The 71,488-nt window shown below is 45.3% G+C and overlaps 2 protein-coding genes and 1 pseudogene across 3 annotated transcripts; 2 read left to right on the forward strand and 1 right to left on the reverse strand.

The window, feature by feature from the left end:
* The first annotated feature begins 10,756 nt into the window (after window positions 1-10,756).
* Window positions 10,757-18,168, forward strand: TAC4 (tachykinin precursor 4). Its single transcript, XM_075993910.1, has 4 exons — window positions 10,757-11,087; window positions 15,215-15,308; window positions 17,462-17,494; window positions 18,068-18,168. The coding sequence occupies exons 1-4, from the start codon at window positions 10,785-10,787 to the stop codon at window positions 18,166-18,168; spliced, it is 531 nt and encodes a 176-aa protein (XP_075850025.1). The 5' UTR covers window positions 10,757-10,784.
* Window positions 18,169-27,493: 9,325 nt separating this feature from the next.
* KAT7 (lysine acetyltransferase 7) lies at window positions 27,494-60,312 on the reverse strand. Of its 2 annotated transcripts, XM_012789716.2 has the most exons (15): window positions 60,115-60,312; window positions 57,494-57,641; window positions 53,976-54,152; window positions 52,597-52,836; window positions 48,919-49,001; window positions 45,361-45,450; window positions 43,745-43,843; window positions 40,849-40,959; window positions 38,538-38,729; window positions 34,805-34,894; window positions 34,462-34,602; window positions 33,292-33,385; window positions 30,501-30,647; window positions 29,781-29,887; window positions 27,494-29,164 (listed from the first exon to the last, which is right to left on the reverse strand). In XM_012789716.2, the coding sequence occupies exons 1-15, from the start codon at window positions 60,127-60,129 to the stop codon at window positions 29,063-29,065; spliced, it is 1,836 nt and encodes a 611-aa protein (XP_012645170.1). In that variant the 5' UTR covers window positions 60,130-60,312; the 3' UTR covers window positions 27,494-29,062. The 2 variants fall into 2 exon arrangements, with proteins under 2 accessions (XP_012645170.1, XP_012645171.1); XM_012789717.2 differs by lacking the exon at window positions 45,361-45,450.
* LOC109729471 (large ribosomal subunit protein eL8-like) lies at window positions 35,454-36,584 on the forward strand (annotated as a pseudogene).
* Window positions 60,313-71,488: the final 11,176 nt, after the last annotated feature.

Here is a 71,488-nt window from a genome sequence, read left to right on the forward strand (position 1 = left end):
AGGTAACTTCATTTCTCTGGGTTTGTTCTGTTCATATGTAAAGTGAGGGTGCTAACCTGGACCTCACCGGTTGGGAGGAGTAAGCACTGTAACCCCCTCTGCGGGGTGTCACCCCAAGGGCAGAGCAGAGCCTCTGGAAGGGAGCCAGGGACTCCTACCACCACCTTGGCCTGCTGGTGCTTTGCTGCTGGTTTCCCTGCATGTTTAAAGTCCCAGGAAGGCGCTGGGCAGGGTGTGGGTGTTGTGGAGAGTTAAGGATGGTTAAGGAAGGTTAATCATTGAACCCCCAGCAAGGTGGAGGGCGTGATGCGCTGGTGCCATCTGGAGGCTGCAAGTAGCAATAACAGTTACCTGGGTTGAGAGGAGAGAGGAAGGAAAGATCCCGAAAGGGATGTAAGAGGCAAGGAGGAGACAGAAAGGCAGGGGAGCGGGGAGACAAAAGGAGAGGAGAAGGGGCCACAGGCCTTGGCAAGACAGGAGAGGCTGGAGAAGACTGGGTCCTCTCACACGTCAGGCCAGAGCAACATCCCAAGAATATTTTTCTGTGGCATCTTAGGGGCTCCCAGAGGCCATAAGGGACCCCACGGCACATGGGTCTGAGCCATGCGGCCTGAAGACCAGGATCCAGCAGGTCAAGCCGGAGTGACTCCAGGGGCACCCAAGTCCTCCGGCCCAGCCTCAGGAGCCTTGGCCTGTTGGTCCCCAGATGTCAGGGATGGGGCAGAACTGTCACCAAGATCCCTGGCAAACTTGGCCCCGGAAAGGTTGGCCACGGGCACCCCCACAGATGTGCGTGACGGCACGCATGCCACTGCACGTGTCACATAAGCAAGAGCTCCGCACACGCCATGGACACCGTGACATGCACCAGTGCTGCGCGTAGATGGCTTTGCCGGGCAGAGTGTTTGAGGGGCCCCCACCTCCCCCTCTCCTCTGCCTCCTCCCGGGGGTGGGAGGCGCAGGGTGAACTTGTTTACCACTTCTGCTCCAGGCGGTGGTGATGAGCTCAGGCTGGCTCAGTGCCCTCCACGGGCAGGGCCAGGCCTGAGTCATGGGGGTCAGATGACTGCAAAGGCTAAATGGGTCCCATCCTGCAGCCCCCAGGAGCTGCTGGACACCCCACCCTCCCCCCATGGTGGGCCTCTCTCCCAAAGCAGTCAGCACCCCCCAGGCCAAACACAGGGTGGGGAGGGCAAGGGGTTCAGGCCACCTCTGGCTCCTCCCCACCCTCCATCCCCGCCCAGCCAGGCCCACTCCCCAGAGCACCCATCCCAAGACCATTCTCTGCCCTCTGGGGCAGCCCAGTTGAGGCTGACACCCTCCCTTTTGTCACATGCAAGTCCCCAAACACATCTTGGGAATAAATGAAACATCTAGACGATGCCACTTTTCCCTGGGCCTCAGGCCACAGCGCTGTCACATGAGGAGTAGGATGGGTGCTCTCCAGGGGCACTTCCCAAGTGACCTCTGCCCTTGGCCTGCAGTGCACGTTCCTGGGGCTGCAGCGGGTCACAGCTGAGAGAAGGCCCTCGGCTCTGTGCCCCAACAGACCCGTGGGGTTCAGCATCATCTGCAGGTCAGAGACCCATGCCCTGGCTCCCTCAGATGGCGGGAGGAACCACGGGTAGCCCTGGACACCTAGCATTAATCCCTCCTTCATGATGTATTTTTGCCTTTCAAAGTCTTCTCTAGTACTGTGGGACATTTGGTTTTCACTGAACATAGACTTGTCATGGATTTAAAAGCCTCCCCCTTATTTGGAGTGCTGCCAAAGCTACAGTTTACATGGGGCTCCTTCCCCCAAAGACCCCAGTTCACAGGGGTCCACTCTACCGCTGCCCCAGAACATTTCCCCAGCGGTTCGGGTGGCCTTCCATCGCTGGCTGGGTTTGGGCCCCAGCTCCGTCCCCGCAAGGCCTGCTGGCTCCCTGGGGTCAAGATGGGAGCCCTTTGCTCTGAGCACTCCTGTTCCCCCAAGTACCCATGCTATAGCCCACAGGTCTTGGGACAGACCTGGACACACAGGCAGGCTCAGTCCTGTCACTAGACTCACTGGGTGGCCTTGCATAGGGTAATCTCCCACTCTGGGCATTCTCTGTTGCCATCTGTACAAAAATTAAAAAGACAACTTCAACGGGTCCTCTGAACTCTGAAACCCCAGGTTTACAACTCACCAACAGAGGTATCCGTTTTTGTTGCAAAACTGAAGGAGAACGGGGGAGGGAATAAGTGCCCAGGCTCCCCCCAAGCCCAGCTGGCACCGGCTCTTTCCCATTGCTCCTCTGGCAGTGCCCACTTCCTCCCGGCCTCCCCCGGCTCCCCTGATCCCCACACTCCACCCCCGGCGGCCTCCCGCTTCAAGCCCCGACAGTGCCCGGCCCCCCCTTCCGCTCCTCTGATCTCCAACCCTGGCAGCCCCTCTCCCCAGCTTGGCACGGCATCTTTCAGCCTGCTGCCTGCCAAGCCCACTCGCCGTGCCCGGGCACTGGGGTTTGGCTTTGGCCTCTCCAAGCCTTCAAGCCTCAACATCGCCCTCGCCCACCCACCCCTGGGCGCTAGAGACTCACTGACTCCTGCAGAAGTCAGCGTGGTCATCCCCCTGCCTCAGGGCCAACCTATGCCTCCAGCAGCACTGGCTGGTGGGGCCACTGTCATGCCCTCAGGTCTTCGATGAGTCTCAGGGTGATGACTCCATTTACTCTTGGGTGAGAGGACAGCTTCACTGTAGCCCCAGCGACAACAACATCAAAGAGCCTCGGTGCTTCCCCCTGCACTCCAGAGGCAGTGGGGGCTCCACACCACAGCGGGAAGCCCCCAGTGGACCCCTGGATTCCAGGGCCCTCTTGCCAGCAGGACTCGAAGGAAAGCTGACGGCTGGCCTCCGCCTGTGGGCCCAGCACACTGGCGCGCGCCCTCCTGCCCCAGAGCAACCCCGCATCCGCCCCCAGTCCGCTTCCCAGCAGGACTTTCTGCCCCACTGGACGCTGGTGACCCTTCCCTCGCTCCTAACACCCCTTTCCCCGCGGCTTTTCATGCTTCTCTTCTAGTCTTCCATTCCAAAACGGATTCATTATATAAGGCACATAAAATTTGTAGACAACAGTACAGCAAAACCAGAATGCTCCCTACTAGCCTGAGAAATAACTTATTAATGAGAAGATTCGAAACCACCTGTGTCCCTCCCTCCTACTCCACAGGTAAGTTCCCTCTGGAATTTATCAGTTATTCCCGTGAGTATTTTAAACGTTCACTACATGTGCAGGGATCCGCTTACAATATGGACATATGTCTTTCATGTTGTCAAACCTGCACCGCGGACTCACGCTGCGGCGCCCTGCGCGCTTTGCTTCTTTTGCTGAACACTTTGTGAGTTTCCCCATGCGGACACACGCACTCTAACGCACCCATTTTCCCTGCTGTGGAGTGTCCTACTGCCACAACTGACTCCTCATTCATTCTCCTGCTAATGGACATCCTGATGACTCCTTGTCTCTTATAAATTGTTTCTAATAGTGTGAGTAATACATGCACATATTCTCACTGTAAAATATTCAAATAATACAGGGTACGGAATAGATGATGGAAGTCTCTCGCACCTACTGCTCACCTCAGAAGGAACCGCTGCTCTCACCTGTGTGCATACTCGCTGCCCTTTCGTGGGCGTGAGCATGCAAGTGTCTGTTGGTACACCTCAGCATCTTTCCTAAGCTTCACTGTCCTTGATGTCCAATGCACCTCTCTCCCCTCCCTCCGATGCACCCATCCTTCAGATCTCCTCCCCGTCCCGCTCACCCCACCCACTCTCCAGAGCCCGCCTAGGTCTCAGTTTCAGCCTTTTACTCTCAATTTCCCTGGGATCTCTTGGTCTCCCCTAGTGTCACAGCCCCGCACACCGACCTCCTTAAAGCTCTATGTCCTTGCCCCTGAGCTCCAGCACTTCCTGGCATCTGTCCTTGGACAGTCACAAGCATTTCAAATCCAAACCCTCCACTGGTCCAAACTAACACCCACAGCCCCTCCCCACCGCCCAGGGCCTGCCTTTCTTGTCTTCTCCCAGTCCTCCCTCCCTCCTTCCCGCAGATCTCAGACCTGCGGACTCCCTCTGCAGTGTGCCCCAACCCTCTTCTCCCCACTTCCAGCCCGTCCTCATCGCCTCTTTGAGGAGGGGAGGGCTTAGGACCCCACGAAGGGAACAAACAGCCCACACAACTCCCTAGTCTTTAGCGACACCCCAACATCTGCTGGATAAAATCCAAACTTCCCAGAGTGACATTCAAGGCCTCCTGGGGATGGGCGGCCCCATGTCTTCCCCACCCAGTTCCCAGGCAGCCGGTGCAGGGTCTCAGCGAATGCAGCAACGCTCTGAGAACTGTCCTCTCTCAAACCTCTATGCCTTTATTTGTGCTGTCCCCGCTGCCTAGGACACCTTTCCCCATCACCACTGGTACCCACCATTCTAGATCTCCTCTGAGAACACTTCCTGGCCCACCCAGCCAAACTCCCCTCCGTGCCTCCGCCAAGCTCTGTGCAAAACTCGGCTACAACTGCTGAAGACCCCTGTCCCAGGTTGACCAGGAAACTCTGGATGTCCAAATCTGTGTTGTGAGCCCTGCAGGTACGCTGACGCCAGTTACGCTGTGTCTTGATTCGACACTAAATAAATATGGCCGCCATGATTAAAGCACTGGGGCCACTGTGCACTATGTCCGGCTGCACGCCTCTCCCCAGCCTCGTGCAAGCTTCCTGGGGTTGTGACATGTCTTATTTTTATCTGATTTCCACATGCCTGGCACTGGCATTTCAATTAGGGGTTCAAAGGATGCCTCTTTGAGGACAGGATGAGCTCCATCATCTCCCTTGGATTTCTGCTCTCATATTTCATCACCTGTGCCTCCAGTCTGCTAGCCCACAAGGCACAGCTGTGCAAATTGGGAAAAGGCAGCCCTCCCTTGGGGGATGCAGCCAAAGCCCAAAAGATTGGTTTGGTGATATGAGCAGGGGCTGGATTTCAGCCTCCACTTTCTGTCCAAGCCAGGCACTGTTGTGCAGTAATCGACCTACACAACTGTATAGGACAGCCCTGTCTGTAACGATTTACTTAACTATCAAGGTGGCACGCAGACTATTCTTTTCCTCTGCCTCTTCCTATCTTCACTCACTGCCCCCATATATACACACACTCTCCAAGTGGCATCTCCAATCCACCTCACTTAGAATCTCAGATCTTCCCATTGAACATACTTCTCCATTTTACAGATGAGTCCCAGAAAGAAGAAGGGTCTTGCCCTGTGTCGCTCAGAGCTAAAGGAGAAACGAGAAGTAGTGGAGGAGGCTGAGGGGACGTAGAGAAGAGGAGTGTGGAGACCAGGGAAGGAAAGTACCAAGACGGGAAGATATTTCCCTAAGAGGAAGTCCTCTAAGTGCCACATCTAAGTGCTGGCATCTAAGTGCTGGCATAGAGTGGGTGTGCCCTAAAACGTTGCCAACTGTTTCTACTGCAGGGGCAGAACAGGGAGCCAGTCCAGCCAGGAGTGGCCGAGCCTGGGGTCCTATCTGCAGACCTGGACTCTTCCTGGGATTCCTCAGCTCTAAATACTCAGAGGATCATTAACCTGCACACCCACAGCCATCTCTGCTTCCCTGCTTGGATGTTCACACGTGGGGCCAGAGGGGGCCTCCACATCCCCAGACTGACCCTTGCTCTCCCCAGACCACAGGCAGCGTGCCAGGCAGCCTCCCCACCCCCATAGCCGCCCTCCCCAGCTCCATGAGCTCAGGTGTCTGGACAGTGGCCTCGGGGAGAGGACGGGATTCAGTCCTGAAAGGGCAGCTCCATGCAACCCTGATGCCAAGCCCCTGCCAGCTGAGTCCCCAACCCGTGGGTGCTGTCTCCGTATGGCTGGCTCCAGAGTCTCCCCCGACATGAGAAATAAACTATTCTACAGACACTAGAGTCTGGAGACTCCACTTGGTAGACAAAGGACAGTGCATTATATTTTCAATTAGCTGTTCACTTCTTCCCCACGCTTGCTAACCAAGATGCAAGAAGAAAAGGCTAATTTTAATCATGAGCTTCTCTTCTCCACTAATGGCGTCAGGCTCTGGTGCCTTTATTGCATACGGGCTCTGCAGAGAGACTTCTGTGCCACTTTGAGGCAAGGGTCAGGACTAGAACCCACAGCCCCCAACAAGACCCAACAAGGAGTTACACAGCCTCCCTCAACCTCCGACTCAAGGTTTCTGAACCCTACCTGTAAGGTGCAGACATTGAACCTTGTTTAAGGAATAAACCCTGCCGTAGGGAGCTCCTGGTCTGTTGGAAGTCACCCAGCTCCTGTCCTCAGGAAACTCTCAACCTACTGACAGAGTGTCAGGGAATGCCTTAAATGACTTTCCTCAATCTGGGCTTTCCCATGAAGTATGGAAGAATGTTATTGCCTAATTATCTTTATTAAGAGCAATAATAATTGCTACTATTTATTAAGTACCTACAGTGTGCCAGATACTGCACAAACTTCTTTTATGCAATATCTCATTTAACCACAACAACCCTTTGAAGTGAGTACATATACTGTTACCCCTATCTTATAGATAAGGTAAGGGAAACTCAGCACAGTTAAATAACTTAAGTAACCTAAACTAGCACTGATGGTAAGTGGTAGGGCCAGAACTCAAACCCAGAGCATTATTCTTAACCACTGTGCTATGCTTTGCTTAGCAAAGGTGACAGAAGGAAAGGTACCAAGGAGAGAGACCCCCAGGCCCTGGACCCATGGGCCGGGATGCACCTTTGATGTTGGGGGGTGCCAGATAATAAGGGCAGGTGGGTGAAAATTTCTTTCTGAAACTGGGTGACACCTTCAGGCCCTTCCAGAGACACTCGGGACATACTCGAGGGGTTAGAGATGCCAAGGGCAAGGCAGGCTTGGGCCAAATCCTCTGCCATGAATTCGAGCAAATATATTTGCCCGCACAACAGGGCCAGGGCTCTGCTTGCTCCGCCTACACTGAGGGCACAGAGATCCACTAGGTGTTCTGTCTAGGACAAGTGTCTGAGTGTACCCACATTATAGATGTGGCAAAGGGGCTCCTGGATTCTTCATTTCCCCCCACCCCAGGACCCCTACAGTGGCACTTTTAACACGGTGTTAAAATTGGTACAATGCTTGTCTGTTTCTTTCGTCTCTGCTTTTAGGCAACTCTCGCTTTGAAGGTGCTCAGTAAATCCAGGGTCGATGAATGGCTGCTTGAAGGTAACTCAAAGACTTCAGGTTGAGCTGTGCTCTTCCGAAGTCTCCAGCGGTCAGTGGGAGTCCAGCCTAGCACAGGGTGCAAGGACTATCGTCCCAGTCCTGCGCTCCCGGCTACCTTATCCGCCACGCTAACTGCCACTGGGAGGCCCGCGCTGCCCGCCAAGGACACCCCCGCCCCCGGGGCTCTGGCAGCCCAGCCCCTCCTTTACTTCCTGTCCCTCTAACTAGGGGACAGGCCCGTCGGAGTCCAGGACCCAGCCCCTCGCCTCTCCTGGATCCCTCTAAGCCGGCGTTCTAGGAGGGGAGACGAAGTGGCCAGAAGCTTCCACGTGGGGGCGCTGGAAGGGCGCCGGAAAATCTGAAGAGGGGCCGCGCTGGCGTCATAGGGTGGAGGAACCCACATCGCCACCTGTCGGCTGTCCCTTGCCCCCGGGCCCCCACGAGACAGCCATGACTCTTCCCTGGAACCCTTCCCTCCTGCCTCCCCTCCCGGCGCCGCGGTTCCCGGCTCTCTGCCGTTCGCGTCCCTCAGCTGAGGTGAAAGCGCCTGGAGCGGCAGGGAGATCCGAGTTCGAATCCCAACTCTGCCACTGAACGGCTGGCGGCCCTGCCCAAAGCACGCACTCAGCCTCCCCAGGCCGGCCTGTCAAATGAGGCCCCTCCTGCCACCGACTTCGGACAGAGTGGGCGCTCAGGAAACGTCAGCTTCCTGCCCGCATCCGCCCTCCTCTCGCGTTTCCCTCTCCTCGGTTCTCCTTCAGCATTCTTTTTTTTTTCTCTCTCTCTGCTTCCTTTTAAATTCCTCCCTCCCGCGCCCTTTCTCTTCTGGGCTCCACAATCTTAGCCAAACCGCAGCCTTTAGCAATCCTGCGCGCCCACCCGGCGCCCCAGGAGCCTCGCCGCGGGCGCGACCCGCCCCGCGGCCAGACCGCCACCCGCGCCGCCCCCGGCCCGGCTCGCGGGGTGGGGTCGCCCCGGCGCTGTCCCGGCCCGCCCGGGCATCGGCCGGGTCCCCTGCCGCGCGGCGCCCAGCCCACCCGCGGGCCGCGAGCGCGGGGCGCACCGGCGGGGCCGTGCCCGGGTGGCCGAGGGCACCGGGCGGGGCGGCGGGCTCGGCCCCAGGACCGCCAGCGCCAGCCTGACCGCAGCCCGAGGGCGACGCTGCAAATAGCCGCGGTTTCCAGCCCGTGCCCTGCCTCCCTCTCGGCCTTCCGGACCTTTGGGGTTTTCTCTCCCTTCCTCCGGTCGCCTCTCCTTTGTGCCCCTTGCCCCGGGCCTCGTCCCCGCCGCGCGCCAACCACATCCTTCCCCACGCGGGAAGCTGCTGGGGAGCCGGGGCGGGAGACCGGCGCGGAGGCCCGGGTCCCGCAGGTCTGCTAAGCAAAACAATTAACTTGGGATTCATTGAGCGCGTGCTGCATGCCAGGCATTGCGTTGAGCGCTTTGCTCGCAGGAATTCCTGAAAACTTCACCACGCCGTAGGAGGGGCAGCTTCAATTTGCAGATGGAGAAACCGAGGCTCAGATAGTCCTTGAGGGCTAAGGTCACCCGTTGGCACCTGCAGAATGGAAGGCCATCTCCCCGGCCGCGGGTCCAGGCCCTGACTCTGGCTCCAGCCGGGTGGGCAAGGCCCTGTGGGAGGTGGGAAGGGGCCGGCCCGGGGTCCTGGAAGCTGGTCTGCAACTGACTCTCAGTGTCACCTACAGCAAGTCTGGCCTGCCTCCGTTTCCCCATCTGTGAAATAAAGGGGACGAAAGGAGAAACTTTGTCCTAAGGAAGAACTTGTGAACAACAGTGGAAAGCCCAAAATGGAATGTGAGGCACGGAGAGTACTGCCTCTGGGAACTTCACCTGGAGGCTGGTAACTGCCTCCCTGCAGTGTCGAGAGAGACCCACAGGGGGAGACTGGCTGTGCGGGAATTAGGCCGAGGCTGAGAATCTGCATTTTAGCAAATACAGGATTGGAACCCACCAAAGGGATTCCTGGGAGGGGACAGAGAGGGAGTTCCTTCCCCAAATGCTCCACCCACACTTGTCTTTATTTATCTCTGCCTGGGCTAGCCTGGACTCAGAGCACACGTTTATTAAGGACCTACTGTGAGCAGAGCAAGGGCTGGCTGGCACCTCTGCTCGCAGCCTCCCTTGTGCAGGACACGACCTGCACAACCTCTCACAGCAGCCAGGGAAAAGCCGCAGAAAATATAAGTGGGGGATGTTGGGGAAAGGGGCCAATTACTTCTTGCTGAAGACAGAAATAGAGACAGAGAAATTCTATGGAGGAGGTGAACATTAAGCTGGATCTTTAAGGATAAGCGGAGTCACCAGGGGGAGAGAGGGGGTCCAGGCAGAGGCAGCAGCATGGGTGCAGGAAGTCTTGGCGTGTCCTGGGAGCAGGTGGCACAGCATGTCCCAGGCAGGGAGGGTGGCGGACTGAAAAGGAAGGCACGCCCTTCCCTTGCTCCCACCTCTATGTGCGCACATGCCAAACTGCACATAGCTTATCTGCCACCCAGGGGTCTGCACAGCTGGATCATGAGCTCCTATAGGACAGGGACAGTGTCTTACTTCACCTTCTGTGGCCCCGGGCCTCAACCAGTGTCAATAATAGTAGCAATAATAATAGCCACCGGGTAGCAAATATTGACCGTCACACACTGTGCTAAGTGCCCCACCTGCATTATCTCATTTCATCCTCAGACTTTGAAAACAAGTGCTATTATTAATCCTGTTTTTCAGACAAGGGTTCTAAGGCTTAGAGGGATTAAGTGACGTGCCTAAGGTCACACAGCTACTTAGTGGTGGAGCTAGAGTTGGAATGCAGGCCTCTCTGACCGCAGGGCCCTTGTTCTAGACTGACAGTGGATAGATGCATGAATAGACAGGTGGATGGGAGAGAGGGAGGCACTAAACAGAGAAGTCCATGCCAGGGAGCTTGAAATTCATGCCAGGACAACAGGAAGACACTGGAAGGTTGTAAGCAGGAGAGACAGGTCGGGTTAGGGATTTACAAAGGGGAAAGATGGTTTAGAGCCAATGGCACTTGAGGTGGGAGGCCAGTTTTTCTGGCATATCCCATTTCCCACTTGTGAGGAGCCTCATTTCTTTAAGCACCACGTTATTTCTCGTAGGGCAGGATGTGTTTTTATGCACACAAGGGATTACTGATGGAGGGAAGTGCCGAGGAAGAGGGCCTTTGAGTAGGGAAGGGGGGACTGCAGAATACTGCTAAGCTCTGGGGAGAACCTGTCTGTGCAGGGGAGCACAGCACCAGGAAGGGAGGAGCCGCACAGCCCCGCTCCCCATTTCCAAGATGAGAAGGTCCCCTCGGGGTTTTCAGCCCGGAAGCTGCAGGCTCCAGGCCCCTCACACTGCCCCATTGTGCACCTGCCACCCGGGAACACAGCCAAGGTGAGGCAGGTGTTGCGTCAGAGTGTTAAGCCCTGGGATCGAATGTTAGGGGGCAGCATTGGAAGAGGTCCTCCCTCCTCCTGCTATCACTGGCCATTCCAACCAGGGAGAGAGTCACAGGAAATGGCCCAGGGCTCAAATAAGCTGATGGAAGGAAGCAGGATGGCCAAAAGGACCAGAGAACAGGGCGAGCTTCCCCCACCTACACTCAGGGAGCCAAAGTGCAGACAGGAGCCTGCTGGAGGCGGGTGTCTTTGGGCTGCCGGGGGCTCCCAGAGGGTTCTAGAACACAGCAGGCTCACCATGCTGGCCTGCTTCACCCTGCTTCTCCTGACGGGGCTGTCCTTGTGCGCTGCGGCAGGTGATGGTGGAAAGGAACGGGCACTCAGCACTGAAGCAGAGCCCTGGGTAACCGTGACCTTGGAGGTACCTTTGGGGAGAGGCTCTGACTTGGGCAGGGGATGATCCAAGGTGGAGGGGTGGAAGATCCCTCCATGGCTGCCAGGAGAGCAGGTTGGACACTGCAAGGCAGCTTGTCTGACGCCCCTCCGTGGGTAGTCTCAAGGCTATGAGCGCTGGTGTGGCAGCGGTGAATGCACATGGGAGCAGCTGTGTGTGTTCGTGTGTGTGTGTTTGTCTATGTGTGTACTAGTTAAGAAACACTAGGTCCAGGCCTGGCAGCTCACACCTGTAATCCTAGCACTCTGGGAGGCCTTAGACGGATGGCTCGCTCAAGGTCAGGCGTTTCGAAACCAGCCTTAGCAAGAGCGAGACCCCATCTCTACTAAAAAATAGAAACAAATTAATTGGCCAACTAAAAATATATAGAAAAAATTAGCCAGGCATGGTGGCACATGCCTGCAGTCCCAGCTACTCGGGAGGCTGAGGCAGAAGGATCGCTTGAGCCCAGGAGTTTGAGGTTGCTGTGAGCTAGGCTGATGCCACAGCACTCTAGCCGGGGCAAAAGAGTGAGACTCTGTCTAAAAAAAAAAAAGAAAGAGACACTTATTTAACTAACACATACTATGTTTCTGGCACTATCCTATATGCTTTATAAACATTAACTCATTTAATCCTCACAACAACCTCATGGGGAAGGTACCATTACTATCCTCATTTCACAGACAAGGAAATTGAAGCACAGAGAGGTCAATTAGTTTGTCCAAGGTTGCATGGCTTCAAAACCACAACTATATACCTTTGGTCTTAGTTGGGAGCTACTAGGACCAGCAGAGACCTGGCTGGGGGTGATGGAAACCACTCTGTCCCTCACAACTTGTCCCACCTTTCAGGCTCAGACGTGAATTTTTTTCTAAGCCTTCGACTAATTCAGTCACTTCCAGTCTGTCTCCCCCCACCCCCACCCCAACATCAGTGGCTTAATCAGACCTTACCAAGGTCTGATTCTATGTCCCTGCACTTCAGAGGATATTTTCTAGAATTTCCTTTCAAGGGGATCAACTTAGGGTAGGGTCACTATTTTGTCTCACGTGTAGAAACTCTTCCTTCAGGACAAAATAGTGGTTTCATTGTGGTCTCTTACTAAACTGACCTGAGAGCTGTCACTGGGGCAAGACCAGCATCTGCAATATGCCCACTGCTGCCCGGCAGTCTGAGTGGGAGAGAAAGATCCTGACCTCAGGGAGCTCCTGAGCCCACAGGGGAGAGAGGCCCATGGACCGGAGATAAACACAGATAAATAAGAGACTAGCGCCCAGGGAGGGCTTCCAGGGGCAGACAGGACGAGTCTGAGCCTGGCTCCTCCCATTCCCGGATGGTGAGGATGCTGGCGCTGGCCTTGGCTTGTGGTCCTGGGCCATGGTGAGGTCCTTGGAACCTCTTAGACATAGGGCCACAGGAGGGCCATCGCATGGGCAAGCCTGCGTGGGGGGGTCTCATTTCTGCTTTGTCTGAAGTGTGTGCAGTAAGAAGGGAGCAAGACTGGGGACCAGGGTCGAGTCTCAGCTGCTCTACTGACTCTTGCCGCTTTCTGGATGCCAGTTTCCTCACCTGCAAAATGGGGGGGAGAGGGGAGATGATCCCCAAGGCTTTTCTCCAACTTTGACATGCTCTGCAGAGGCAGTGCCAGACATCAGAGTGCCTGGCCCAGAGACAGAGAAGCCGTGCTATGTGCGGGCAGCGGGGGCTTTTATGCAGCCACTTGGGAAACATCATCATACACTTAACTAGTGCTGCTGGGCTTTCCACCCAAGGCAGCTCCTCCTGCAGTTGGGTCTAATCCTTATTCTCCTTTAATATCCCTCTGCTTCCCAAGATGCAGGGCTTGGAATCCTAGAGGAGAGGCTGGGCTAGAAGTCAGGAAGATCTTACAGACACTATGGGATGTTAAGCATTAATACAAATGAGGGCACGGAGGCAGGGAGACACCTTCCGGGATGATCTGATCACCTCCCTGGCTCTCAGGCTCCCACCTGCAGTCATCCCTGGAGCTGGGGATTTGGGGCGGATGGATACGGGCGCTTCAGGTGGGGTCACAAGCCCTCTGGCAGTAAAAGAAACATGTCTCCAAGTGTGTCTCCGCGCTGCCCTCAAAACCTGGTGTGTGGGAGAAGGGTCAGTCCTATTTAATTCATAAACAGCCATTCTCTCCAGCTTGCATTTGAAGGCTGCCTTTTAGGAAGGCAAAGTGGTTTTCACGAGCTTTTCAGAAATGGGTCCAAATCTCCAAAGAGACTTTTCAGGTTCCTGGCCAGGCTGAGCGACTCCAGCCCAAGACAGCCGCCCCCGCCACTGACGTCGGGGTGGGGGTTTCGGGGGAGACAAATTGAAAGTGACTGAATTAGTCCAAGGCTTAGAAAAAATCCGCTTCTGAGCCTGAAAGGTGGGACAAGTTGTGAGGGACAGAGCGATTTCCATTGCCCCCAACCAGGTCCCTGTTGGTCCCAGGAGCTCCAGCACTACTCTTGGGGAAATTGGGGATGAACTAAAGAGCCCCTGGTCCAAACCCAGCTGCCAGCCTCTTGGTAGGTGGCTCGCAGTACTCCAGGGCTCTGTTGCCTGTCTTTAGACCCCACCCCCTTTCCTACACCAAGACTGTCAGAGAGAGAACCCTTCATTCAGTGTCCTATGTCCCCCCCACACACGTGGGACTCCTGTGTGTGCCAGGCTCTGTGCCAGGTACTGGGGACGGAGAGATGTGAAGACAGTCTAATGAGTGTCACCTACTGTCACTCTCTTAACTAGAGAGCATCTCTCCCTCTCAACAGAGCTAGGCAGGCCCCCCTGCAGGAGTTCAGAGTGACATTTGGGAGGGAGAGAGCTTTAGCCATGGTCACAGAGGCTAATGGAGGGATGATAATCTAAATCCATAGCCCTTGGTCCAGGACGTTTGTCCCAGCGGCTCGAGGATTACAATGTCTTTGCCCAGGGTGGCAGCCTCCACCCCAGATCACATGCCATGTTCCTTCGAGGAGGCGCAGGCCATAGGGCAGGGTAACTCTGGGGCAATGGGGGAAGAGAGGAGGGCAGAGCTAGAGTGAGGGCCGGGAGGGAACGCAGTCCCACCTTGCCTCTGGGGGGCCCACCCTGAGCTCACTAGCTGCCCCCTCCTCATCTGTGTGGGAGACATTTCCCAAGATGAAACAGAACCCACACTCTGGAATCAGACTTTGAATCCTAGTCCAACCACTTCTTGTGTGACCTCGGGCAAATCCATTGACCTCCTTATATTTCAGTTTTCCTATCTGTAAAATGGGGGAATAATCACAGTCCCTACTTCTTATGGTGGTTGTGAGGATTAAATGAGGGTATGACTGTAGTGTTTCAGAGTCAAGCCTTTGGACCAGATGACCTGGGTTCAAGTTCTGGCTCCCCATTGCCCTTCCTAGCTTGGACAAATTATTTAATCTCTCTGTGACTCAGTGCTTTAATGCGTAAGATGGTGACAATAAAAGCTGTTTTTATGGGGTTTTGGTGAGGATTAAATGAGTTACTATATCAAGAGCTTGGAACAGTGTCAGGAGCATAGTAGGTGAAATGTTAGTTATTAGGCTGGGTGCGGTGGCTCACGCCTGTAATCCTAGTCCTCTGGGAGGCCAAGGCGGGAGGATGGCTCAAGGTCAGGAATTTGAGATCAGCTGAGCAAGAGTGAGACCCCATCTCTACTAAAGAAATAGAACAAAATTAATTGGCCAACTAAAAATATATAGAAAAAATTAGCCGGGCATGGTGGTGCATGCCTGTAGTCCCAGCTACTCGGGAGGCTGAGGCAGGAGGATTGCTTGAGCCCAGGAGTTTGAGGTTGCTGTGAGCTAGGCTGATGCCACAGCACTCTAGCCAGGGCAACAGAGTGAGACTCTGTCTCAAAAAAAATAAAATAAAATATTAAATTAAAAATTTTTTTAAAAAAGAAATGTTAGTTATTAGTTATTATGATGATGTGTGGTATTGCGTAAAATTTGCCAAAGTACCCAGTGCCATCGCAGAGCAAGCGTTTACTAACTGCGAGCTGTTGTCATTGAGACTGTCATTGCCCAGGCTGCCCTCCCGTCCCCTCACCAACCTCCCCCAACTCTCACTCTCTGCTCCTTCAGGAAGGCGCCCCGCCCATCACCCAGCGCCAGCTGCAGCAGGTGAAGAGGGGCAAGGCGAGCCAGTTCTTCGGGCTGATGGGGAAGCAGATGGGAGGTGAGCGACAAAGGTGGGTGGGAGCCCAGCAGGCAGTGTCCTGAGTTAAAGCCCAGGACTAGGGGTCACATACTGCAGTCCAGACATGGTTGCTCAGGTGATGGGCTGGGGCAGACAACAGTGTGACTGATCATCCAACCAGGACACTTTGAAGAGTGTTAATAGTTTATGACAGGCGACGGGTGTATATAAAGCAGGCTGTCCCCAGCACGTGGGGAGTGTGATCGCCTGAAGGGTGAGGGCGAATGCTTTGCAGCCTGGCTGGTGCCCTCAGCTTCCATTCTCTGGATGGGCCTGGGGAGGGGCAGGGAAGCTCGAGACCAGCGCCGGTGTGAGCTCAGCCACGAGCCAAGCTTTCTAGTCAATTCTTAAACCGAACCTGTGTTTTCTGAGGGCACTTTCTTTTTTTTTTTTTTGAGACAGAGTCTCGCTTTGTTGCCCAGGCTAGAGTGAGTGCCATGGCGTCAGCCTAGCTCATAGCAACCTCAAACTCCTGGCTCAAGCAATCCTCCTGCCTCAGCCTCCCGAGTAGCTGGGACTACAGGCATTCGCCACCATGCCAGGCTAATTTTTTGTATATATATTAGTTGGCCAATTAATTTCTTTCTATTTTTATAGTAGAGACGGGGTCTCGCTCTTGCTCAGGCTGGTTTCGAACTCCTGACCTCGAGCAATCCGCCCGCCTCGGCCTCCCAGAGAGCTAGGATTACAGGCGTGAGCCACCGCGCCCGGCCTTCTGAGGGCACTTTCAACTCAGGAGTCCTGTCCTGAGTGGACAAGGAGATAATTGGCAACACCCATCAGAGTTAGAAACACCCACGCCTTTTGACCCACAGTCTCACTGTGGGGCATCTCTCAAGTAGGCAGACTATTGCTGTGTGAGCCCTGAGATGTTTGCAATAGAGAACTCATTGCCCGCTTATATGTAATAGCACGAGTTTGGAAATAATATACAGACTAACAGCCGGGTGCAGTGGCTCACGCCTATAATCCTAGCACTCTGGGAGGCTGAAGCGGGAGGATCGCTCAAGGTCAGGAGTTCGAGACCAGCCTGAGCAAGAGCGAGACCCTGTCTCTACAAAAAACCAGAAAAATTAGCTGGCCATCTTGGCGTGCACCTGTAGTCCCAGCTACTCAGGAGGCTGAAGCAGGAGGATCACTTGAGCCCAGGAGTTTGAGGTTGCTGTGAGCTAGGCTAACGCCACGGCACCCTAGCCGGGGCAACAGAGTGAGACTCTGTCTCAGAAAAGAAAAAAAAAAAAAAGACTATCAATTGAGTAATGATCAAAATATATTCGGCACATCCATTACCTTTGTGGCAATTAAAAAGGATGCGACAGATCTGTGGAAAGATATGGAAATATCTCCAGGATATATGTGTAAGTGGAAAAAGCAAGTTATAGAACAATATGCATGATGGGAACCTACATGTTTTTTTTAAAAACTGCATACTTATACACATAGACATGCAAATACATAGGGAAAGTTCTAGAAGGATCAATATCAAACTGTAAGCAGTGGTTACATCTAGGACAAGAAGTGGAGATGACGTGGACAAAGTGAGGAGAGACTTTAAATTTTACTGTACAAACCTCTTCATTGCTTGATTTTTTTAAAAGCAGGCATGTATTCAAAGACTGCTTTTGTAATTAAAAAAATATGCACATAAAAATGGAGAAAACCAACTTGTGACCAAACACAAGCCTTAGTTACCTCCTCTACAAAATGAGTTTTGGACTGGGCCACTTCAAAGTTCTCTTCCAAATCCAACAACCCATGAGGAGCAGGGGATGGGGGTGTAAGAGATATATCTCTTGAGCAGCTACTGTGCTCACACAGGATTAAATCTCTGCAACGTCCTCCTCATCACCACCAGCAAAACCAAGACTCAGATAGGGTAAGTGCTTCTCCCAAGGATGCCCACCCAGCTGGCACCAGATGCCAGTGACACCAACGTCTGTGCACTTCCCAGTGCTCCACACTGCCGCCTACTGAGCACACTCCTACTGCCATATGAGGATAACGGGCAGTGACTACAGTTCCAACAGAAGACCCAGGGGGCACTGACACCCACGTAGCCACGAGCCTTTCCCACCTCACCAAGCCCCCGGGGAAGCAGTGAAGTCCTCATTCCTTCTTCCTCCTTCCCGCAGGAGCAACTCGGATCCAGCCAGGGAGAAGAGCAGGTAAACATTGCCCAGCCCTTGCCCTCAGCATGGCCCCAGGGGACAGTTGAGCTATCCTGGCCACTAACAAATCAGGGAGGTGAGAGGACATGCTCCAGTCAGGGGCATGCCAGGCTGGCTTTGCTGCGCAGAGGGTGAGGCCAGTGTGGTTTGGCCACGTTAGTCTTTCTGGTTGTTTCCTTAGAGGGGTGATCTACATATGCCTAGGCAGTGGTTGCAGGGATAGGAGGAGACAGGGATGGATCTAGTTCTGCCACAGTTTCAAAATTACCTTGGGTCTAAAGCCTGGAACTGGAAAAAATGAATCAATCACCAAAGATAAGAGCACTCAAAGCTCCAATCCCCTGTGCCCAGAAGGATCTTAGAAGTGTGAATCTGAGTAGCTGCTAGGCTGCTTAAAACCCTTCAGCAAAACAGGAAAAACAAAATCCAAAGAAAATAAACCAACCCTTGCCCACCACGCTTTCAGTGCTCTCGGGATCAAGTTCAATCCCCTAACATGACTCCCCACATCCTCTGGGGCTGCCCTTGCTGACTTGGCCCCTGCTCCATCTCCAACGCTCCCCTTCCCAGACTGCCAGCCCTATGCAGACGGAGCTTGTCTCCTTGGCATGCTGCACTGCACTGTCCTGCTGGATCACACGGCTGGTGTCCCCAAACAGGAAACCCCCTAATGAGCAGGCATTATCTGACATTGCCTCCATATCCCCAACTCCCAGCACAGTTTCTGCCTATTAAAGAAGCGCCTGCTAGGTGTTCCTGGAGAAAGAGCAGAAGGAAGAATGGAGGAGTGGGGGAAGGAGTCAGGGAATGAGCCAATCCTTGGTGTTTCCTCAACTCCAGGGATGATTAAGAAGTGACTCCATTTGCAAGGCCCGGCCCCAGCCTTCCCTGGCTCCCAAGACAGCCTCTCTCTGCTGCCTCTCACCCCCCTTCTCTCTCCAGCACCAGGGTATCAGTCAGAGCAAACGGTCCCGGGCCTCCTGGGCAGGAGAAGACCGTGCACAGCAGGTAGGCGTGGGCCTCTGATGATTACCAGGGCATCATAGGACGGTGACCAGACACTTTGTTGCCAGTCTTCGGGGTTGGGGAGCAGGCAGCTGGACAGACAGAATAGGCTCCGCACAAGCCGTCAGGCGGGGGGCAGTCCAGGTGCATGGCGGTGGTCTGTCTGATGGCCCAGGACTGAAACAGCTGTGGCCCTGCAGCTGCACCCTCCCCACACCTAATGCTCCCAGCACCCTCTGCCCCACCTATGGCCACTGAACCCACAGAGAACAATACACAGTTTTCCAGACCCTGGAACCTCCTCCCCCTTATTCCCTCACTGTCCAGAAAGTTCTAATCATTAATGTTACTTGAGCCTTTAGTCTTCAGAGAATTACTGCCCCTGACCATTGTAAGTAAGTGCAAATCACCCTGGCAGGGGTGACACCCTAAGCAGTTATCAGCTCACACCTTCTGGTGGGGGCCATACCCCCAAATGGTTCCCAGGGCCAGGCATGAAAGCAAGTAAATGAATTGGGCTGGGGAAAGGTCATAGCTCACAAGAGATACGCAGCAGGTGTCCCAGGGGGTCGAGGACACTGAGCCCCAGCCTGCCTGCCCTAGTGTGAACCTCTTCGCCCAGAGCTGCAGACCTCTGGCCCTCCCTAGCTCCCCTGAGAGAATACCTGCTCGAGCCCTTCCATTCAAAGAGCCATGGAAGTCACTCCAATACCAAATAGATTGTTCTGATAAGATGAATTTTCATCAATGTAAAAAATATATATATACCAAATAGAAACGAATGTCCCTCCATGCATGGTGTGGGCAGGAAGCTTAGAAGTTGTCATTTGTCAGAGACGGAAAGCTACTTGCCCAAAGTTACACAGTGAGCTGATAACAGAGCCAGGACTAAAAGCTGTGTCTCCTGCTTCCTAGTCCACTGCCTTTCTGTGTCCCCAGGAGGGCCTTTGGGACTTTTGGTTACCCTTCCCTTCTGCTAGAAGAGTAACAGTGGGCTGGTTCTGTCCATGCTCTGGAGGGGTTAGCGACTAATGAAAGATGTGGCAGGTGACCCTGTAATGCCATTGCCCTAGATACCTCCGACAGGAGAAACGGGGTGGGGAGAGGGAGGGCCTTCACCGGGGTGACTAGGGAAGCCTCCAAGGGTGGAGAAGGCAGACGAGACTCTCCTAACCATGTCCGTGTACCAAACTGTCCCCAGGCAGAGAGGGCGAGGACCAAGGTTCAGAGTGAGAGCCTCCACTGCATGCTTCTCGGAGGCTGCCGCCCCTCCCTACCTGGATGTCGAAGCTGACCAGCTGGCAGACCAGACCCCTTCTCCGTGTGTCTCCTGATCCCAACACTGGCATTTCACACAAAGCCCAAACTGAACTCATGGGGCTTTCTCTGGGACTCTCAGTGTCAAGCAGTGTCACACTGTGTGTGAGTGCACAGTGGTCACCCTCTTGAGCTGGAGCGCCGCTGCCCTCCTGCACTCAGAGCCCTCGTCTCACCGCGCGGTGGCAGGAGCCTCGCACACTGTGCACCGCCTGTGCCCAGCACACGGGAGGGCTCAATAAAGGAGTGACCAGTGACCGTGACCGGCTCCTTCTCCAGCGCACGGCAGGGGGCAGGAGTGGCCTCCCTGGCATTTGAGCAGGCCAAGAGGCCTTTTGCAGAATTGCCAAGAGAAATACTAAGCAGCCCTGGTCCTTGGGTGGAAAAACAGGCTTAGGACACAGGAAAGGACAGGTAGAAATGGGAAAGAAGTGGGATAGAGGCTGTGACAAGGTGGAGAGGTACTGCAGGCACCTTGGAGTGGAAGGGATTTGAAGGCAAGGGGTCTTTGTCCCCTTTGGGTTCCTGTGAGCCCCAGCCTGAAAGAAGACACCCTCTCCCTACACGGTCATGATCTCAAGGGCTTGTGTCTCCTGACTTGGAGAAGAATTGGCTCCCAGGTCATCCATAATTCATTCATATAAGGTGGCCCTTCACTAACTGCTTTGCTTTTAGGACAGTTAGCCCCATTCCCGAGTGCGGGAGAGCTCCTGAGCAGTGAAACGGCTTCCGACTGCAGGGAGCCCCGGGCTTATGGGGAGACCACTGTCCCTGCCCTGGTATTAATAGTTTACAGGCAGGTGGGACACAAAGTTTCTCAGGATACTCAGAAAGAGGCACCCCGCATCATGGGATGCTAGGGGCACCCCGGGTGGTGGGCACTGAGGTGTGAACCACAGAGGAGCTGGGGGCCGTGCAGGCCGGCGCAGCGGGAGAGGTGCGTTAGGTCACTAGGCTACAACACGTTTAGCTTCTCCCTGTCCCTCTCTCTGAAAAGAAGGAAATGGGTTAGGAGTTTTTCTGGGAGGTTAATTCTTTGCAGTGGGGGAGGGGGAGCCAGGCTATATTTAAAAGGAGGGGAAGCTGGTGTTGGCACGGAAGGCAGGACCTTCCGCTGGGTGCCAGGAAAGTTTTCAGGAGACTGCTGAGAGGCCAACTGGCGCCAGCACAGGCGGGAAGACTCCTTCCACTCGGCCTGTGGAGAAGTCTCTCTCCAAGGAGGACTGTTCATCGTGAGCCCCGGATGAACCTCAGGCCTAGACTTCATTTTCATACCTTACCGCCGTGTCCAGTGATGGATGTGGGGGTAGGAACAGGGCAAGCCTCCTCCTTGGAGTTTCACACTGCCGGATTTCCCAGTTAATGTCCTTCTCCTTCCCCCTACTCCCAACCTCCTAACCCACCAGGCCTCCTCCCCACCCAGAGGTGAGGTCCCAAGAGGTGGTTCCCTACAATAACCCAACTCAAAAGACCAGCAAAGAGGGCTGAAGACTTTATTCTTGTGTTTGAAGTTTGGAACATTTAGGAAAAAATGAAATTCACCAAATACTTTGTGACTTTCCTGTATGTGCCACACTTTACTAGGAACTTCGATGGACTGGGAATATGATTATGTGGGAATGGAATTTGCCCCCAAAGACATGATGGCCTTATAGGAGAGCCAAGACACACTCACTCGGTACAAAGCCCACATTCTGTTCTCCAATCTTATCTTTTTTCAAACCCACCACATTCACTGAAGTTTCTGGTTTCTGTATATGCCGTTCTCTTTCCATTCTGGTGGAATGGAATTTTCAGTCAATTTCTCTGGAAGATTTTCCAGCCTGGGAACCACCCAATCGCTCCCTCCTTGACATCACCAAAGTGCCTTGCACAACGTTCCTTCAGCACTTACTCTGCGCTACAGCATGGATGATGTAATGAATGGTCTATCTCCCCAGGACAGGCTTTCTCAAGAACATCTCCTTTCACTTTGTAACCTTCAGTGCCAACAATAGTGCTTTGCCACATAAGAGGTCCCTGGAGAGTGTTTAGACAAAGGATTCACATTTCCTGTCCTCAAGGAGTCTGTCTCTAGGGAACCAAACTTAATGCAAGCGAGTTAAATAATAGTGATGCTACTTACTGAACACATATCCCATAGTTCTCAAACTCAACTTGTCCACACACTGAACTTTTGATCCCCTGCCTCAAAGCTACTCCTCACTGGCTTCTGTGTCTCTACAGATGGGACCTCCCTGTGCCCTGCTGCTCAGCTGGAACCCTGGGAGTGAACCTCCACTCCTCACACTGAATACATCATCTCCTAGTTGTTGAATCTTCCGAAACCTATCCTGAATCCATCTACTTCTTGCCATCTCCACTATCACTGTAAGCACAAGCCACCCTCGTTCCTGGTCCAGAGGGCAGTTGCCTCCCGGTAGACCTTCCTGCTTTCCATCTGACTGCCAGCCACCCCCATCCTTTCTCCACCTCAGCATGACCTTTTAAAATGGGAAAATGGATCATGCCCATCCCTTACTGGCCACAGTTCAACGGTGTCGTAGGATAAACATGATATTCCTACAGAGGGCTCCAAGGCCTTGTGCTCTCTGGTTCCTTCCCCTCCCAATCGTCACACTCAGCAGGCTGGCTCTCACACACAGCAAATGATGGCTTGCCTTAGGGTCTGGCCACTGCCCTGTCCCTCTACTCCTCCCCAGGCTAACTCAGCTTTCAGCTCGCAGGATAAAGGCCTTTTTTAGACTTACTAGTCCCCATGCTCAACTAATTCCCTATTATGCTTCCATAACACCCCATCCTTCTCCTCTGTCACACTGATCACAATTAGAAATGATGCAGATTTAGCATCTCCTCCAGATTGCTATTTCCACATCTTTTGTGTAACACCAAATATCCAGCTCTCAGGACCTAACGGAACTTGGATGAATATTCGTTTCCCAAATAAATGAGTGAAAATATGCCAGGCATAATGCAAGACGATTTACTGTCACAATTGTTATCCCCATTCTGCAGATGAGGATAAACCACCTACTTGACGTCACACAAGAAATGGCAGAGCCAGGATTTAATCCCAGGTGATGCCACATATACCAACTCCTACACTTGGCCTATGCCAAGTCTTAGGCAGAATTACAGGCCTATTTGGGTAGGAAAGAAACATTTCTAAGTCTGACCCCAAATACCAGTCCCTCAAGAGGCTCTTTCTAGATCCAATCATTTTAGGAAATGTTATATCCTGTCTTTCTCTGGAAAACCTGGATGCCTGTTGGCCTACTGAAGGTTTTGAGAAGACCTGTAGTCAAGCACCAACCACACTGGTTTTAACTTTAGCTTAGTGTTTTCCAAATTTATTTGACACAGAATCCTTCTTGCCCATACTTTTGTATTTAATGGAACACACTTTCAGGAATGTTGAAGTAGAGGCTTTCCTAGCAAACACAGGAAAGGGGCTAACAGAGACTAATCCAGGTGCAAGTCCAGGCTGTGTGTAAAGGAATTATGACAGCTATGTAGGTCAAGTTACAGAAAGACTTGAAAGCCAGGATAAATGTGAATTGATCCAATGAGCAATGGAAAGCCACATGGATTCTAGAGCAGGGAACTGGTGAGCCATATCTTGATAGTAGAAGGATTTTCTTCACTTTTCCTGATCCACTTAAGGAAGTGGCTAAGAATTTTAAGGTAAGGAAGGGGCCTCAGAAGAAATTTGACTGGCAGCTGATATGCTGAATGACCAAACGGGCTGAATTGACTCCAAGGGTGCCACTTTTGCAGAATATGAACAGTGCCCCTGGAATTGCACAAGGTGGGTGGCCCTCCTCTCGCTTCCAATGACAAATGAGCAGTTAATGGAACCCAGGAGACCAAACTTAATTCCAGCCCTTCAGTTTCAAAAGTCCCTTCGTTCACTTACCCCTTGCTGTGTATCGGCCATCCCAAAACATGACTTAGAACATTTCTCACCATTCTCTGGGTTGGTATGACTCAGCAGGATGTTTCTTTAGCTTCATGCAGTGTTGGCAGGGGTCATTCATGAGGCTTCCTTCATTCAGGAGTTTGGTTGGGGTTGAACCCTTCAAGACACACAAGTCTGGGGTTTTGGCACCATCAACTAGAGCACCTTGGTTCTCCTACATACAGTCTTATCATTCAGTAATTCAGCCCAAGTTTCTGGTTTGGAAACATGTCAGCTCATGTCCAAGAGCAAAAGTGGAAGCTGCCAAAATATCACTTCCATAACATTCTGTTAGTCAACAAGTCACAAGTTTGGCCCACACTAAGGAAGAAAAACAGACCTCTTATTGGAAGGAGTAGCACACACAGACAGGAATGGGGGCAATTGCTGGTGCCCATCTTTGGAAATGATCTACCACTCCTCTAAATATGTGAGATAAGAGTGTAGGTTTCTGATAACTTTGAAATAGACTGAATATACGGTAAGCTGTTCCCAGAAACAAATACCCAATTAAGACTGGTTTCTTGGAATGAACATGACTTGTCAAGGATAAGGGTGTTTATATCTCACATGGAACATTTGGGAGGAGCCATGGAGATAACATTGCACAACAGCATGGGTTATTTTTTCCACTCTTGGGTACAAGTAAATAAACCCCCAAACCCCAAAATGGTGGCAGCATGACCTGTATCTAAAGGTATTGCTCAAGAGGTAAGAGACAAACTGATGTTTTGGCACTAGGGACATTTTTCATTACTGGCAATCCTTTGTTTCCTTCTTAGTGACATTCATTGGCATTTTGTTAAAGATACCACAAAGGAAGAAAGCTATTATACTGTCCCCATCAGCAGGAGACAGTCTGGAAGAGGTAGTCATACCAAATTTTGTGGCAGAAAGTGCTGGGGAAAAACCAGTCAAGATCCAATTCTATAATTCTATGATCCCAATGTACAGTAAAGGGTAGTTTCTAGAATTTCTAGCACACTTCATACTACTATTTTGCAAAGGAGTTTTTGTATTTTATTCTCATGACATGCAAAACCCTGTACATCTGTACATGCATGTACCTGTAAGGCCTATGAGGCAGAGGAAATAATGGTGACTGCCTCACCAAGACAAGTCTCTCCCTGTCTCATCACTTCACTTGATGGGCTAGCTATTTGAGCCTGAGCACACTAAGTAGCTGAGAGCCTGGGGTCAGAGTGAAGGCAGGCAGGACACAGGGATTCCTGTCATCTTGCTGGGGTCTTTCCTCAAACCAGGGTTTCTTAACCCCATGTCCAGGAATGGACTTCGAAAGGCACAATTTCCTGACAAGTATCTGTGCATATTTTGATAGGTGCAGCTAAAAAAAGCCCAATGTTTTAGTTAGCTTCTCAAAAGGTCAGGGGAATAAAAGGAGTTAAGGATCATGGGTGATCATGAAACTTTGCTTTGACATCATTTGATGTGTGAATTGCCTATCAAAGGCAACTGGCTTGATGCAGACAAACATCTCCATCTGAGGTTACTCCTAACCCTAACCATACAACTGCCCACAACTACAGGGACAAATCAAAGTTGATGACAAGTCAAAAACATCATCTTGTCATATAATGCATATGCCATTGTTAAAAATTACTTAATACGGGCCGGGCGCGGTGGCTCACGTCTGTAATCCTAGCTCTCTGGGAGGCCGAGGCGGGCAGATTGCTCGAGGTCAGGAGTTTGAAACCAGCCTGAGCAAGAGTGAGACCCCGTCTTTACTATAAATAGAAAGAAATTAATTGGCCAACTAATATATATAGAAAAAATGAGCCGGGCATGGTGGCGCATGCCTGTAGTCCCAGCTACTCAGGAGGCTGAGGCAGCAGGATTGCTTGAGCCCAGGAGTTTGAGGTTGCTGTGAGCTAGGCTGACACCATGGCAGTCACTCTAGCCTGGGCGACAAAGCGAGACGCTGTCTCAAAAAAAAAAAAAAATTACTTAATATGATTTCCTATTTCCCTGTAAGAAACGGGAAAACATAGAGACCTCAGATGACCAGACCTTGGGGCTGGGATGTAGAATCCCAGCAGCAAGGCTTTCATTCTGTTGCCGCTAAGGCAGCAGCAAGACCACTATAAGCCTCAAATTTCTCACCTGGAAGACAGCTGTAATACCCACCTTAACAGTGTTGTGGTGAGGACTTAAGACAACCACAGAAGGGACAGTGCTTTTTAGACAGTTTATTCCTAAATCAGAAGTGATGCCTAAATGAGGCACATCTTTTGCTTCCTAGTTCAGCTTTCTGGTCCCAACTTGCTGCTTCTAAGGTCAACTAAAATTAATTGGCTGGAAGTTTTCACCAGTTTCACTATTATCCTTGCAATGGAAACTTGAAACACAGGTGCCTGTAACAAGGAAATACAACTAGAAGGGAGAGGATGATTAATCATTAAGAAATCAGAAAAGGTTGAGAAGGCAAACAGTGGTGGTGGAGGTTCTGTACGTGGACAGACCAGAATGAGATTTCTGGCTTCATTATTTACAGTGTCACCTTGGGCCCCCAGTTTCCTTTGGCAAACCAGTGTAAACATCTACTGCACAGGGCTAATATGAGGGTCAAACAAGTCAGTATGAGGGCACTGAGCAGGTTGCAGGAGTTAGATCCAAGAGTAACTCCAGACTTCCGCTCTTCTCGTGAAGGAGCCTAAGCAGCTGAAGTCTCTTTTATGCAGGTAAAGAAAGTCAAAGGGGACAATCTCGCTCAAAGTTGCCAAGGGAAGTGAACAGTTCCCCTACTTGAAAAGGCTTAAACCAGATAAATCTTCCTTTTATTTTGAGGAAAGTGAGGTGGCCATCAGTGGAGGCTTGAGAACAGGACTGTGCACCTTTACCTCTCAGATTCCATCTGTGGTCCATATCACTTACTTCAACTTTTTCAAAATGTGAGGGACAGCAGATTTCCCTTTGATTCAAATATTCAGAAAAGGTAGATTTGGGCACACATCATTCTAAGACAAGGCAAATATGAGAAGGGTCTTTTTATAATCTTAAGCTTCTCTCCATCTCATCCCCTGCCTCAGTAAGTGACACACAAGGACTGCACCCTTGCAAAGGAGGACCCTTGGTTTGTCCATGGGAAAGGTTCCCACCACTACTGGCCACAGTGAGCAAAACCATCCCAGCACATACAATTCCCACCCTCTTCCCTTATATTGTACAAATGTAAGTGCCTAGCCTCCCTTCTCCTGCACCGGGTAAACCCTATATGAAAATGAAGCTATTTTCAGAAATAATCATTTCAGCCCGGGAGAGTCAATGATTAGAGGCAACACTGCTTAATATTGCTGCATGAGCTTAGAGAGGAAAACAGATATATCTGTTCCCACCTCCTGTAAATAGCAATTGTACCCCCACCTACCCTAACTTCCTACTAGTTCCTTTGCCCCTAAAATCAGAGGAAAATGAACTTAATGAAAAAATGGGCTAATACTGACTAGTCACTGCTATGCATACCTATTAGCTAGGACCAAAGTGAGGCAGATTAAACTTGTCCTGCCAACTAAACAAGTTTTGAGTAAGTACTCCCTCTATAGATAGTTTGCATCACAGGGGAAAAAATTCCACAACCACAAACCACATCCCTCGACAGTGTAATGCTAGGGAAAGCAAACCCCAAGTGCTTTTACTATTAGTAGCAGGTCATCTGCATCATTTTTGTACATAAATGAGAGCCCCAAGATGAAACACACTTGAGCAGAGAACATGCTTTATTGAGAAGTAGATATAGAAGAGCACATTCTACCACATGTGGGGGAGGTTTTAGCTTCTGTAAAAGGCCTTTACCCCTTAAGAAAACCCCCAGTGAAGTTCCTTTTGGATAAATTTCAACAGTGACACTGAAACTGGGGGGGGAGCTGCCACTGAACATGCTTAAAATTAGCTCCCCCCAACCCACAGTGAATATAAGTAGTGTACAGAGATGACAAGAGAAAGGCACAAATGACCAGAGTTGGGATTGTGGTGAGGGCTCCACATGAAGACAGCATGTTGTCGGAGACCAAGTTGGGAAGGGTGACAAGTGATACATCAAAAGCTGCCCCAAGATAGCAGGTTATAACAGGCTAGAGAGAAATTAGAGGGAACATCTCTTCCTTCACTTGAACACTAAAAATAAGAGACCAGAGAATATAAGGATGGTGGCAAATCCCAAAAAGGAAATGGAGTTCATTGAGGGGCAGAAGCACTTTAGTCCTACGGGGAGGGTGAGGCACTGCTGAGAAGAGAAGCTAACTTGGCAGGGGTGGCCATTCTGCCTTGCTGAGTCATGGGCTGAGATACAGAAGTCATTCAATCATTTTCAACGTCTCCCAGGGCGTTTGGACAAAATCAGTGCAACTTATATGGAAGTATAAGTGTACTCTATCAGACTGGACAGGGGGGAAGGCTTTTGCAGTGTAATTAACCAGGTAATGTGTAGCATGAAAGGGAGAACTGGAAATTATTTTGGCACCTATGAATGTAAAAAGGGCCAGGAATAAAGAGAGAAGAAAACATTTACTTCTGGGCACTTTCTGGTGAGGCATAAAGTATCCATTCCCTTTCACCAAGACACTGCCCACAGGTGAACACAGACCAAAATATAGAACCACCAACTCTCACAACTTCTTCTCTCCATCCCATTCAGGTGGATTATGTGCTGTTACCAACACTAATCCCTGGGCAACTTATTCAAAAGTATTTAGCTCTGGTCAGCCTGATACTGATCAAAAACAGGTCTTCCAATAAAAATGGAGGGAAGAATTTAAAGCAAGATGAAATCACCCCCCTTTCCCAGTACACACATGCTCATAGGTGCTACCTCTTCCCTGCCCCTCCACAGAACACACATGTAAGGAGGAATTGGAAAAGTCCTGAAGGTGGCAGCCATATCTGGAGGTCTGGCGACCGGGTGGCAAGAAGCACTAGTACCAAGTTTAGAGGACACAACACAACCTCATGGGGCGAAAGAACATGAGGAGAGAACCAGTGACTGGACAGGTACAGTACCATAACAGAACTCCTTGGGTCAGTGCTGAGAGATCTGCACTCAAGTCTAACGCAGATCCCATCCAGGCAACCTCACTGAGGCCGAAACAACAGTTCCTCAGAACCAGCGTCTGCAGTGTACACGAAGGTCAGAGCCAGGACAGTCCTGAGGGGGATGGCCTTCCCAAAGGATACTGTACTTGCCAATCACAAGAGCAACAGAAATGACAGACAGATCCCTAGGGTACGGATTCCTACTGCTGGGGTTCGCTGGCTCAGAATGACAGGTCACTTTAAGTGCCCTTGGGAGGGGTCCATTTTAAGCAGCTTGGATCCATAGTTTTATTGGAGTTGGACCTTTTGGCCTCTTTGGCTATCCACTCATCAATCAGGTCCTGGGGGAGAACAATGAGAAAAATTATTATACGCATTCAACTAAAATGCCTTTACATACATTCCAAAATGACAATTAGCCACGCAGGACTTATCGAAGATTTAACAATATATTAAGGTATAAAAATAGTATCTTTTGACTTACAAACTACCACCTAATCTATTTCTTCCTACTTTGATCTCAGAACTGAAAATCATTCTTCACCAACCTTTATTATATGTATGAGTCAATTAAAAAAATTAGAAGTGAGCATGAGTTAAGGTGGTACCTGTTAAAGGAATTTCAAACCACTTCCACAAGCCCTGGAGTTTGTGAAGATCCCCCCCTACTGATGGACAATTTCCTCCAATCTAAGAAATTCATCAAATGATAGAAATGCTATGCAACACAAAGCTGCTTAACTGGAGCTGCTTAACTTGTGTCACCCAAATTGAGACAAAAGCTTCTGATAAGGATAAGGTAACACAGGCATCATTGGAAATGAGACCCAGTGACATGGTACATGTAGCCAAACTCCTGAGAAGGAAGGTTACCTTTTGAGTGTTAAGGCCCCCACTTCGCTCTACTAAGCCTTAAAGGACATCCAGCAATGAGCAAGCAACTGATAAAAACCTTACCTGTCTCTTTAAAACTAGGTGTTTTCCCTTCCAATACTTGAGCATCTGAAGGGCTTGCAGAGTACTGACAATGTCCACGGGATTCACAGCCGTCTCCTGGCTGATTTCTGAAACAGAAGAGCTACTGAGAGAACCCGCCAAAATGCAGGTTTTCATTCCCCCAACTAAAGCCTTTCCCTTAGAGGAAATTCGAATGGACTCCAAATGGTTGGAATCTTCTGTACTCAACCCAACCTGTTCAGAAAAAGTTTACAAAGCAATCATTTGACCAGCCCATATAAATACAGAAAAGGGATATTATAGCAAGAAGCTACTCTTGGCCCCTTAGAAATCAGGGCCAAATGTAGACAAAACTAAATCCTTCTACCTTGCATAAATAGGCATGAATGTCTTTCTTAGAAGCTCCTGCATGTGCCAAAAGACTTAAAGAAGTTTTTCCTTACCTTTTGTAAGAATTAAAGTGTTAGCAACTCCAGACTTGAGAAAACAATTCATAAGCACTCCCAGAGGCCAAATACTCTGGAATCCTGGGCATATTTAGTGAGAGTCTGTGCAGTGGTCCACATGCAGTGGGCTTTCTGCTCTCATATTAAGATGAAATACAGAATGGGCTACCCTTTACAGGTTAGAAAGCATCAACAGAGGTCAAGTGGCAAAGTTAGAATACACACTGGTGTTAACAACTTGGGTAAAAACCATTTCAAAAAGTCAAAAACCAACCTTTGATAGAAATCTCTTTGCCTTGGAAATTATGAAGGTAACGGAGAAGCACTTCTTTCCAGTAACTACGATAGCTTATGAGCCCCAGATCTGAAAGTGGACGTTCTGGGGAGCCAACTTTTTCTTCTACTTTGGAAAGCAAATAACCTGCCAGGGAACAATACACAGAATTTTTCTAGCAACACTGTATAGCATGCCCAATAGCAAAGAACAGTGTGCCAACAAGGAAGAAAGTTTAAATAGTACAGTCCTCTCCACAGTATCAATTAGGGTTTAGAATGGAATGCTATGTGGCTGTTCAGTATAGTACGCTGCCTTTATATAAACCAAATGGGAAGTATTTGTATTTACTTATGCAACAGTTCCCCCTTGTCCCCGGGGGATACATTCTAAGTCCTCCAGTGGAGGCCTGAAACTGCAGATAGTACCAAATCCTGTACATACTATATTTTTTCTTATATAAACATACCTAAGGATAAAGTTTAATGTATAAATTAGGCACAGTAAAAGATTAACAACAATAAAACAGAACAATTATAACAACATATTATAACAACAGTTATGTGAATGTGATCTCTCAAATATTTTACTATGCTCACCTATTTTCAGACCATGGTAGATAGTAACTAAAACTCAAAAGTGAATGGCAGATGAGGGGGGACTACTGTAATAGGCACTAAAGACACTCTCGGAGGCTTCACTAGAAACTTTCATGACAATGGTTCTCTGTGCACGTGTGTTGAAAACAGGAGAGATGGGAAACAGAAATGTGAAGCCATTACGTTACATGGTTTTTTATGTTTCAAATCTTTGAACTTTAAGAACAGATTATCTCAGTACCACCTATGAGGTAGTGGGGGGTGTAAAAAACCCAAATGATGAAGCATCTAGTTTTAACATCTAAACATCTAACATCCTATTTATAAAAAATATACAAAACAACACTATGCGGGTACAATCAGCAAAATTCATAATCTGAGAAACTTTACTGTCAGTTACAATTGGAACTCCTTGCTCTATTCTATTCCTGGTTTATCACTGCTGCCCTTGTCTAAAAACAAAAAACAAATAACAACCACCCCCAAACAAACCCAAAGAACAAAATCATAAAACCAGGGAAATTTGAATACTATGATTTATAATATTAAAGATTTTTGGCTCTTTGTTTTGTTTTAAAGGTATACTAGGCCTTATTTTTTGAGACAGAGTCTCACTTTGTTGCCCAGGCTAGAGTGAGTGCTGTGGCATCAGCCTAGCTCACAGCAACCTCAAACTCCTGGGCTCAAGCGATCCTACTCTACTGCCTCAGCCTCCTGAGTAGCTGGGACTACAGGCATGCGCCACCATACCCAGCTAATTTTTTTCTATATATATTAGTTGGTCAATTAATTTCTTTCTATTTTTAGTAGAGACGGGGGTCTCGATCTTGCTCATGCTGGTTTTGAACTCCTGACCTTGAGCAATCCGCCTGCCTCGGCCTCCCAGAGAGCTAGGATTATAGGCGTGAGCCACCCCGCCCAGCCAGGCCTTATTTTTTAGAGATACCAAAATAATGGAGGGTGGGAATATAGGAAAAACAAGATTGGCCAAAAAATAATTACTGAAGCTGGGTGATGGGTCCAGGGGGTTTTATTATACTCTTATTTTACCATTGTATATGTTTGCAAATTTCCATAAACTCAGGTTTATAAAAAAAGGTATTACTATTTAGTGATATACAGTCCCCCCTTAAAAGTAGATCATGTCACTTCATGACTTATTTCTTCCCAGGTGACTTAATGAAAGATGGCTTGTAAGCCAAATTCAAAAATTTCTAACTTTGACTAAAATATGTCCTGTCCTATGACAGCAGATGTGAATAAGATACAGTAGAGTCTCATTATTCACAGCAGTGTGTTCTATAGTCACCAAGACCACTGAATTAGCGAACACTGAACCATTGCTCCTGAGGGAAATAGAGTTAGGTTCCTGCAAGCCTCTAGTCACATATTCATCAATAATCAACATATAACCTTATTTTACATGTTTCTGTTTAATAACACCTTATTGAATATATTTTTGATATATGATTAATATTGAACTCACAGGCAACAGCACTATTAACTCCTCCCTGAAGAAAGCTATCTAAACCACTGTAAGGTACACCAGTGTTCCTGTACTTAGAACACTAGACAGCACGTCACCACTGTGCTCAGGTGCCATTCAAAATCATCAAAGGAAAGCACAAAAATGTAAAAAGCATGGCACTAACAGATTGAAAACGAAACTTGTTTACAGTATATGAGAGCTGCTAAAACTTCAAAGGCAGCTGGGAATGCTCTGCACGTATCTGCAAATGACCACAAAAATGCCAAGTTTGATTTTGGGGTTACAAATAAATTTTAGTGAGTAGGCAAATTCGTAGACACAGAATCCACAATTAATGAGGACAGAGTATATTACTTAAAGGGTCTATTGGGTATATGGATTTACCTCTAGACAAGTCCCTATAAAAGTGAAATCCCTAACCTCAAGGAACAGATTTTAAGCCTTATGCATGTATGTGCTCTGTTTAAACCTTTGTATCTCCTACCAATTAAGTACCACCTCAGGGTCCTGTATTGATTGAGTGCTCAGTGCGTATTAGGCAGTATTATTATGTTCAGATTTTCCCTGCTTGTTTATTCATGTACTAAATAATCAGTGTACTTCCACCAAATGCCAAGAATTGTAGAGACCATAAGACAAAAAGACAACAATATTCACATGGTCCCCTGCCTTGTGCAGCTAATGACTTAGCAGTGTCACTTACTGAAATCAATGAGCATCTTGCCATAGCCCTGTCTCATATACTGAGGCATGGTAAGGATACAGGATACATTGTAGTTGAGGAATGAATTCTTTTCCTAAAATCAAGAGCAGACATTTGCAGGTTAGGAGGGTTTGCAACCAAAGCTTTCAGCACTCCCACAGATACAAAATAAGGCTGCTTGCAAAATATCCTGCTAACCAGTCCTGGGGAGTGGCTGTTAGGCTCACAGCTGATAAATCCACACCCTTTATGATGACTAAAGCCATTAATCTCAGGGTTTCCCTAGCTGAGACCTCCAGCTGCAGGGGCGCCACCTCTGGATACTTTACAGCCACAGAGTAAAGCAAGAAGGTTAAGACTGCTGAGTCAGTCTAGAGCAGCCCACTTTAAAAGCAATTTTTCAAAAGCAAGCTGCCTACTGGAAGAGAAGGGAAGGAAACAAAACATTTAAGTCCTCATTCTGGAAGGAGATTAAAAACAACCAAATCACATACTATATGATTCCATTTATAGGAAATGTCCAGAATAGACAAATGTATAGAGACAGAAGGGCTGAGTGGTTGAGTGTAAACGGGGAGTGATTACTGATGTGTATGGGGTTTCTTTTCAGGATAATGACGATTGTGGTGCTTGCACAGCTCTGTGAATATATTAAAAACCACTGAATTGTACACGTTAAGTGGGTGGCTTGTATAGTATTTGAATAATATTTCAATGAAGTTATTATACTAAAAATTCATAATCAAAATTTGGCCTTGGGTCTTTAAAAGACACAGTGACATTATCACTGAAGGGATTGTGCTAAAAGGAGCCTGACTCTCTAGCCAAAAGGAATACATTCTTGATTTTAAGCTAATAACACAGAAGCAAGCAAAGCTAGGAGAGTTACCTAGACTACAAGATGTGGGCTCGTGGGTTACTAGGGAGAGCCCTGGCCAGTACTTAATAGGCAGCTCTAGCACATGAGTCCAGAAATGAATAAACCAGAAGCTTTTAATAAAGAATTGTACATTTTCATTAAACAATCTTTGAGTTTGCCTTTTTTAAAAGGGAAAGGTTGGCATCACTGCCCACAGTACTGCCTCTTCCTGTCAGTGATCTGAGCCCCACATGCCAACATTGATCATCCAGCTCTGGCCATTAGCCTCTGAATCTCCAGATCCTGCTGACCTTGGAAAAATATCCAATCAGATGACAGCCAGTGTTGTCCGCTTCTGTCATAACATAGAACAGGAAGGGTTCCACATCATAATATAATGTCTTGTGGTCCAGAAAAAGCTTGGCCAATAGGCATAGGTTTTGGCAATAGATCTGGAAGCAGAGAAACAGTTCAAACTTATCAGATAAAGGCCTAAAATTAATGATTATACCATTATTGTTAATGAAACAGATTGTATATTTTGGCAATAGAAGAATTCTACCTCTTTTACAAGGTGTGATGGAAAAAAACCACACTCCTCCTGAAACCTGTAAATATATCTTACCACCCCTTTCTTAAGTCACCACTTTTTACCTTGTTTTTCTTGCCATCCACTTCAAACACAGAGATGGAGCCTTTGCGATATATCTCATCACCAGGTGGGTGTTTCCACACACACTTGGCCTGCAAGAGAATGAAATTTTCATCAGAGAATCAAAGCCTCCCAACAAGACTGCTCTTCAAAGGGAAAAGGAATTACAGATCAAATTTGGTTAACTGAGCTGCACAACAGTTGGACGCACTTGAGAACATACAGCACAACAGAGATTTTTCAGTAAAACAAATACAGGTTTCCAAAGTGACTGCAATATATTTAGGGCATTTTTATAGCAGTTCAGCACAAGTTTTCTACACTCCATCCATTCTGGCATTGTTTTAGCCCAGAAGATTAAAATCATCCGCTAAGACAGATAAAATGCCTCATGCCAACAGGAAATTCTTAAGCAGCTTATTTCCAGCAGCTTAGAGTTGCTAAGTACTTTACCTTTATCACCTTTATCAGTAACTTCTCATTACCACCTAACCATTATGGTCTTCTTTTGTTCAGATTAGAAAGTCTGACCCACAATGATAAAAATTATGCACTACTCCTCCCCCCTCCCCCACCCCATAAATGTGATCTGTGTTATATAATGAATAAAAGAAAGTCTTTCTGTGGCTTTAAAAAAAAAGTCATGGCAGCATGGCTGAGCAGGAAGCTGGGAGCACTTGGCCACAAGGTGGCACAAGGAACTCCCCTCTTGCCTCACCCTCAATTGCTAATTGTTTTAATGCAGTCAGCCAATCATTGCTATAAATGTGTGAATTATTAAAAGGTTTCATGTAAATATATTTTAAAGGTATATATATATATACACAGCACTTCCTATTAAGTAATTTTATTGTGACTCTTTTCTGTCAACTCAAGAACTGTGTTCTAATTTTGTCATGTGTAAATCCAAATAATTATTAACTGGAATTGCTCCAAGAAAGCTCCACCTAGCTCTCCTCTCCAGCCACCTAAGACGCCAAAAAGGACCGAAAGCCAAGGGGAAGAAGGTGTTCGTTCCCAGCACCTGCCTTTGTAAAGGAGCAGGAGGCCAAGAAGGTGGTGAATCCCATTTGAGAAAAGGCCTAAGAACTCTGGCATTAGATGAGACATCCAGCCCAAAAGGGACTTCACCCGCTTTGCCAAATGGCCCTGCTACATCCGGTTGTAGCAGCAAAGAGCTATTCTCTATAAGCAGCTGAAAGTGCCTCCTGTGATTAAGCAGTTTACCCAGGCCTTGGACTGCCAAACAGCTTCTCAACTTCTTATGCTGGCCCACAAGTACAGACCACAGACAAAGTAAGAGAAGAAGCAATGCTGTTGGCCCAGGCTGGGAAGAAAGCTATAGGCAAAATGGATGTCCCCACTGAGATCACCTGTCCAAGTGAGCAGGGGATAACACTGGCACCACCTTGGTGGAGAACAAGAGGGTTCAGCTGGTGGCGATCACACATGATTTGGATCCTATCAGGATGAATGTCTTCCTGCCTGTCCCGTGTTGGAAGATGGGGGGTCCCTTACTGCATTATCAAGGGGAACAAAAGACTGGGGCGTCTACTCCACAGGAAGACATGCACAACTGTCACTTTCACACAGGTTCAATCAGAAGACAAAGGAGCTCTGGTAGAAACTACCAGGACCAATTACAATAAGAGATATGATGAAATCTGCTACCACTGGGGAAGCAATGTTCTGGGTCTGAAATCTGTGGCTCACATTATCAAGCTGGAAAAGGCAAAGGCTAAAAGAACTTGCCACTTAACTGGGTTAAATGTACACTGCTGAATTTTCTATACATAAAAATACATAAAATACATTTCTATACATAAAATTTCTAGACATACATTTCTATACATAAAAATTCTCCTTAAAAAAAAAAAAAAGCAAGCTCCACCCATAGTTTGTTCCTATCTCTAGCCCTGTACTCATGCTGTCTCTTTCCAACAATAACCAAACTAATGCAACAATTATTTGTTTAGAAATAGAAGCCAAGCCAAAGAAAGATCATTTCAGCAATTACACCTGAAGCAATGAGAATCAGAACAGGCATACATTAAAACACGTTTGCAGTTCCTGAAATCTGATTTTTATATCATGTAATACAGGAGGTCCTCAAATATTCAGAATGTTTATTTGATCCTCAGATTTATCTAGATCCTTTGTTTTCTCCCTCTACTAGTATTTCTTGCCCTTTTGGCTCTTCCATAGGTGTCACTAAATAACCAGAAACAAAAAGGAAGGCATAAATGGTAAGTAGTTCCTATCAATACAAATACCAGTTTTACTTTCACATAGCAAAATCTTATTTTAGTTTATCTCCATGGACTACCATGTGTGTCAAGTATCCAGTCCCTCTGACATCATTATTCCTCGTGCCCTGGTGTCTCCACCAGTCCTCGCCCACCACTTGCCATTATTCCATCCCTATTTAAGTCAGGTGTGTTGGAGTCTAGAGGGATTAAGTCAAAGTAGTTCTGGCCCACAAAGCTTTAGATAATGTACTTCAGAGTTGGGAACATATAAAAAGAGTACCACCAAACTGGGGAAAAGAATATGACAGAAATCACAGGATACCTGGGTTGACAGTGGAAATCCTGGGAAATAAAAATGAAAATGAAGAAGAGACACTCTAAAAGGCCTTAGAGCCAAAATTATGTTCTGACTATAGAAATGACATAGTCTGAAAAGCTAATCTCATCTTTCTCCATTCCCCTATTCCCCATCCTTGCTCCATGGCAGAAACTCCCTTTAAGACAAGACTTTTTATTCCACAACACAAGGGAAAGAAAATGGCTTAAAGCTGCAAAAAATCTAGTAAACATCTGTCACCAATTAAAATCATATTCAAGTCTATATTCTTATTTTAACAGAAAAAAGAATGTTTAGAAAGCAGAAGGCACTAAACGACTTGAGGGTAAGGCACTAAAGGACCCATTCTATTACATTCACAATCTGTCATAGGCTGATCTTTCTTAACCAAGTATTCATTCAACACTCACTGGGCATCTACTGTCCATGCCAGTAGCTAGGGACACACAAAGGGGAGCCACGCTGTCCCTGCCCTATCTAATGAAGTCGATGTATTTTCATCTAGTTTGGGACACACAAAAACTGTGGACAGAGGTAATTCATATTCTAAGAAAGAGAAAAGAGTAGGGGCCTGAGCATGGTGGTACATGCCTGTAGTCCTAGCTGCTTGAGAGGCTGAGGCAAGAGGATTGCTTGAGCCCAAGAGTGTGAGGTTGAAGTGAGCTGTGACGATGCTACTGTACTCTAGCTGGGGTGACTGTCTCAAAAAAAAAAAAAAGACAGGGAAATGCATATCAAGATCTTTTTAAAGGCCTTCAGCTGCTTTGGGTGCCACCCAGCAACACCATGCCATAGGCCAGGCATCCTCAAACTACGGCCCGCGGGCCACATGCGGGCCGCCTACCATATTTATCCGGCCCTCCAGGTGTTTCTGCTGCCACTGCCTGTCCTGCTTAGCAGCCAACTCATCCTGGGCCCACAGTGTACACTCTCCAATGCTTTGAGGGACAGTGAACTGGCCCTGTTTAAAAAATTTGAGGACCCCTGCCACAGGCTGTATACTCCGTCTCTGAAATGCGGCCATTTCCTATACCTTCATCCCAGTGCTGTGGACCACTCAGAGTTACCTGAATAGATGTCATCTCCAGGGCAAAATCTAGAAATCTTATCACCATCATGGTCAAGGCACAGAAACCCAAGACAACTTACCATGTGTCGGCGGAGTATCGTTTGGCTCTTCATATATTTTAGACAGAATTCACACATGTAGAGACGTCCCAGCCGTGCATATTCTTCAGGATAGGGAGAATGGTACCAAGTATCAAGCTCATAGCGACCAAAAGCAATTGTTTTAATCATGTTGCTCCCCTCTGTGATTTGGCCTTGCAATCTTAACTTCTCCTATTGCCAAGAAGAAATCAAAAGTCAAAGGAGGATTAGAAGTTAACAAACATGTTTGTTTTTAAAAGCCCGTAGTAAGCTTGTGTACATGCTACCATGCTAGGTTATAAAAAAATCAGAGGATTTGGCTTCTACCCATGAGAACTTACATTACTAAAGAGAGCTATAGGGGCACCAAAAACTCAAGCGGATTTCTATAAGCAGGCTTACAACCAAGCAGAATTCTAGAAAACTTACTCTGCTCCCTACCACATTCTGGCCCTCATCAGAACGAGTCCCTGATAATACTTTAGCCTCAACCAAAGTGAATTATAAAGGTAACCCACCATAGATACAAACTCCTTACTCCTTAGAAAATATTATAAAACTAAACAGAAAAGGTGATTTAGAATGTGCCTTACTTATCTGCAGGAGCTTTTATAAAGCTATGTCAATCTCTGTGACATATATTCACAATGACCACTTGGAAAAATAAATACTGGACCCTCTAAAAAACATTTTTGAAATGTGGATGATGATTTAATTCTGGAATCTTAACTCTTGAAAGTAGTTATTTTTGGATATCCATCTCCATTCAGTGGCTCTGAGACAGCTGCAGAAGTGATTTGTAAGCATAACCAGGTGGGAAAATGTGAACGGCTAGCCTGGGAAATGCTCTATTCCAGAACGGGACAGAGAAAACCAGGAGCAGCAAGAACCTGTTGGAGCCAAGGGCAGCTACCAAACCCTGCCTCCTAAAAGTTTTCAAGAAGTCTAGTAGTTGATATAATTTTTTTAAAAGGAGCAGGGAGAGACAATGGAGGTAAGAGTCACTTTACAAACTGAGTTTCCCTGAACACAGTTAATCTCTTAAATCAGAGGTAAACTCAATCACTGGAACTTTCTACAAGGAAAGTTGTTAAAAAATTCTGCCTAGGCCGGGCACGGTGGCTCATGCCTGTAATCCTAGCACTCTGGGAGGCCGAGGCGGGCGGATTGCTCGAGGTCAGGAGTTCGAAACCAGCCTGAGCAAGAGTGAGACCCTCTCTCTACTATAAATAGAAAGAAATTAACTGACCAACTAATATATATATATATAAAAATAGCCAGGCATGGTGGCGCATGCTTGTAGTCTCAGCTACTCGAGAGGCTGAGGCAGGAGGATCACTTGAGCCCAGGAGTTTGAAGTTGCTGTTAGCTAGGCTGACGCCATGGCACTCACTCTAGCCTGGGCAACAAAGTGAGACTGTCTCAAAAAAAAACGCCTAGGGCGTCAAAACTAAGTGTCAACTACTTGTAAATAAAAATAAGGAAGAGGCCAGACAAGGTGGCTCACACCTGTAATCCTAGCACTCTGGGAGGCCAAGGCAGGAGGATTGCTTGAGCTCTGGAGTTTGAGACCAGCCTGAGCAAGAGCAAGACCCCGTCTCTACCATAAACAGAAAGAAATTAGCCCAACAACTAAAAATAGAAAAAAATTAGCCAGGCATGGTAGCACGTGCCTGTAGTCCCAGCTACCTGGGAGGCTGAGGCAGGAGGATCACTTGAGCCCAGGAGTTGAGGTTGCTGTGAGCTAGGCTGATGCCGCAGCACTCTAGCCCAGGCAACAGAGTGAGGAATCAGGAAAGAAATTCATCTTAACATATAAAACTTGGTTGTGTCAAAGATTAATTATCAAATAACAGACAACAACCAGCCTTTTCCATTACTTCCCTTCACTGTTATTTTCATTCTTTTACAGAGGAAACCCTGCAAAAGGGGAGCTGTTTCTGTTGGGATTAGGAAGACAACAGAGATGGGTCTCTCCCAGGGTAGATTCTCAGAATTGCAAATTGGCCAACTGACACAAAGGGGCACCTGCTGTTTTATCAGCCTCACTACCCCCAGCCAAACAGGTACTTCCAGAAGCTGAGGTAGAAAAAAGGGAAAAATTCTAATAAGAGGAAGAAGGGAGGAGGGGTAACTAGTTTTAACTACAAATGGAAGGGCAGTCTCCAAATAGGGACAGCTGGGGGAAGGAGAAAGCGATTCAAGCAGCAAGGTACATTTAATTCCCATCAAATTGATTGCTAATCATTTTTCTTGGCAGTTCTAAAAGCTTTTCACAAGTGGACCTCAGCCTGGAAGTTTTAATACTCACCAAATCCTCGGAAGCCCGGGCTTGTGCTCTTCGGAAAAGATCCAAGTCATACTCGCTTGTCAGGTTTTCCAAAAGAGGTTCCCGAGTGTTCCCATAAGTCTGTCTGTGTTCCTAGGAAAATAACCAGAGCATGATACCCTCTGCTTCTAAGAACTTAATCCATTTCATTTAAATTGATGCAAACCACAAGCATGAGCTGTTTATTTAGTGCCTGCATATTAGTGCTAGGGATTGAATACAAAAATACTATTTATCAGGTCAATGCCGGGAGACATCCTCCACCTACCCTCATGAATCTGGAGACGAAATGCTCCCACACCTCTGAAAAGGAAAAGGAGTTTCATTCTTCTATCTCTAAATGGGCACCCTCAAGGATCAGAAATCTCTGCCTCCATTTCTTCATGTAAAAACGTGCAAGACTATACAAATAAATAAAGTACAACAAATCCAGAGGCACCACAAATTCCTAGAATCCTGAGATCTGGAAGGAAGCTTGGTGGATACTTCCTGATCTAAAAGCAAAATAAACAAAAAACAATTCTAACTTGGAAGGAAAATGTGAAGGAAGGGAGGGGCAGGGCAACTGGATGAAGAAGTCCTTTATAAATTCTTTTACTTGAATCACTGCAACCATTATTACACTATGCGCCAAAAGCCCACTGCTCACACTTTAAAGCTCCAGCCTAGGTACACAGGAAAAAATGGCTGGACTCTTTAAAATTAAATATCAAACAAGAATAAAAGAGGGAAAGTCACGGAAAATCCAAAGCATGAAAATAATCCAGGTTTTAAATTGTTTTCAAATCTTACCATGGCAGTTACAAGCATCCTTTCCCAAGAAAGAAATTCCACAAGGGAAACTTCCCTTTTAAACCTCTGAAGCTAGCCCTTCCCACTCAGCTCTAGGCTCCACCTCCCAGCCAAAGAATAGGAGATAATAGTGGTTAGGTGGAGCGGATGGCTCACCCCAGGAAAAACATTCTAGGTTTCACACACACATTAGCACATGAAGAAACCATTCACCAGTACCTATAACCTTCTGGTTAATCTGGTTCCATCTGCTGCATATCTTTTTGAATTTTGACTCTATCATCTAAGATTCAGGTTCTAAGTATTAGTTATTTCTTCTAGTTTCACAAATGCTGAAAAAAAAGTCTAAAAAAATCCTATCTAGCATTTTTATCAGGAAGCTTGGGTCCAAATAACCTATCCCAAATTACTGAAAAGCAGACGTTTGTAAGGTTAAAAATTTCAGGTGCTTTTACTTCAGACACTCTTTCTACCTGTATGATTTGGGGCAAGTTGCCTCTCTAAGCCTCCTGTATATACCATCCATCAAATAGGGTTGTTATGAAGATTAAAAGAGAATCATAACCACAGCACCCAGCACATAATCACTCAATAAGTGGTATTATTTTATTATTACACCTCTACCCAACTTGCAGGTAAGTACACTGCATGAGATTGGGGCAAGCATACAACCTGGTACCCCACAGCCCACTACTAGAGCTCTTCCTCTGCAAACCCAACAGTCTGGTGTAGGTGTCTAGCTACAAATTCACCCCACAATCCATCTCACATTGGCCTATATCCATTTATTCATATCATTTTCAATATCATTTTGACAGTGATGACTGTCAAAAAAGTAAATACTGTCATCCTTTGGTATCCATGGGGGGTTAGTTCCAGGACTCCCACTCAGATACCAAAATCCACGGATGCTCAAATCCCTTAGATAAAATGGTGTAGTGTTTGCATATAACCTATGCACATCCTCCTGTATACTTTCAATCATCTCTAGATCACTTACAATACCTAATAAAACATAAATGCTATGTAAATAGTTGTTATACTGCATTGTTTAGGGAATAATGACAAGGAAAAAAGTCTGTACTTGTTCAGGATGCATGCAACCATCCATTTTTTCTTTCAAATATTTTCCAATCCGTGATTGGCTGAATCCACAGAAATAAAACCTATGGATACGAGGAGCTGACTGTACTTAGTTTGGCATATTTTTGGCTTAGTGAAGTCAAGCTTTGACTGTCTAAGTATTCACAAACCATATATTTAATAATCTATTCTAATGACTAAATAAGAAAGCATTACAATTCTATGAAATAATAAAAATGCACATCATAAAACGACTGAAAGAACAAACATCAAAATGTTAAATAGTGGTTTGTATCTCGGAAGGTAAATTTTTTATTGGAATTTCTCTTCTCTATATTTTTGGTATTTTCAGTAGTAAGCATGTATTAATACACTTATACCCAAAGTGCTTTATATAGTAAGTGCCTAATTATGTAAAATAAGGTAAAAAGCTAGGGTGTAACCCAAAATGCTAGCTGTGGCTATTTTATAGTAGGATTAATGTTTTCTTTTGCATATTTTTCTTCATTGTTCTATATTCTTTATAGAAGTGTCCATTACTTTTAAAGTTAGAAAAAAAAGTTAAAGTGCTATTAAAAGATCTAGTATACTGTGTGTCACCCAATTAATACCTTTTATCATGGAGGAAATTTGTTTTTCCATTAAAAGAAGTACGTGACTACTAAACTTGAATATCTTTCCTTATAAGACATTTCCAATGTCATGATATTTGTTCTAGTAGGTAAATTAACTCTTTAAAATTATAGTGGTGTTTACAAATAACTAGAGGATCAAATTGTTAAAAATCTAAATTCTAACTGTATTTCATTTTCCCGAGACCTCCTGTTTCCACTGTCATCAGCCCAGTTCTAGGGAATTAAGTTCTTTTTAAGTGCCAGAAGAATCACTTGGTATTTATGTGTAAAAAATACCAAATGGTGAAGCTGAAAGGCAGAAACTTAGAAAGCAAAAAGAATCAAATGTGATAGCAGAAGTTTATGCTAATTATTTAATTTTTCCTCACCATATATTTCTCTTTCTGTTCTTTGCTCAGACCAGAATTTCTTTTCTTCCTGAGTTCGGCCACCTTTTCCTTATATCGCAACTGCCTCTCTGTTGGTGCCTAAAAGAAAAAGGAGAAAACTGAGAAGCTAGCTAGAAACCTCATTACCAAGTTAAGCTTCAAAATGAAAGATCCACATTAAAAAAAAAAAAAAAAAAAAGGAAGAAAGAAAAAGAAAAAAAGGAAAGTACCAAATTTTTAAAAAGAAAAAAAATGCCAGAAATGTTACAATCAACTTTGAATAATATGGCCATTTTTAAATTCCAAATTAGGTTCCTTCATCACCCAAACTATTATACTTATTGCCAGTTAAATATAGGTTCGGGAATGCAAACTTATTTTAATATTATCATAAATTAAGGATAGAAGTCTGCACCAAAGCAACAGACTAAAATAAAGATCATTTCAACTCAATAAACATTTATTGATTGCTTACTATTTTCCAATGAATGCTTACTGATCTGATCAACAGTGATACCAAAATGACTATTTAAATATAACAGAAAAACTGAGTAAGAATAGAACTTAAGATGGACAATGAAGAAAAGTACAGCTTACCACTTATGGAATACTTTTTACCTACCAAGCACTGGGCACAGGTACTTTATATACATAATTTAGCTGACTCCCCTGCCAGGTAGGCATAATTCACCCTTTTATTAACAAAGAAATAATGTTTAGGAAAGTTAGCTGGCCTGCCCAGGACAACCCAGCCGGAGAAACAGAATCTAGTACTCAAATCCAGATCTGTTTGGCTCCAAAGCCAAGCCTCTTCCTCATCACCATACTTACTCAGTTAGCCACTGATAATCTAACTGCAGTAACAGGCACCAAGATGATGAACTATGTATAATTTGTGACAAAGGCTAACATTTGAGAGCCGTACAATGGGAATACATGAGAAAGAAATTCATTAGTGGTGGGAGAGGATTTGGGAAGAATTCCTACAACAGCTGCACAAGGCCTTGAAGGATAAATGCAATCTCTTCTTGGTACAAGTATAGAGTTCCAGGCAGGAAAACAGAAAAAGTAAAGACCAAAGGCATTTAGGGAGAACAAGGAACTAAGTGCAATCAACGTGGCGTGAATGTTCAGAGAAGTGGGAGAAGGATTAGGACAGAGCCAAGGAGCCAAGATGCTTCCTGGAAATCAGGGAAGAGAGAAGCAGAAGAAAAATGATATGGTCACCAAGTGTTAAATGCTGAAGAAAAGTTATTGGCGACCTTAGAAACATGCCAACAGAGTGAAGAGGTTTGAAGGCCAAGTACAATAGGTTAAAAAAATGATGCAAAATAAGGAACTGAAACAGCAAGAGTAATCTTTCCAATAATTAGAATTATTGTTTACTATCATTACTATTATTATATAGATAGCATGTTTATTAATGAGGGAGAAGTATTCATCTTATGAAAATTTAATATTTGGAAAACAAACATAATTCTGAGTTTTTGAGACCAGTTATTTAGACACACTATAGGAATAAGAGGCTTGGATACTCCGAAACACAATAGGGGCAAAGAAGATCCAAGTCATGGATCTCAAACTGTGAATGGCCAGAGCTTTAACAAGGCCCGTACCTGGTGCCTGGTTGCATGCCTGTTGTTGTCATCTTGCCTGTGGGACAGCATCCTTTCTTCTATCTGCTTATCCCGGCTCTGTGCTCTCACCTGCAACCATCAACATCATCAATAAATCCACCTGCTTCTAAGACTATGTTTACTTAAAGCACAAGAACACAATGATCATCCCTTGAATTTATGTTGTAGTTTTACTTGCAAAGGGTCTTCACACTTATTATCACAAGCTCTATAAGAAAGATAAAGCAAGCTTCACTTTCTGCCTTCTCAGCCATTAACTGACAATCAAAGTGGGATCACAGCTAAACAGTGGTAAAGCTAAGATTTTAATTCAGTCTGACGACTCTGAGCCTGTACTCTTTCCACTGTACAACGAATAAGAAACAGTGTGAGGAAGTGCAAGAATAGAGTAAGGAAGTACAAAGAAAACATCAGAAAACCTGGGGTCAAGTCTATAGAGAAACTTAACTCTATAGTTACACGATCATATCAGCTTTCAATAGTTTCTTTTTCATCATCTGGGAATTGAGAACTAATATCCAAACACCTATCCAACTTCACCATTAAAACTAAGAATGGTCAAAACAGAACTGGCATTCCCTCACAAATCTGCTCCACCTCAAATCTTCCCGATATAAAAAACCGGCAATACTGTCTAAATAGCTGATCAGGTCAAAAACCTGAATGTCATCCTTGGTTCTTCCCTTTTCTCACACTTTACATTAAACCCATCAGAAAGGCTAACGGGTTGCTCCCCTCTAAAATATATCCTGAATCTGATCCATTCTTAGCATCGCCACTGATACATACATAGTCCAGGCCACCATCTACTGCCTGAATTTCTCCAGTCTTCCAATCACCTTCCCTGTGTCAACTCTTGGTCCCACACTCCATTCGCCACATGTTAGCAAGCCATATTTCACAAAAAAGTGTTAAAGTGTTTATGAAATCATATCATGTCTCTGCTTAAAGCCCTCCAAATGCCTCCAATGACCATCAGAAGAAAACACACTTTGGTGCCAAGGCCTACACGGCCCTTCATGATCTGGATCCTGCTTCCTCATTTCCCATCATGCTGCAGCTCAGCCTACTCTTAGTCTTCATCTTCCAATCCCAAGAGCTTACTCTCATCCATGTCCCAGAGCAAATGCAAACTCCTCAGGAAGGTCTTCCTTGACCACCCTAGCAAAAGCAGTCCTATAAGTTCCACCCCCAAAACAGTCACTCTCTGTTTTTAGTCTCTTTGTTCCTCATAGTATTTATTACTACATGAAATTTTCTTTACTTATTAATTTATAAGTTTATGTTACCCCCTCCCATGAGAATGTAAGCTCCCTGAATGTATTTTATCTTATTCACTGAATCCTCAAATATCTGTAAGAGTGTTTAGCACATGTGGCCACAGAAACTTATGACTGAATAAAAATGGTAAAATCACTGAGCACAGATGTGTCCTGGGAAACTCAAGAGCAATCATGTGTATGCAGGTTCTTTAAAAACACTAGCGCTTTTAATAAATGTGAGGAATTAATCTATTTGGGATTGTAAATGTAATTAATTAAAGATATATCTTTCAGAAATTCTCCTGCACTTTCAAGCATGTGTTCCAGTAGTAAAGATGGATTATACTAAGCCTAATTCCTGTTACAGAGAAGACAGAACAAAAGAAGAAAAATTCGGGATGGAAATGTTTCTTTTTACAGAATTTTCTTCCCCAAACTGAAATTTTTCTTTTCCTAAAGTAAATTGCTTAAGGTAACATGTTCATACTGCTACAAGCCAATAATCTTAAAATTGTATCTTAGGAATATTTTTTTTAAGAGGCAAGGTCTTGCTATGTTGCCCAGGCTGACCTAGAACTCCTGGGCTCAAGTGATCTTCGCACCTCAGTCTCCTGAGTAGCTGGACTACAGGCATGCACCACCATGCCCCGCAGGGAGATTTTAATGTAAAACCATCCATAGTACCAGACTGTTATATTTAAAGACAAGTGGTAGAGGACAACGCTCAAAAAGCAGAGATAAGTTATTTTCAGAGAAAGAAGTACCTAAGGCCTTGTCAGTTTCTGATGCAGATGTGGGCAGAGCTGTTACTGTTTTGATCTGGCCTCAGACTGATGGGAAGACTTACCACTTACACAGAGCAAAAAAACTGCTTGCTTATAAAAAGATTTGGAACAAAAAAATATATAAAAGAGTAAAGCCATCGACCTAAAATCCATATGAGCATTCAAGGTATACTACTCTGCCAAAAGACTATACACAAACTTTCAGCCCTGTGGTCTAGTTGTAAATAAGAGAACAAATTCCTGAATCAAGGAGAATTAATGTTAGTGAGGGAATCTAATTTTTCTAAGAATAAAACTGGCTCAGACAGTGACCCTGGCCTCATTAACAAATTAATATAGAAGTTTGAGGTTAAAAAGAAAAAAAAAAGGAAAAAAATTAAATTTTTAAAAGAAAAAAATTAAAAAACAACAACAAACAAATTAACAACAACAAAACAACAATAATACCTTGGTCTAACCAGCTTGGATAACCTGTCCAGTTACTACCCAAGGTATCCATTTAATTAATATTTTCAACTCTTGCTTTCCCATAATTAGTTCTTTGGTTCCATCCTTCATAGCAGGTAACCCATGCAGAAACATACAAAATAAGATCTGAGCCTCCACTTGTAAATATATTATCCCCAAATCCCAAAGGTTGTTTAGGAGGTATATTTTTCAAGAATTTAAAAGCACAATTAGCCAAGAGTAAGCATAACAGAGAGTAACAAAAAGGAAAAGTATGATGTAGAAATGACAGAGAAAGAAGAAAAGAATTATGACAAAATTTTAAAAAGCAAAATGGATTCATAGATTTGTAAGACAACTTAATGCATAAATACTGACATAACATATTTATGCAAATTATTCCTTAGTGGAAGAGGTTCCTAACAGTCTTTGAAGTCAATTTTTTTTTTTTTCAGACAGTCTCTCGCTCTTGCCTGGGCTAGAGTGCAATGGTGTCATCATAGCTTCCTGCAACCTCAAATTCCTGGGCTTAAGCAATCCTCTTGCCTCAGCCTCCCAAGTACTTGGGACTATAGGCATAGGCCAGCACACCCAGCTAATTTTTTCTGTTTTTAGTAGAAACCAGGTCTTGATCTTACTCAGGCTGGTCTCGAGCTCCTGACCTCAAGCCATCCTCCTCCCTCAGCCTTCCGGAGTGCTAGATCACAGGCGTGAGCCACTGTGCCCAGCCTGAAGTCAATTTTTAATAGAAATTATCAATGCATTGATGGTTGATATTCTAAATATTTTGCAGATAATCTCCTTGTTAATTTCTTTCAAAGCACTCATTACATGTTATAATTCTTTTATGTGTCTATTTAACTAGTTTCTAAAAAAAAAAAAAAAAACCTAACCAATTGTTTTTTATGTTTCTCCCACTAAAATGTAAGAACAAGGACCTTGCCCGTGTTGTTCACCACTGTATCCCCAGTGTTTAACAAAGTGCCTGGCAAACGGTAAGCATTCAATAAGTACATGTTGAATAAAAATGAGAATACAATTACCTTGCATTCGTCAGCTGAGAGGTTATGATAGAGTGGGCATCCTGAGATGGAGAAATGTCTCTCATGTTTTCCTGTAAGATGTCCTGTTAAAGGAGGAAAAACTTAATCTCGAGAAAGAAGACAAGCACAGAAAGTGGTATTTTTCTCTACAACAAACCTGGTTTTTACCTTATCGTTTTTATCAAATATATGTCTGATCAGACTGAATCCACCAAAGGTAAGTGCTGTTAGGGTTATAGCTCACACGTATCATAAATTCTTTTCTTCCACAGGATGGATCTGGCAATCTTTGAACATACTTATATATAAACTATAGTCAATATAAACTATAGTTCCCTTGATTCCGGTATTTATCAAACCCCAAAATGCATAAAGTTGTACATTTGAAATACACATAGTTATAAGCATTAACACTTTCTTTTAGTGGAATGTATATTTATATTTATTTATTCATTTATTCATTTATTTTAGAGACAGAGTCTCATTCTGTCATCCAGGCTAAAGTGCAGTGGCAAGATCATAGCTCACTGTAACCTCGAACTTCTGAGCTCACTTAAGTACTTTTGGTGAAATTTAACTCTCCTAGGCTAAATTAATTAATCAAGTCATACATATAAGTGTACTTTTCTTTCTACTATGTAATGTTATCTAATCTGAATTTAACTCCTTTCAATAATCAAAAGAAGGCCGGGCGCTGTGGCTCACGCCTGTAATCCTAGCTCTTGGGAGGCCGAGGCGGGCGGATTGCTCAAGGTCAGGAGTTCAAAACCAGCCTGAGCGAGACCCCGTCTCTACTATAAATAGAAACAAATTAATTGGCCAACTGATATATATATATAAAATTAGCCGGGCATGGTGGCACATGCCTGTAGTCCCAGCTACCCGGGAGGCTGAGGCAGAAGGATCACTCGAGCTCAGGAGTTTGAGGTTGCTGTGAGCTAGGCTGACGCCACGGCACTCACTCTAGCCGGGGCAACAAAGCGAGACTATGTCTCAAAAAAAAAAAAAAAAAAAATCAAAAGAAACTTATAAAAAATGGAGAAAGAAATGGCCCTTTCCATTACACAAGTGAACATATTTTGATAATTTTGAAACAGATTAAATGTTTACTTTTGGGGAGAGAGGACTAGTTTTGTTTAAAGATTTAGGCTTCTTCTAAAATCAAACTTTTAAACAGGCAGTTAACACAAGGTCATAAGAGGGTTAACCATCAAGAATAACAATACAAGGCCAGTGTGGTGGCTCATGCCTGTAATCCTAGCACTCTGGGAGGCTGAGGCAGGAGGACTGCTCGAGGTCAGGAGTTCGAACCAGCCTGAGCAAGAGCAAGACCCTGTCTCTACTAAAAATAGGAAGAAATTAATTGGCCAACTAATATATAGAAAAAATTAGCCAGGCATGGTGGCACATGCCTGTAGTCCCAGCTACTCGGGAGGCTGAGGCAGAAGGATTGCTTGAGCCCAGGAGTTTGAGGTTGCTGTGAGCTAGGCTGATGCCACAGCACTCACTCTAGCCTGGGCAACAAAGCCAGACTCTGTCTTAAAAAAAAAAAAAAAAAAAAGAATATTTTGGAAACTCAGATTAACACTTTTCAAGCTTCTAATACATCAAAATGAAAGTCAAAGTAAACTTTCCTCTGATGCTACATATTTATATTTACCCCATGGTCAACTCCACATTAAGGAGCTAAGTCCTGGGCATAATTAATACAATCAGGCCCCCATTCTGACCTTATCTTCTCCTCTCTATTCCAGTCACTGCCCCAGGCATATTGGCTCCTCAGTGTTCCTCAAACTGGTTAAGCATTCTCCTGCCCCAGAGCCTTTGCACTTGCTGTTCCCTCTAGCCATAATGCTTACTCTCAAACACTCAAATGGCAAGTCTCTGCTCAAATGTCACTATATCAGAGTAGTTTTCCCTAGCCAACTACATAGATGTTACCTGTACAACCACATATATGTGTATACAACCAACTACATATGTATGTACGTGTATACACACACATAATCTCCTACTGTTCAGCACTCCTTGCTTTATTTTCCTTCATAGCACTTATCTCCAGTTGATGTATTATGTATCTACCTGGCATTTGCCTTCTTCAGCTAGACTATAAGCTCCACGAGGGCAGGGACTTTGATATGTTCATAGCTACATCCCCAGAACTTAAAACAGTGTCCAGGCCAAGCACAGTGGCTCATGCCTGTAATAGCACGCTCCGAGGCTGACGCGGGAGGACTACCTGACATCAAGTGCTCGAGACCACCCCAAGCAAGAGCGAGATCCCATTGCTACCAAAAATAGAAAAAAATTAGCTGGGTGTGATGGCGCACACCTATAGTCCCAACTACTTGGGAGGGGCTGAGGCAGGAGGATCACTTGAGACCAGCTTGCAGTGAGCTACGATAACACCACCGCACTCTACTCAGGGTGACAAAGTGAGACTGCTTCAAAAAAAAAACAAAAACAAAAACCAGTGTCCAGCACATGGCAAATATTCAATGAATATTTGCTGAATGATTAAACATAGCACATAAAAGTTAACAATTTAGCAATGCATGGTTTGTGACTAGCAGAAGCTGAGGAAAGTACCTGTCCTTGCTGTGTGGGAAGTAGATCCGCTCAACCTCTTAAAGCATATTAGCCATCATCTCTTATACTAGTGTAAAACATTGTCTACTCTTAGTTTTTCATTATTTATCCCAATGAAATTGATGCAGGCCTGAAATAATTATCTTCTTTGAGTGATGACTAGTACGGAGTTCAGGAGTTTGCTCTACTTATGTACTTTGATGGACTGAAATTATCTGATAAACTGCTGCTAAAACTAAGAAAGGATCCAAATTAACAACATACTACAGAAAATGTACTACTGGCCTGCAGAGCAGCAACTTACTCTGTTCTACCTTTTTCTGAACTTGATGGCCACATGCAAAGGCTGAATTTGAGATGCAGACCCAGCAATGAAAGGTCCCTTATCTTCCAATCAGCACCTTCTGACTGTAGACAAATGTTTAAGCCCAACATTTGTACCTCAGCTCACCAAAGGAGCACAAATAAGGTTCCACTCATTACAAGAATCCTACAGTAATTCTGTAAGGGGTAAAAGTCATAAGAAAACAATGAGATATTTATTTATCTCAGAAGAAATATTTTATCTTGTTTATAACAGGTACACAAAGCCACAAGACTAAAACTACTGAAGTTTCAGAAGGCCAGGGTCTCATGTGTACTTTATTAGTTTCACAGCCTCTTGGTAAGAAATCTGTTTTCTCATTTCCTTAACAGCAATGGCCATGCAACCACTATTCTGCATTAGCTTACCCTCCACTGGTCCTCACTGAGCAAGAACTATGTGCCATACAATGACATTTGGAGATAATGGTCGTCTTTTTTGTTTTTGCTACAAAAAGGAGAGAATTTTTGACCGGGAAAAGCTCTCGATAAACTAAATGGTTCATCATAGTTAATCTCCTTGCAACCAGATCTATTAATATTACTATGGATGATAAACCAAAAATAGAAATGCTTTTAATCAAGCAGGCACCTCATTGTTACTGAGCACATGACAAACTTAAGAGACCAGATCATGAAAGAACATAAAACATTTTGGGATGATCCTATTTCCAGAGGGAGAGAGAACCACAGAACAAAGGGAGTCATGAAGCTGGGCACACTAACCTAGAGAGTTACAGCCTGGTGTAGGACACTTCATATTGAAATTGTAGCTTTCATGGAAGCGACGGCGCTTAGGGCGATGAGAAAGATCGCTGCCTGAGTCCTTGAGGGACATGTCCTTGGCAATGCTCTCATCATGAGATACGTTGGGGCTGGAGATGTCTATGTCAGACTCAGATGAAGGTGCATTTCCAGTTGGAGTTCGAGGTGGTGACTCATCATGATCAGCTGTGTTTTTAGTTTCTAAAGCAAAAGCAATTGGTAGAACTTATGAATGGGGGTCATTTACATAAAAGTTACTATTCAAAAGTTTATGGGCTTTCCAGATCCTCTATGATTTAACCAGTAACTTTTAGCTATTTATCTACTATAACGCTAAATGGAAATAAAAAAAATGGAGACCCTAAAACCATTCCTTTCATGTAACTTGAAATTCTGATTAAAATTAAATTTGGGGTTTACCTAATATATAGCACTTATTTCACCTGAGCTCATCACAGGTAATCAAAACTGATGGAAATAAATTCTAATATCATTACCATTCCACTTCCCTTCCAGGAGATACAGGACAGAAGATAAATGAAAATGTTTATATTTCTGATGACACTGAAGAGGCTTGGTGTGAGAAAGTGATTGGACTTAGACTCTTGAGTTAGCTTGTTGGTAGTCTAACAATCCAATCTTGAAATTCCAGACTCTAAATCAGGGGTTGCCAACCAAATGCCTACAGGGGCTAGGCAAGGCCAAATAGGCAGCTCATTGTCCATCTAAAGGGGACAACTACTATTCAGCTCTAGCCAATTATTACTATGGGTGAATGGCCACCCAATGTTCCCAGATCTTTCCATTGTTTAAAATAAACTATTAATCCTGGTTTTTATACGAAATCTCTGTATTTTCAAATATTGGCAACAAATTGAAAAAATTTTAAACACTGTGCAAGCAAACCAACCAACCATGGGGACAGCCTAGAAGCAGCTCAGCAGTCTGTAACCTCTGCTCTAAGGCCCCTGATTTGAGCTGGTAAATCACAATCTCAAAAGTTTAACATGCCCCATCACTGAAGGTCACTCCCACTCAGAAATCCAGAGATAAATGGACTAATAAGCATTGCCACAAGAAAATCTAGTTCAAGCTATCTGTGGTTGAGAAGGTCCCAGTCTCTATTTCCTCTTATAGGTCCTATTATATGCCAACTACTTAGGACCTCAAGAATACTCTAGCACCAAACTGTCCTCAGCAAGACATAAGAAAGGAACTAGGCAAACAGCATACATCTAGCCTAAGTATTAGGTTTCTATCTGCAGTGGCCTCAAGTCTTCCTTAAAAAGAAATTAACCAGATCCTCTGTAATGGGTCCAAGACATACTATATCCACTCACCTCTATCTGAAAAGTCAACCACTTGCTCAGTTTCCGAGCCAGATGAACGAGTCTGCCGAAGGGGGTATTTTTTCGGTGTCACTGGGGTAGGTTGCTGCTGACTACGGGTCACTCTTCTGGTAGAATAAGCAGGCTCCTCAGTGCCAAAAGATTGCAAATTTCGAACAGGGCTAGAATCTGATTCCAATTTTAAAAAATAATAAAGAAAAAAAGAAGGAAATGTTTTATGTCTCATCCATATAATTTATTAGAATGTAGCTCTTCCTCCTTTCACAAATCCAACAAATCCTTAAAATATCTATTTTACTGAACAGAATATAAGCAAAAGAGCCTAGCTCAGGTATAGAGATGCAACATAGTATAGTACTAATAGCTTAGGTTCTGGAGTCAAGACTGAACTTGATTTGATTCCACTCCACCATACCAAATAGTTGTGGCATCTTGGGCAAGTTATTTTCTCCAAGTCTGTTTTCTGACCTATAAAAAAGGAAAAATACTAGTAGCACATTCCTCATAAGTTTGTGGTGAGTAATAGGTATGCATGTAAAGCACTTACCATGACCCCTAGCACATAGCACTTTATAAATACTAGCTATATCCTCTCTCTTTCTTCCCTTACTCTAACCTACCATAAAACAGATATTCTACTACTAAATGTACAGAGTGTCCCAAAAGTCTCCATAAAAAGGAAAAATTTTGTAATGAATATTTTGTAAATAAAGGTACATTTACCCATTTTCCCTACGTATGGCACCTTTGGGCACACCCTGTATAGCATTATACAACTATTTCGTTTCTTAAGGGGCCTATTTTTTTCTTTCCAATTACCCTCTCTGATACTCTAAAGCAAAATCATAATAGATTCATAAAGGCAAAGACAGAATACAGCTTTTTTTTAAGTTCTTCAGATGGCAAAACCTACTCTGAGGCACTCAGCAGCCCTTTCCTATCTCCAACCTGATGATACTTAAAGGAAATAAAAGAAATTCAAAGCTTAAAGCATATTTTTGGATATATACACTTTAGTTTTAACTGACACATAACTACATATTTATGCGGTACAGAGTGATGTTCTCATACATGTATATATTGTGTAATTATTAAATCAAGGTAATTACAGTATCCATCAACTCAAACACTTGTCATTTCTTTGTGGTGAAAACATTCAAAATCCTCTCTGAAGTATTTTGTAAACAACAAAAAATCCTAAGATAACATGTAAATCTTACAGGTTCTCCAAAGAAGAAAACTGAAATTCTTAAACTTTTAGGTGAGAAAAGTTAGCACACAGCAAGATTCATAATTTGTACACCTCCAGAGGGGCAGTCTATGCTGTCTACATTTCGCTCTACAGAGGGCTACCTTACATAGATGATACTGTGAATGGTGCCCCCAGGGGTTGTGCAACTCTGTGGCTATAAAGTATAATAAATGGAAAGAGCCCCAGAGCTCATGCATCTCCTACCTATTTTGAATATTTACAACTTTCGGATGTCCAGAGTATGGCCAGTTATGCTTTCTAAGCACATTATGCCCCTTCCTTTATGTATGCTGTTCCCTCTATCTAAAATAAAATGTTCTCATCTTATAACTTGCAAATTACTATTAGATTCTTTAAGACTTCATTCTGGGAGAGTTGCCCTAAGTTGGCTGCCCCACCTTTGGGCTTCCACAGTACTCTATGCAAGCTTCTCCCACAGTCCTTGCCACACTGTATTTCCATTACCAATTTACATAACTATATCTCACATTAAACTGTAAGATTCTTGAAGGCAGGAACTATGATTTTTCTATCATGGTTCCCAGGACATAGCATTTTTTTTTTTTTTTTTTTTTTTTTTTTTTTTTGAGACAGAGTCTCGCTTTGTTGCCCAGGCTAGAGTGAGTGCCATGGCGTCAGCCTAGCTCACAGCAACCTCAAACTCCTGGGCTCGAGTGATCCTTCTGCCTCAGCCTCCCGGGTAGCTGGGACTACAGGCATGCGCCACCATGCCCGGCTAATTTTTTATATATATATCAGTTGGCCAATTAATTTCTTTCTATTTATAGTAGAGACGGGGTCTCGCTCTTGCTCAGGCTGGTTTTGAACTCCTGACCTTGAGCAATCCGCCCGCCTCGGCCTCCCAAGAGCTAGGATTACAGGCGTGAGCCACAGCGCCCGGCCATTTTTTTTTTTTTTTTTTTTTTTTAATAACAGTAGCCATTTATCAATAATCCCATTGTGGTAAAAACATGAAGACTGAAACAATAGCTATACTTTGGCTGAAATCTTAAATTCAAAAATAAAGTTAGGAACAGTTGTTAAGGAGAATATTCTCTTGCTTGAAAACTGACATTTTTCTCCCATTCTGCAACATGCTCTTATAGCAGTCACCAAATCAACACTATTTAAGTGCCAAAACATAAAATTTTTCCCCTCAATCTATTATCACCTATTGATCATCAGCTTTGTTTATTAAATGTAATCTCCTTTCCTCTCCAGGGAATCCCAGAGCAGAGCCAGGAGAGATCAAGGATACCCTCCTCCAAAGCTAAGCCCAGATGGCTAAATGCACTTGAGAAGCTTCAAACTACCCTCCAAACCCCAGAATCTCAATTTTTTACTAGCAAAGCAAAATTCTGGGTATCTACACATTGATATTTGGATACAACTATTTATATCTATCACACGTGTATTGGATTATATTCCAGAATTAAACATGGTTTTAGAAGTACTGAGTCTCCTCCAATAACAAGTTCTAGAGACTACAGGTACTCCTTGACTTACATGGGATTATGTCTTGATATATCCACTGTAAGTTGAAAATATCATATGTTGAAAATGCATTTAATACACCTAACCGACTGAACATCATAGCTTAGCCTAGCCTACCTTAAACATGTTCACAACACTTGCGTTAGAGTACAGCTGGGCAAAATTATCTAACACAGAGCCTATTTTGTAATAAAGTGTTGGCTTCCCCCATGTAATTTATTAAACACAGTACACTGTAGAATATTGGTTGTTTAACCTCACGATCATGTGGCTGGCTGAAATGTGGCTCATTGCTGCTGGTCAGCAACACAAGAGAATATTGTGCGGCTTATCACCAGCCCAGGAAAAGACCAAAATTCAAAGTATAGTTTCTACTGAATGCATACTGCTTTAGCACTATGGTAAAGTTGTTAAGTTGAACAATCCTAAGTCAGCTCCTGTCTGTACTTCAAGCCCCTAAGCCTAAACCATTCTAACAGAAAGTGAAGAGATTATCCCATTTTACTGATGGGAACACAGTGAGCTGAAAGATAAAAAAATCAAATGACTCAAGACATACATGTGTCTCACATCCATTATAGCAGCCATAGTTCCTTTAGGCCTAAGCACTATTAAACATCTAATACTTCTGCATTGCTCTGCATTTTACCAGCCATCAGGTGTACTACATCAAGCCAAGGCACCAGTTTCCACATTAACCAGCACAACATGATCTCTAGTCAGTCAGCTGTGAGCAGTGGTCAGGAAGAATGAAGACTTTTACCTTGAGAACTCTGGCTTAGCCTGGCTGAGGAGCGGGTGACTCGAGCAGATCTTCGGGATGTGCCATCGCTCTCTGAACTGTCTGTGTGCTCGAGATCTGTAGAGAAATCGGAATCTTCGGTTCCATCTGAACTACTGCCTGCATTCCTCTGTAATACCATAGATCCAGACATTAGCATGGAAGGGCATGTACTCTGTGGGTTTGCATTAACACACTGGAAACAAAATAAACTGTGATGATGGGACCACCAAGTTCAAACCTAAGAAAGGATTCCACAAGAATTCCCCCCCCCCCAGAGCCAACTTCCCTTTATTTAGGACACTTAAATGGAACAACCTACAAATAAGGCAACTTTGTTAAATAAATGAAGAAAATTCTTACTGTATTATGTGAACCAAGTTCACTTATGGATTATTACCACAAACTGGAAATAAAAGTACCCAACTAAAAATTATCTGGGTGACATAATTATGCCAAAAAATTAATAAATAAATAAAAGCCCAAGATAGCAAGAAAAATGTTAGTGATAGGCCCCATTTAACTTTAGGGAAGCTTTTGTTTAAATTTCCATGAGTAGCTATCACATCTTTAAAAAACATGCACTATTTCAAAATATCATGGTCCACAACTCCGATCCCAAAAGAATGTAAGCAGAAAAAGATAAAAATCTTTTTCTTATACCATCTATCTGAAGTTTCTCCACATGAATGCCCAAAGTGCTAAAAAAGGAAGCCTGCACATCAAGACTGATGGGTATCTAAAAACAATTTCCTTCAAAATCACCTTTTAAATTAATAATTTATTATTTATCAATTATTAGCCTCCTGAGGAATGATTAGTCATAAAGGGACTCTTATCAATTGAGCCTTAACACTATACCCTTTACTAGGCCAGAAAGGGAAGAGTATTTGCTAAACAATACAAAGCTTCAAACTACCGATCCTTTATTAAAAACCCTAGGGCCAGTCATGTTTGGAATTCATAATTTTTTCAGATTTTTAGTAAGGGAATACTTTGCATATATCCTGCAAATAACAACCCATAATCAAGCACAGTGATATTTCTACAGGAAGATATAATGAGACATACAAAAACCGTAAGTAGGACATTTAAAAACAGGTTTGCCACCAAACAAGTTACTAAAAAACACATTTTTGATAACTCTTTGAATTTGGGAAATGGAGAAAGGGGACGGCGGACCTATTCGAGGTACCAATATTATTTTTGCATTTTCTGATCTTAACATAAATACTAACTACCAACTTATGTCATTTTAGGAGACATTAAAAAGCATACATTTTTAACTTGGAAAGCCTCTGTGAATAGAAAAGTTTCTACAGAAATAATCAAGAATACCACCACACAGATTTCCAAATATCTCAAAGGTAACCTGCCCAAAAATGAGCAGAGGCCCGAGTCACAGAAAATCGCCAGGATGAAGGGGGAATCTTAAAGATCACCACTACAGTCCAATTACCCAGATATTTGAATCCTTGACCTGTGACCATCCCTTTCTGGCTTGAATCTGGGACTCAGCTCTTCTCTTCCTCAATCTACCTCCTATATTACTCCAAAGCAGATTTAATTGCTCTCTCATCTCCCTCCTATAACACTTCGTATATGCCTCTGAGTAAAGAATTTACTAAATCCTTCTACAGTTGTTTATACGTGTTTTCCCCTATCAGACTGTGAAACCCTTAAGCCAGGGATCATGTCTAATTACTGGATCCCCAGCAATCACCACGTACCAAGTAGTCAAAAAGCATCTGTTTAATTGATTTAGATTTGTTCCGGAGTTCTGGCTCTGCCATGGCCTAATAGAGTGGCTTGGGGCCACTAATGAGTCCTTCATTTGCATAGTTGTAAAAAATAGAGACGGAGGCATTCCTAAGTGATCTCATAAATCCCCTAATTCTGGAAAGTTTTTGATTTCTACGAACTGCATTTTCTAAGTGCTGCTAAACTAAGCAAATAAGGCAAAGATTACGGCTTGGATGCAAAAGGCCTGAGTGGGATCCCTCGGGAGTGGGCGCTGGCTTTCCAGCCCCCCCCCCATCCCAGTCTTCCCTTCTGCTTTGTTGGGTCCCCCACCTGGAAAGGAAGGGGGTCTCCAAAATTCCACCTATGCACCTATCAGCATCCCCGCCCGGAAAGGCGGGGATTAGTGCCGTCCAATCGAGGTCCAGCTAAACCGCGCCCCTGTGGGACAGACTGCCTAGCCCGGCCAATCAAGAGAGGAGGGATCGTTCTCTCCAGCCAGTTGCAGAGTGCTAGGGCCAGGCCCAGACACCGCCCCCACACGCGGGGAGGTGACCGTTGAGCCTAAATAGGCGGTGTCACCAGCCAATCAATACGCTTCTAGACGCTTCAGCGACCAATTAGCAGTTAGAACGCCTCCGATCCAGGCAAGCAGAGGGCGGGAATAGTTGCGAGCATAGGCCGCGGCCAGGGTCGGGCCCACATTTTTCTGTTGGGTATGTATATAGAACAGAGGGTGGCTAAGCTAGGTTCGGGGGAGCGGGAAGTTGGAACCCAACCGCTGTGAGGCGTGGCCAACTGCGTCACGCTGCCCAATCGACTGTCCTTAGAAACCCCGCCATCCCTCCTTTCCCGTTTCTCACCTTCCTTCGCGGCATTGCCGGCGGCTGCGGCCCGACGGTTCCGATTCGGGCAGCGGCGGCAGCAGCTGCAGGAACGGTGGCTCCGGCGGGCTCCGTGGCGGCCTCTGTAGCAGTCCCAATCCCGCGGACGATCCCAAGTGCCTCCTGCCTCACAGCGTCTAGAGCGTTCTGCGCAGGCGCCGCGGGCTGAGGCGCTTTTTCCTTCACTTCCGGCTGGGTCTCGCGTCACATGACGTTACGGGCCGGAGAGGGTGCTGGGAGAGGTTCGCTCCTTTTGGTGAAGTGAGTGGGCACCATTTTGGAGTTGGGCAGAAAAATGACTCCAATAGTGGGAACCGGGGCCTGCCATTTTTAGTTAGGTGAGTGACACCCTTGGTGAGCGTGGGTAGCCATTCTTGTTTGGGGCAGAAGTAAACGCTTCTCTTCTTTATCTTGGGCAAAATTTCCCTTCCTGGTCGTTTCCTGGAGTGGATGAAGGAAATCCCCAGAATCCATCAGGTTGCTGAAATTTAACCCCTCCGTTGCCTTATTGACTGAAAGACGTTTCCGTTTATCATGTAAGCTTAAGGTTGGGAAGGGATATTTTGCACAAGAAACTTTTTTAAGAGCCATCTTTTGTCTCAAAGGAGTGGGAATGGGAGCTTGAAAAAGGAACGAAAGGGTAGTGTCCGTCCCCAGGAAGTTTCCTATTAGAGGAGACGTTGTCCTTGCCTTTAGCGAACAGCAAGTAAGTCAGTCGTTCAGGTCGCGGGAGGAGGGAAAATCATTTTCCAGAAGCTGTAGCTCCAAAGAATTCCCAATTTAGCTCTGTGGTGAGCGCCCACTTCCTTTCCCCACTGTGTTTGGGTTTGAGATCGCTGGGTGGCCGGGGGGAGGGGTGAAAAATGTGACTTTGGATGTGGGGATGCTGTTCCAGAGAACCCCATTTAGCCCACATGACCTCCAGATGTATGAGTCAAGAGTTAGGGGAGAGAGGAAAAGAAAGGAATATTTTTAATGAAGCTGGTGCCCATAAAAGAATGAATATTTAAATAATAATGCGAAAGCCTAGGAAGGATAAGTTGGTGCAAGATTCATAAATAAAGGCTGGAAAATGGAGACCAGGGCGTTGAGAATTTAACCCCCCTGGAGGAAAAGTCTTGAGAGGACCAAGTATTGGTCTAGAGCCTGGGTGGAATCCAGGATAGCTCAGTCATTAAGTTGGGATCCTGGACCCCAGTTTCAACCTGTGGCCCATTAAGATGGAGATTTCCCCCAAGGAGCAAGGCTAACGAGCAAAGCAGCAGAAGGTAAACATCTGATTGATGTGCTAAACAGAACTGGGAAGAGTTAAAGTTCCCAGCACTCTCCTTGGGGATATCCTGGGCCAGTGTTGATACAGACAGCTTTTAGTATTAATATTTAGCTTTTAGTGCTTAATATAAACAGCTCTGATAACCTATTAATACTTAGGTTGGACTGCACATAAGAACCTATATGACAGTGGCTCACATTTTTTCTTTATTTGTATCCCCTCAGCACTTAAGCATTTAATTTCACACTATTACTCTGTTATTTTGCACTTACTGGTATGTTCCTGAGGTCACTCTTGTTATGTTCTGCATCCCTGACTGGTGGTAAGGATCTCATATTATTGAGAGCACATCTCAGTTCTTTCATACCATCCTTTCTAATAGTGCCTAGACCTTGTTCTACCCACAGTAAATGGCTTGCTAGTCAGTAAGAATATCATTAACATTTTGTAGTCTCTGAATGTACAACACTCAGATATGGTAAACTATCCCTCCCTGGAAATTAGTATTTTAGTATAAGGTCTCATCCTGACCTAACCATCCATCATGCAAATACCAGCATTACAAATGTTCAACATTAGTTAATCTCTTACACTGGATTCTCTAACACCACAGCTGACATTAAAGAGTTTACAATTTTGTTTAGATGTGGTTCTTGTCCTTGAAAAGTGTACACTCTGGCAGAAAGATGAGAAAACTAACACCAGTAGGATAGAAATATGATCATGTTTACAGTTCTTAAGATGGGAGTAGACCAGCTAGGTATATTTAGAATGGGGAAGGAGGGAATCTTTTTGTTTTGTTTTTTTTCCCCAAAGACAGGATCTAGCCTACTATTTTGGTCAGGCTGGTCTGTAACTCCTGGGTTCAAACAATCCTTCCACCTCAGCCTGGAGTAGTTGGGACTACAGGTGTGCCACCATGCCCAGCTGGGAAGGGGGATCTTAAAAGCTTTTCCCTTTTTCATTTCTTTTTTAAACCAAATAAAATATTTTCTTTGAGGAACATTTTTATCACAACCCAGTTAGTTCTCCAAGCAGGAACTGATGTTGGTTTCAAAGCCTTTAACTGGTTGCCCCTCTGCCGATCCAATTCACATGAGCACTCTCCACAGTTCTCCCTGCCTTGACACTTTCTCATAGGCTTTCCTTCCTGTCTGGATGCATCTCCCAACCCTCTCTAAAATTTTCTTTCTTTAGAAAATCTTTCCTGTTTTATTCTTTGTAAGGTAATAGGGCATAGTAATACATTATCTTGCACTTGCTTATTTATACTTTATATTTATTACTTATTTATACTCTTCCTTATACAATTTGTTAGATGTTATGTTCTCCAGTCCTCTTCCCAACAGATGATAGGAACATAAATCATATTGGTTTTATTCATCAGCGCTACTAGTGTCCAATATGAGGCTTTGATGTCAGATCTGTATTTGAATCTCAGATCTGTCGCTTTCTACCTGCATTGCTCTTGGACAAGTTTTTAAATTTACCTAGGCCTTTGTTTTTCTCATCTGTGAAGTGGGACATTAATGGCTACCTCACAAGGTTGTTGTAAGGAACAAAGGAGATGAATGTTATAAAGCACTTCATCAGAGCTCGCAAACTTAAGTAAAAAAAAAAAAAGCACTTCAAATAATTCCTGATATGGAGTAATTGCTCAATGAATGGCTGCTGTTATTTATATTTCTAGTCACCCTAGTCATGGCTACAGCACCTAATTTTGTGAATATATCTTTACATGGTCTCAAGTTTGTTTGCTTTTGTCTGTTCAACCTCACTTTAACTGAAATGATACAGAGTGACTATCCAGGCATTACATACCAGGCATTGAGTCCCATCAAGATGGACAAAATGCCATCTTTCCCCTAAAGGAGCTTAGAATCCAGCAGGGAAGACAGGCTAGTAAGGTCATAGTTCCAAAACACTATAGAGTATTACATGGGAAAATAGAAGGAAAAGCAAGGTTCAGAAGAGGAAGTGCATGTTTCATCTGGAAGGTTTAGGAAAGGATTCATAAAAGAGGTGAAACAAGAGTGGAATTTGATAGGATGAATGTGTTTGCCAGGGGATAAGGAAAATAGGGGCTTTCCGTGCAAAGGGGACAGCATGTGCAAAAGTACAGAGGTGTGGAGCAGCATTGTTTATGGGGGTGACTGACTTGGCATGAGAAAGAAGAGATAGGAATGGTTTGGGGAACCCGTTCATGCAAAGTCTTCAATGCCCTGCTAAGGAGACTGGACTGGAAGTGGTGGGCAATTTTTAAAGGACTTTAAGCAGAGAAGTCCCAAGATCCAATTTGCATTTTAGAGATCTCTCTCTGGCAGCTGTGAGGGGGACTGACTAGAGCCTCAGGGAGACCCAAGGCAGGGAGACCAGTTAGAAGGCTGCTGAATCCTTAGCCAGAGATGAGGAGGAGCTGAAACGGGCAGTGGTAGTGTGGGCAATCTTGGGTGTGTCCTTGTGTATTTTCTTCCTTGTATTAGGAAGAAAAGTCTCTTCATCTGCATTTGTAAACTCCCTAAAAGATCCTTCAATTTCCTTTAAAATGTTTCCTTGACAGTAAAATGATAGATACCATATTTCAAATGCAAAGTATAGTTGTCTGTTGTTTGCTTCTCCTAGAGGTTGGGAGCCTTGCCTAGCTGGCCACAGTGTCTGCAGCTGCTCCCTTACTGCCTGGCACCTAAAAGGGCTCAGTAAATGGGGTGGCACATTCCTGACCCCACTGCCAATTGTTGACTCAGTGTTGGGAAAGACTTGCTTGAAACCAGTCATCCTCTCTCTCAGCCTCTTTCTGACCAGAGAGAGCCCAGGAGGGGTTAAAGACAGCCATTTCCTCTGCATGCAGTCTTGTAAGGTGGGGGAAGCATGCCTTGGCCTTTTAAAGACAATGCTAATGTAGCCAAGCCAATCTTATAACTTCTGAGTCTAAGTATTGGCGTAGTCTCTATCCCTTTGGGAGAATCTCAGAGGCTGCTGATGTGACCATAATTCATATTAAAATCTTTTCATTTACAGCCACTTTAAAAATAGAGTCAGCATAGTCACTAATGGGCCCTTCTTCCCTACTCTTGCTGGAGATGGCCTGGAGCTTTTCTTACTTTCTGGCCACTTGTTAATTTGGTTCTTGTATCACCCTTAGCCCCCATCCCCAGCCCCACCCTGGGGGAAGTTATTGGACAGATCCCAGCAGGCTCAGGCACAGCTCCCCGCCTCTGCAGCTGGGGTTATAAATAACCACCAAAGCTAAACAGTCAAATAACCACATTTTGAAGATTGCTTAAAAAATCACTCTGATCCTGATTCAATAGCAGTTCTCCTCCCACCCCTGCCCTTCATCTCCCCGCTTCCTCCACCTCTCTACCTCCCTTGCCTGATCCAGGCTCCCTAGGGAAGGCAATCAGGGCACAAAGCTGTCTTATGATGAAGACATCCTTTTCCATATTTGACGGGGCCAAAGCCCTCCAGGGCTGTAGTTATAGTTACAAGATGTTGTTATGGCAGCAGAGGCCTCAGGGCAACATATGTTCCTCACTGGTAATTGGGTTTTCCTTAACAGACTGTCTCTCCCTGGGCTCTCCATGCCCAAATTCACTTACCAAGAAGACCAGGGAATTGCCATTATGGATGGGCCTTCATTTTTTGATTCTAGCATAAATTCCTCCTTGTTTCGTGGGGTAGAATGTACCCAGTAACCATGGGTATCTTCTATAGACATGCAGTCTATAGACATTTAGACTGCAGGCATTTTCATTTATTCATTCAACAAATATTTATTGAGCATCTGATATGTGCTAGGCATTGGGCTGGAAACTGAGTGTACACTGAATAAACAGACATAGTTCTTCCTCTCTGCTAATTTAGGACAAGTGTGTATAGGAAGGGGCTAGAGGAGTATGACTTTCACCTGCCCTCAACCCCCTCCTCTTCAAAAATGATTAACCCAGTGTAAGAACACTAAATATATTTTTGAGGAAAATAAAAGGCATCCTTAATCTCACAGCTGCCCCAAAGCTACTTTTATCTTTTATATATTGCCTTCCAGTTTTCTCCACATGGATACATTTTATGTTCACTTTATTTATTTAGAGACAGAGTCTCACTCTGTTGCCCTGAGTAGAGTGCTGTGTCATCAGCCTAGCTCACAGCAACCTCAGACTTCTGCTCAAGCAATCCTCCTGCCTCAGCCTCCTGAGTAGCTGGGACTACAGGTGCATGCCATGATGCCTGGCTAATTTTACTATTTTTAGTAGAGATGGGGTCTCGCTCTTGCTCAGGCTGGTCTTGAACTCCTGAGCTCAAGTGATCCTCCTGCCTCAGCCTCCCAGAGTGCTAGGATTATAGGCATGAACCACCCGCACCCAACCCACATTTTTTAATTTTTAAAATTTTTTTGTATTTGTTTATTTTTTAGAGACAGAGTCTCACTCTTTTGCTCAGGCTGGGCTCAAGTGATCCTTCCACCTCCGCCTCCCAAGTAGCTGGAACTACAAGCACAGATGACAACACCTAGATTTTTTTTTTTGGTAGAGATGGGGTCTCACTTGTTGCCCAGGCTGGTCTCAAATTCCTGGCCTCAATCTATCCTCCTGCCTTTGCCTATGTGCACATTTTAATATAGATGCACTCATTGTTTACATGAAATTTTGTATTTTATATACTCAATATTTTCCCTGTTTCTCTATAGTCTTCATAGCTGTATTGCAAATGTGCTCTCATTCCCAGTTGTGGGTTTACTGAAACTCTTTTGTGTCAGATAATACTGCAGTGAGTGTGTGCATGTATTTATAGCTCTCTCCTGTTTTTATTTCTGCCTCTAGTATATTGCTTTATTTCTTTCCCCAAAGACTTGCACAAATATATACAGCATCACCATCAGCATGAGGGTACCACTTTAAGACATTGTTCCCAAAACTAAGTGTTGCCACTTTTTAAAATCTTGCAATTTTAATAAAAATGAAAACAGCACTTCAATGTGCTTTTGATTTAATTTCTAGTGAGGATGTACTTCAGTCTTTCATGTGTTTATTTAGTAGTTTTATTTCCTCTTCTGTGAAATCCTAGTCATTACTAATTTCTCCACTGGGTTTTCAATGATTTCCCTTTAAATTTCAAAGAAAGAGAGATAGATTGGTGCTTTATCAGTTATAGACCAGTGTTATTAGGAAGGCAGAACGGCCGGCCGGGCGCTGTGGCTCACGCCTGTAATCCTAGCTCTTGGGAGGCCGAGGCGGGCGGATTGCTCAAGGTCAGGAGTTCAAAACCAGCCTGAGCAAGAGCGAGACCCCGTCTCTACTATAAATAGAAAGAAATTAATTGGCCAACTGATATATATATATATAAAAAAATTAGCCGGGCATGGTGGCACATGCCTGTAGTCCCAGCTACTCGGGAGGCTGAGGCAGAAGGATCACTCAAGCCCAGGAGTTTGAGGTTGCTGTGAGCTAGGCTGACGCCACGGCACTCACTCTAGCCTGGACAACAAAAGTGAGACTCTGTCTCAAAAAAAAAAAAAAAAAAAGGAAGGCAGAACGTTTGCTTTGTAATTATTTCTTTAGTATTTTTTCTTCACCTCCCCCTGGCGTCCCAATTACATCTAGTAGTGAACTCTGTCAAGTACACGTGCTATTGAGAAAGAGTAAAATTGTAAACAGAATGTGGCGTAGACAAAAGCAGTGAGGAGGCAGGTTATGTCTTATCCCAGCAAGTGTTAAGGGACCACTTTAATAGCCATAATCACTCTTACCCACTATAAGAACCTTGAAAATGGTTCTATAGACACTGTTTTCCTGGTGACTGGGAGAAACCAAAATGTTTCCCAAACCAATCAACCTCAGGAGGATGAAAAATGACCCTGCATTCTGCCATCTGTAAAATGTGGCTCTTTTTGTTTGTTGGGAGATGCTTTCCCAGGAATAGGGGCCAGGAATGGGTCCCTCTGAGTCATTTACACATGCTTACCCAATCTCCCTTGTGACTAACTGTACCCAAATGTGAATCAACTAGCCAGTGTGAGGGATGCAAGCCGCAACTAGGAAAAACATTTTCTCTATTTAAGGCAAACCAGCCCGTGTGTGGTTCAGACCCACAACTTTAAACTTCTTAGTCTTGTTCTAACCAACTGAGGTTACTGACCCAATCCAATCTCAGGGATTAAGGATGATTTTCTTGCTAGTCTGGAAATTACAGGATGAAGAGTGGGCATCTGGTCATTTTATTACATACCTAGCCTTGCCAGCAGATGTCACTACACCAAACTACATTCTCCAAATATATGACTGGGAGGAAAGGAAGGGCTTCAGAGAGGCCAAGTCCAACCATTACGACCCTTCTCTCCCATGGCTTCCATTAATATCTCTGGAAAACGGTCAAGGATATGTATATATACATGGTTCCCAACAGTACTGAGGCCTAACTCAGCAGGTCAAGACCCAAGACTCTGGGCAGAGTCAGAGTTCTTATCCAGGGACCTTCTCCAGACTGGGTGGGGAGCACAGCTGCTACAGGAAGGGTGGCAGGGCAAGCAGACCATTTAAATGGGGGGTACACATGATAGAGTTATCTAGCAACAAGAGCCATAGTCTTGGAGCTGTTCCAAACATCACTGCAATGCCGATACCTTAGGCAAAGCACTCCACCCACCCTCCACCCTACTCCTCTGTCTACACTGGCAGGGGCAAGCCCTCTCCTGAGGGTTCTAGGCTGGTACTGATCTATGAATTTGGGGCCTTCCCAGTGCCAGCCAGGCATAGCCACACCTTGCCAGGGCACTGGGAAAGTTCCTGGCAGTTTAGACCATCCTTACCATTTTCCTTTAAGACAGTTATGAACAAGATAAGTAATCTGGGAAAAAGAGCCATTGTTGGTTCTTCTGTACCTATCCATGGTGGGATAAAGACCAAATTCCTTATCTGGCCTGCAGTGTCCTATGTGGTCTGTCCTCTGGCTAACTCTGCAGGCCCATCCCATTCAACTCTGCCTCATTCTCAGTGCTGCGGCCTCATTGGCATTCCTGTAATTCCTTGGGAGTGCACTGGTTCCTTCTACCTCAGGACCTTTGTACGTATTCTATTCTGCCTGGAATGTTCTTCCCCCATACTCTTCTTCACCTATTTCCACTAATCTTTCAGATATCAGCTCAAATGTTGTTTCCTCAGGAAACCCTTCCCTCAAGTCTCCGGACTAGACTAGATCAGAGCCCCCACTGCCACACTCTTACAGCACCTTGTACTTTTCTTCATAGCACTTCTCTCAGTTTGTAATTAGACATTTATGTGTGTGATATTTGGATTCTTTACCTTGTATCTTCCCAACACATACGCCAGAATGTAGGTTCCATGAGAGCAGTGTCCATTTTACTTACCATTGCATTCTCACACTTAGGAGAGTGCATGGCACTTAAGCATTCAATAACCATTGCATGTATGAATGAATGGCAAGTGGATAAATGAAGAAGCTAGAAAATATAGTGCTACTCTTATACACATTTATATACTATTTGCATATGAAATATAATGTCACTCTACCTGCTAAGGAAGAACGTGTCAGAGTCCAGAGAAAGTCATTTAAATTGATCTAACTGGAGATTGCCAGATGAAGCAAAATTAAGAAGATTGTGAAAAGATGGAGGCTGAGGTTATGATCCACATATATGAAACTATAAAGATGATAAGTGCAGATTTGTTTACAAAATCCCAAAGGTCATCACTAAGGAAAATCTTTTGAAAACTAGACTGTAGATTCCTTGGAGAAGGGACTGTGTGTTACTTATTTGTGTTATCTCCAAAACCTAGCACAATGCCTGGCACATAGTAGGGGCTCAAGAAATGTGTTTTGAACTATTTTGTTGTTAAAGTTTAGAGGGAGACTTGGGTTGAGGGATAAATAAGCTAGCATGCAATTATTCACTTGCGAAACCCCAGAGCAAAAAAAAGAAAAGCATGAATAGGGTCAAGAAGGGAGGATTCCTTTACATGTATAGACAATAGCTACACAATGGACTGTTTCAGGGACATTAGGGCCATTCAAGACCCATCCCTTGACCTTTTGAGATCATCCTCATGAAGGGCAATTACCATGCGCTCTCACAAAATGCACCTTCTTTCCATTGGTAGGGACCATAATCTAACCCATGTAAGTCATTGCTCTCACCCTCCCCCAGTGCCTCAGTGTTATCTCCTTCAAGGCCCTCCAAACTCTTGGGTACAGGCCCTGTTGGTCCCTTGGGCATATTCTACTCTGTTTCCTACCAGAGAAGGAAAATCCCAGAAGGTGCTGCCCTGCAATCAGAAGTAAAAATGGCTGCATCTCTCAGGGCAACCAGTGTCTGGGCCTGGTATTCCTGAGCCCACAGCAGGGAGGCCATTAGCCCAGTCCCAAGAATCCCTGCAACCAGCATCCCTGGCATTTAGCCTTCCATCCCTGGCACTTAACCCCCTGGCCCCGTAAGAAGGGACATTTCACATAGTTTTTCTTGGAGCCATGGAGGGTTCAAAAGAATTCTTGTACATTAAAAAAATAAATCCTCCAAAAACAGCTATTGAGCTGCTTGACCTCACTTATTTCTTCCCTCTCCCAGCAGTGTGGTGCTCAAAGAAAAGGTTGAGGATTTGGACGTGTGTCCATTAGCCTCAGGCCAGCCAGTTTCACTGTTCTCATACGAGGTAGTACCAGAGTCTCAGGCTCCAGGAGGGGTGAAGGCTGCATGCTGTCCCCAAGCTGGGTATGGAGCATAGACATCAAGGAAATAGATGCCTTGACTCTTGTCCGTGGTGTGCTGATGCTTCATGGAAACCAGCCTTGGGGCTTCCCCTTTTGGCCTTGCCACCCCTCCCCTTCCAACTGCCTATAAATCACTGAGTATTAAATACTGTCTGGAGGACTGTGCTCCCCCACCCCTTCTCTGAGGCTCCCTGCCAGGCAGAAGGCTGCAAACTAAGCAGGGAGAAAAGAGAGAATGGGCAGCAGGCAGGGGTGCCCATCATTTATCAACCAAACACAGCGGTCAGTCACTCTTCCCAACAGTATTCTGGCAGACAGGGCAGGCGACACAGCCAGTGTTTTCTGGCAAAGGAGAGCACAGTACTGCAAGAGTTCCCCTTATTTGTCTGCCCCACCCCAGAAGTGGGGAGCCAGAGTCAAGGGGTGAGTCCTTTTCTCTTTTGGTTTTTGGTGATTTCAGAATTCAGACACACTTCCGGTCCTGGACAGATTTGTACATCCTCTTCCACTCTCTTCCGCCAAGTCTCCCCCAGGTCTTCCTCTTGCAGCCTCCCTTTTGACCCCACCGAGGGCTTTCTCACTTTCCCTGGCACTCTGCTGGAGTTTCTTAGGAGTCCTGGCTCCCTTACTCTGGCAGGCTTTCTGAAAGGGCAGCCCCACCCCACCCCTCTTCCTCCTCCTTTGATCCTTCTTTGGTTTCTCTTTCAGGGAAACCCCACTCCCCATCTTCCTCTCCTCCCACAGGTAGGAAGCTTAGGGAAAGGAATGGCTTTCGTTGCAGGCTAGTCCATTGAAGACAGAGACATGATAGTAATGCTTTCACAGAGAAGCTCAACTCCCACACCAGGAGCAGCTAGAACCCGCCAGACTTACCTCCATAATTTCCTAGCAATACTACAAAAATCAAAGTTCTAGAGAGTTTAGGGCTAGGAAAGGTGAAAGAAAAGCTGGGGAATGGGCCTGACTGGTCTGGCCTGTATTTCTAACTTGTCTAGATCTGGGTCCCTCTGATCTTGTCCACTGAGCCTCCCCAGTATTGGTTATGCACTGCATCTTTGAAAGCAGTTGACCTGTCACTTCTAGCTATATAACTATCAACATGTTTCCTAACCTCTCTGAGCCTCAGTTTTCTCACCCATGAAATGGGGATAGTTATACTAATTGCATAGGGTAATCATGAGGATTAAATGAGACTGTGTGTGCAAGTTGCTTAGCCCATAGTAAGCTCCCAATAATTGGAAGCTTTCTTCTATGCTGTGTAGCAGGGGCACGTGTCCTGTAGCATCATGGTTATGTCACTTCCCTGAGCCCTGATGTTACTGTCTCCACAGGTGGCAGGCTTCTTGGGCATTGTGAGGA

Source organism: Microcebus murinus, chromosome 18 (genome assembly GCF_040939455.1).
Source record: "Microcebus murinus isolate Inina chromosome 18, M.murinus_Inina_mat1.0, whole genome shotgun sequence".
In the NCBI taxonomy this organism is placed as follows: Eukaryota; Metazoa; Chordata; class Mammalia; order Primates; family Cheirogaleidae; genus Microcebus; species Microcebus murinus.

Excerpts from the sequence above, each read along its gene's own strand:
- KAT7 (XM_012789716.2), bottom strand. Across the intron at positions 34,895-38,537 it reads CGATACTCCGCCGACACATG|GCCAAGTGTGTGTGGAAACA; the intron begins GTAAGTTGTCTT and ends ATTCTCTTGCAG. Across the intron at positions 29,888-30,500 it reads CAAAGAGATTTCTATCAAAG|AAATCAGCCAGGAGACGGCT; the intron begins GTTGGTTTTTGA and ends CTTCTGTTTCAG.
- TAC4 (XM_075993910.1), top strand. The coding sequence starts at position 10,785 with ATGGCCCAGGGCTCAAATAAGCTGATGGAAGGAAGCAGGATGGCCAAA. Across the intron at positions 11,088-15,214 it reads GGGTAACCGTGACCTTGGAG|GAAGGCGCCCCGCCCATCAC; the intron begins GTACCTTTGGGG and ends CTGCTCCTTCAG. Across the intron at positions 17,495-18,067 it reads CCAGCCAGGGAGAAGAGCAG|ACTGCCAGCCCTATGCAGAC; the intron begins GTAAACATTGCC and ends TCCCCTTCCCAG.